General features: G+C 35.9%; 8 protein-coding genes across 8 annotated transcripts; 5 read left to right on the top strand and 3 right to left on the bottom strand.

Moving 5' to 3' along the window:
* The first annotated feature begins 6,973 nt into the window (after positions 1-6,973).
* Positions 6,974-9,175, top strand: LOC137735250 (probable WRKY transcription factor 53). Its single transcript, XM_068474661.1, has 3 exons — positions 6,974-7,681; positions 7,772-7,900; positions 8,346-9,175. Exons 1-3 carry the CDS (start codon positions 7,341-7,343, stop codon positions 8,917-8,919), a joined length of 1,044 nt encoding a protein of 347 aa, XP_068330762.1. The 5' UTR covers positions 6,974-7,340; the 3' UTR covers positions 8,920-9,175.
* A 710-nt stretch (positions 9,176-9,885) lies between these two features.
* On the bottom strand, positions 9,886-12,689 carry LOC137735249 (transcription factor SPEECHLESS-like). The gene is made up of 3 exons (XM_068474660.1): positions 12,195-12,689; positions 11,131-11,778; positions 9,886-10,437 (listed from the first exon to the last, which is right to left on the bottom strand). The coding sequence occupies exons 1-3, from the start codon at positions 12,687-12,689 to the stop codon at positions 10,372-10,374; spliced, it is 1,209 nt and encodes a 402-aa protein (XP_068330761.1). The 3' UTR covers positions 9,886-10,371.
* A 10,369-nt stretch (positions 12,690-23,058) lies between these two features.
* On the bottom strand, positions 23,059-27,029 carry LOC137735088 (dihydrofolate synthetase). Its single transcript, XM_068474461.1, has 10 exons — positions 26,612-27,029; positions 26,230-26,327; positions 25,970-26,120; positions 25,544-25,606; positions 25,179-25,340; positions 24,657-24,848; positions 24,477-24,576; positions 24,154-24,285; positions 23,702-23,833; positions 23,059-23,522 (listed from the first exon to the last, which is right to left on the bottom strand). The coding sequence occupies exons 1-10, from the start codon at positions 26,966-26,968 to the stop codon at positions 23,173-23,175; spliced, it is 1,737 nt and encodes a 578-aa protein (XP_068330562.1). The 5' UTR covers positions 26,969-27,029; the 3' UTR covers positions 23,059-23,172.
* Positions 27,030-28,045: 1,016 nt separating this feature from the next.
* LOC137734647 (uncharacterized) lies at positions 28,046-31,021 on the top strand. Its single transcript, XM_068473900.1, has 4 exons — positions 28,046-28,149; positions 28,255-29,001; positions 29,516-30,560; positions 30,675-31,021. Exons 2-4 carry the CDS (start codon positions 28,326-28,328, stop codon positions 30,859-30,861), a joined length of 1,908 nt encoding a protein of 635 aa, XP_068330001.1. The 5' UTR covers positions 28,046-28,149; positions 28,255-28,325; the 3' UTR covers positions 30,862-31,021.
* A 1,924-nt stretch (positions 31,022-32,945) lies between these two features.
* Positions 32,946-34,196, top strand: LOC137733206 (arabinogalactan protein 41-like). The gene is made up of 2 exons (XM_068472362.1): positions 32,946-33,241; positions 33,799-34,196. Exons 1-2 carry the CDS (start codon positions 33,115-33,117, stop codon positions 33,870-33,872), a joined length of 201 nt encoding a protein of 66 aa, XP_068328463.1. The 5' UTR covers positions 32,946-33,114; the 3' UTR covers positions 33,873-34,196.
* A 518-nt stretch (positions 34,197-34,714) lies between these two features.
* LOC137735454 (mitochondrial carrier protein MTM1-like) lies at positions 34,715-38,426 on the bottom strand. The gene is made up of 11 exons (XM_068474879.1): positions 38,337-38,426; positions 37,957-38,225; positions 37,511-37,600; positions 36,933-37,061; positions 36,638-36,697; positions 36,375-36,545; positions 36,105-36,207; positions 35,675-35,766; positions 35,447-35,596; positions 35,203-35,261; positions 34,715-35,116 (listed from the first exon to the last, which is right to left on the bottom strand). Exons 2-11 carry the CDS (start codon positions 38,200-38,202, stop codon positions 34,984-34,986), a joined length of 1,233 nt encoding a protein of 410 aa, XP_068330980.1. The 5' UTR covers positions 38,203-38,225; positions 38,337-38,426; the 3' UTR covers positions 34,715-34,983.
* A 6,125-nt stretch (positions 38,427-44,551) lies between these two features.
* On the top strand, positions 44,552-46,364 carry LOC137733179 (low affinity inorganic phosphate transporter 4-like). The gene is made up of 2 exons (XM_068472338.1): positions 44,552-45,449; positions 45,670-46,364. The coding sequence occupies exons 1-2, from the start codon at positions 44,552-44,554 to the stop codon at positions 46,362-46,364; spliced, it is 1,593 nt and encodes a 530-aa protein (XP_068328439.1).
* A 3,469-nt stretch (positions 46,365-49,833) lies between these two features.
* On the top strand, positions 49,834-51,991 carry LOC137734980 (plastid division protein PDV1-like). Its single transcript, XM_068474327.1, has 2 exons — positions 49,834-50,250; positions 51,103-51,991. Exons 1-2 carry the CDS (start codon positions 49,930-49,932, stop codon positions 51,601-51,603), a joined length of 822 nt encoding a protein of 273 aa, XP_068330428.1. The 5' UTR covers positions 49,834-49,929; the 3' UTR covers positions 51,604-51,991.
* The last annotated feature ends 12,251 nt before the right edge of the window (positions 51,992-64,242 follow it).

The following is a 64,242-nucleotide window of genomic DNA, read 5'->3' as shown; positions in this document are numbered from 1 at the left end:
TTATACTAAGCATAAATCCCCCTTGGACACAAAGTTTGTAGAAAGGTATTGGAAAAGTCACATTGGGGTTCTACTATTTCCACACGGCTAAACAATTTTGGATTTTGGTCAACAACTTGGCCAGATGAAGTGAACATAATCACCATCACCATTCATGTACATATTGCGGCTACACGTACCAACCAGAAACACCAATATATTTGACCCAAAAATAAAATAAAATAAAATAAAACACCAATATATAATATATACCCTGCAATTTCTCTCCATTTTCGCGGCATCACATTCAATTTGCTTCACTTTTCGAGTCATTTTTATGCCAATCATTCAACCTGTGGATTTGGTCCAATTTTTGTTTTGAATGAATAGTGTGCCTGGTGAAGAATGACCCGGCGACTCATAGGCCATGACTTGGTTAAAGGAATCTTTAGAGGGCAATTGTGACTACTTATGGACCCGAACCTAGGTGATCTATCCATGACCAGTATGAGGCTTGAGTGAAACCAAGTGGAGGTCCCAACCGGCTAATGTTGAAGAATCATCGGATGAGTTGTGGTTAGGGGTGAACTGCCACTCGACCCAGAGTTAGCTGGTTCTCCTCGAAATGCGTTGAGGCGCAGTAGTTGATTGGAAATCTAGGGGTAAAGCACTACTTCGGTGCGGGCCGTGAGAGCGATACCAATTCCAAGCAAACTCTGAATACTAGATATGACCTCAAAATAACAGGGGTCATTTATAAGCAAATATACATAGAAATGGTGTTTTAATTCGAGAGATTTTTCAGTGTGTCGGAAATATAGTTCAATACATTAAGTATCATAATACAAGTGGTTGAATATTGAAAAAAAAAATGTCAACCACTTATGTTATAACATCTAGTGTACCAGACAGTACTTCAGATACACAAAAAAAATTTCTCTTTCAGTTCAAAGGTACTAATTATAACTATGAGGATATAATAATGTTTGACCTGGTCAAGTATTAATTAATGAACAATATTGCTAATCTAAACAGCATAGTGGTCATGTATATTAGGTATATAAATGTAATGGGTTTATTCTTCTCGTCCTTATCAGTTGAAGAAAAATCATGACACACCATGAGTGGAATATATATTGGATATTAAAAAGAAGTTTAAGGTCTTATGTTTAATGATTTTTTACTATTATTGTCATACTCATTGTACCATCATATCAAAATAGCTTGAAATTGGATTTTAACTACCAAATGAGAAGTCTTTCCGGCATTGGTAAATCGCACGATGTTGATCAGGAGGAGGTTGAAATGCTTCTATGAGTCTTCTTAGCCCATGAAAGAGTGAACTGCCGTGACGAAGCCATCGGTTAGTCCATTTTCAAAGGGAAAAAAACAAAACAAAACAAAAGAAGTCGTTAGGTACAAGTTTTATACCAACATGAATGTTCTTAAATATTATTACTGATTTTAACTATCATGCGGTATTTTTGTTCAAAAAAAAAAAAACTATCATACGATATTTGATATTATACAGTTTAATTTCTTGCAGTTTAGCAACCATAAGTTATTGTTTTACTCTCTTAAGAAGCATAAACGTTTTATTCTCTAAATTTGGCACAAATGTGTAGTATACGCGTCTCAATTACTTGGAAAAGGAGAAAATAGAGGTGGAAAAAGCTGTCAAATAATACTATAACTATATCAATGATCTCAAACAACCTTACTATGTTGTAGCAATGTTATAGAAAATTCATCAATTTGGTCTTTGAAAATGGTTCTCACAATTCCATTTTGTCATTCGTTAGCTTTCTATCAAATTTTCTGTTATTATACTGATGTGACGCATGAATAAATAGCCTATCCAATCACAAGGTGCCATGTGAATTAGCCATAAAAACTAATTTTGTTAAAAATTACTAATTCTTTTTGCAAACTATTCACCGTTCTTTCTCTCTATGGAAGAAAGCTCGAGAGCTTCAAAATTGCTGCAAATCCAATAACAGATTTCCATCCTTTAACCAAACTTCAACTGGAAAAAATCTGAAAAATGTTTCAATTTCAACCTTACTTTTTCAAAGTTTCAATTTCAACCTAAAAAACCTTATTTTGACTTTTTCTCTTCGAAAAGGGAATATGGAGTTTGATGGTGATGTAAGAATATTTGATAAAAAAACACATGGCAATTCTTCCTCAAAATTAAGAGTTTGAATTGGTTGCCTAGTCCACAGATTTCGACTGAGCGTAGAAGACACTGCGCAGTTTCTAACTTTATTTTTTTCGTCCAAAAAAAAAAAAAAAATAATAATAAAAATGGTTCGAAAACTTTGAGTTTTAACGATAAAGATAAAATAAAGGATAAAGTGAATAGTTAATTATTGAATTTTTAATGTAAAAATATGATTTTTCGTTAAAATGAACAATACCGGGAGTTTTTCGTTAAAGTTCCCAAAAAATAAAGTAGGATTCTCTCCTCTCATTTTCCTCTTTTCTTCCCTCATTTTCTATTTGAACTATTAAAATTAAGTCACGTTAATATCTTATGAATTTTGTAGAGAAAAAAGGACAAAGTGAAAAGTATGAGAGGAGAAAAGAAAAGAAGAATGAAGAGAATTCTACTCCCAAAAACTAGGTTGAGCTACAATCAATCTCATGAGTGCCTCTGTGCCTCAGTGGAGCCGATGCGAATGGACGGGAAATGGATCATCTCCTGATCTCTTAATCCTAATCCACCAAATTAAGGAATTCGTGCCGTTAAAATTTGATCTAACGGTTGAAGTTATTATAATTTTTAAAGGGAACATTCGTTTGTAACCGTTAAATCAAATTTCAACGGCACATATATCCTAATTTGATGAATTAAGAGGAAGAAATCTGGAGATGATCCCTTTCCGAACGAATGTACCTCTTCAAGGAGACGCTGCTCATTAAAGACAAGGAGCATGATGCTTTATGTTTTTAATTTTTTTTACTTATTAATTTTTAGTTTTGTCAGTTTTAATTCCTAAATCTTTAAAAATATGAATAATTATTCCATGTGGCACCATACAATTAAATAAATGGAATCTATTCGTGTGCCATATCAATATACCACTGTTCTAAAAATTTCCGTCTAGGAGCTAGGCGGCTAATCACCGACCCGATTAATGTCTAGGTGTTTGAAAATTAAGAAATTGTGCCTATACCTATTGAGGTGCCCGCCTAGACCACTTAAGCATTCATCTAGCTCGCCAAGACCCATCTAGGTTGCGATACACTTAAACAGAAAATAGATAACTTTCATTTTGCATTTTATTTTTTTCAATAAATTGTAAGAGACTTGTTGAATACTTAAATGAACACACATTATATGCTTATTTCTCATGTTTTCATTATATTCCAATAACTCATAATATATATATATATATATCATTCTATTTTTTAGTTTATGATGAAATTATATATATTTTAAGTATAAATAGACATTTATTTACACGAAATATAATAGATTTAATTAAATCCGCATAGACCCCGTCTAGCCGCCTAGGTGCTATGTCTCAGCCCGCCACCCGACTAGCGCCTAGCGTCTTTTAAAACCTTACAACATACTAACATAAAGTTAACGGATAATTAGTGTCACATCCCGACCTGGGCGGGACCACTTCTCGGGCCCGACTCCACCGTAGCACGATATTGTCCGCTTTGGGCCCCGACCATGCCCTCACGGTTTTGTTTCTGGGAACTTACACGAGAACTTCCCAATGGGTCACCCATCCTGGGAATGCTCTCGCGCGCTACTCGCTTAACTTCGGAGTTCCCATGGAACTCGAAGCCAGTGAGCTTCCAAAAGGCCTCGTGCTAAGTAAGGATGGGAATATACATATAAGGATCAATCCCCTGGGCGATGTGGGATGTCACAATCCACCCCCCTTAGGGGCCCGACGTCCTCGTCGGCACACCACGGCTAGGGTTAGGCTCTGATACCATATTGTCACATCCCGGCCCGGGGCAGAACCACTTTCTGGGCCCGCTCCACCACCGTAGCACGATATTGTCCGCTTTGGGCTTATCATTCCCTCACGGTTTTGTTTTTGGGAACTCACGAGCAACTTCCCAGTGGGTCACCCATCATGGGGTTGCTCAAGCCCTCTTCTCGCTTAACTTCGGAGTTCTTACGGAACCCGAAGCCAGTGAGCTCTCAAAATGCCTCGTGCTAGGTAGATATGGGAATATACATATAAGGATCACTCCCCTGGACGATGTGGGATGTCATAATTAGTGGAATGACTAAGTTATTATGCAAGACCTAGTTTCAAGAATTGATCAATTTTCTATTTCAATGACCATTTTAATTGGAAGATGCAATTTCAAGAACCTATCATGATACAACCTTATTCTTAAATATTACTATTGTTTTTCAAATCAACTATTGATATGATGAGATGCTTTTTATATAATATATGTATACTACTATTTTGACTAATAACCATGGATATGATGAAACGATTTGTCGGTAATAATCTAGGGGAATTAACTTCCCTGCTGAACATTTCAGCAAGAATTTCTGCTTACACATAATTTCGGATGAACACGTGTTCATCCGAAATTGAGTGTAAACAAGACCTTCTGCTAAAATTTCAACAACGAAGTCTTGTTCTAATCTAGGGGGATACTATGTTTCCAACTTTCAATATCCATAATACAAGGAAACAAAACAAAAGTTTAAAAGTTGTTCTTTGTTTTTTAATCTTTTGGGTTGGTACCTTTTTTTTTTTTTTTTTTTTTCCAAAGCTTTTGGGTTGGTACCTCACCTTACAAAACGTGTTGGCTGAACTTGAAGGTTCCAATTTCCAAACCTTAAAATAATGTCACACTAGCTTAAACATAACAATAAAAGAAGTTTTGTGCATGTATCTGACCTAGAACCGATCGATCAGATCCCACATAAAATATTCCATAAAAGCAGATTCTACTTGAACTTCATTAATGATTATATCCCATGTGTAATCTTGATTATCTTAAACGTTCCCTGTTTATTTTTTTTTAAGGGATTAGTTCATTACTTCGTCAAGCTAATCTACTATTTTGGAGATTGAAAAGGCTTACAATAACATTTCAGCCTCTTTCTGATCACTATCGTGTGATTCACCAACGCTAAGAATTACAAACCTGAAATTCATTCTCAACCATAGTGATTAAAAGTTCCCTATTTATCAAATACTAAACAAAATTAGTGCTCTTGTTTGTTACAAAACATGTTCAAATTAACCATGCATGCATCCATGTTTGCTCAACGTGTGAGGACGGGAGACTACATTATTTGCTTTTTCTTAGTTGGGAAAATTGCCTAGTTTCTAACTTTCCGTAAATCTTATGAATACCAACACAATTAAAGGAAAGAAAGATTATTATACTAAGCTTAAGTATGTTACGCGACCGACCGTTCTTCACTAATAATAAGGCACGGAAAATACGCTAGCTAGTAGCCGGTTCTTGACAATTTGACTGTTTTTAACACATAATTAATCAAATTATCAACTATTAAATTATTGAGAAATTTAACGAAAAACTCTCGGTACTATTTATTTTAACAAAAAAAAAAATCATATTTTTACATTAAAAAGTCAATCATGATAATATTCACTTTACCTTTTATTTTGCCCTTATCGTTAAAACTCAAAATGTTCAAACTCATTCAATTAGTTTTACTTAAATTATTAGATTATCAAGTTTTGTGTTGGGTTTTGGGTCGATGCCCCTTGTCTCTTCGAATATTGGAGATCTTAAACAATTTGCATAGTTAACGTAAGCGAAGTTTTGAAGCTGATGTCATGTATATTTCACTCTTTTTTTTTTCTTATTTGCCCCTTAAACTCTTGATTTTTCGGCTTTGGTCCTTTTATTTTGTCTCAAATTGGCTCGTAAACTTTTGAAAAGTGTGATCGTTAAGGATAGAAAGTGTATCTTTACAAACGTTAATAGAGTAGCACGTGACGACTAGAATGCTCTTTATCTCTTGGCACGCGTCCACTTATGTTTGAGAGTAGGCACATATGCTAAAAAATGGGCAAAGCAAACAAATCTAATCTAAATTATTGTTATAGTTTTGAACCCTCCCCTCAATTATAATAAATTTTGAAAAATTATTTGAAAAAAATGGGGACTATTTAAACTGACTAAACCATAAAAAAGTTTCACTACAAGAAAATCGACAATAAGCAACGTGATATAATTAAATATTCTTTTTAACACGTGTTTTTTTAGTAGTTTTTGGGTGAGAAAACAATTCATTCTACTAAAAATGAATAATCAAAGGACACCTAACTATAGCCATACCTCTCCTGATTAACAGAGCGTGAGGAAAGGGCAAAATAACTCAACTAGAGCAAGGGGCTGTGCAGTTCATGCTTGGACAACGACTCAAGAAAGCTTTATCTTGTCACGAAGTTTGCTCGTACAAAATTTCATACATATCATTCATAAAAGATTTTACCAATGAGTTTAGTGGTGGTACGAAAAGCTTTGTTGCTAATATGATCGATAACGTGGTGCGATAGAGCCAAAAAAGCAACCGAATTGACTCTCCTCCACCATTAAACTTAACCGACATACTTATTGTCATTCAACACATTTTTTTTTTTAACAAACATTCAACACATTTATAAAACTTTAGAGACAAACTGGAGACGGAAAATTTGTTTTGAGGACCAAAGTGGAACAACCACTAAAATTCAAAGGTAATTTTGTAATTAACTTAGTAGAATAGTTGTAGTAGTAGTAACAACGCGGAACTAGGTTTGAAGATTCTTTGGTCTCCCTCCTACCTCTTTTGCTTAGTCGTTGACTTTCTTTCATTTCCCTCCTATGCAAAATCACCAAATCACAAAGCGAGATATTGAGATATATAATTTTGGTGTTTAGCGCTCATGGGAAGGGAAAAGCACATGAAGGTTGAAACGGTCAGCAACTCGTCTTCCTCCTCTTGCTCTTAACTTTGAACCTCCCAATTCCTATGACCAAAGACCATTTCCACTCGGATCTTCTCAGTCAAAACTCTCGATTTCTTTCCCTCACTTTCTTTTGATTCAAAAACAACCTTCCCTTAAATCCCCATAACCATCTCTCCCTCTCCTTCCTCATCAAGTTTCCACCTTCAGATTCTTCCCATCTCACTAATCGGTCATTACACACACGAATCCAAAACACGAAAACTCAGCTTAGTCACGCAGTTACGCTTCTCACAAATCTGTCTCCCCCTTGTTGTTTTGGTTGTTCCCGTCTCTGATTGGAAACACAGTTCTTGTTTTTGTTATATTTCCCGTTGGCCTGACCCCGAAATCTTGACAGATAATTTTGTTCCTGTATCTCTCATGTGCTACTGTTAACAAATGGAGAACTGCAATATACATTGGGAACAAAGGAGTCTTGTAAATGAGCTAGCACAAGGGAGGGAGCTGGCTAGGCAGCTACAGATCCATCTCAACGCTCCATCTTCCTCTCATGGAACCCGGGAACTGCTTGTTCAAAAGATCATACTATCGTACGAAAAGGCGCTCTCCATTCTGAACTCTATCGGCTCACCCTCAGGATGTGAGCAACAACAGCCCGCAGGTCATGTCGCAACTCGAATGGTTGAGTCTCCGCCCCATTCACTAAATGGAAGCCCCTGGAGTGAGGACTCCGACCGCGAATTCAAGGACCACGACAACAAAGATTCCTCTGGGAAGAGGTTAATATAGAAAGAGATTTTCGTGATTATGTTTTCGTACTTAAGGTGATGTTCATTGGTGGTAATTTTGAATTTTCGTGAATGTTGCAGGAAAACTCTGTCAAGGTGGACACAACAAATAAGAGTTACATCTGGTATGGGGCTTGAGGGGCCTCTTGATGATGGATTTAGTTGGAGAAAGTATGGCCAGAAGGACATACTTGGAGCCAGATATCCAAGGTATAGGACTTTACATTTTATTCATACATATATGAAACTTATCTTTAGTTCTTCAAATTAACTACAATTATATACTTCAATTGCTATGACATTAACAAGTCTCTTTCTGGCAAGGAAAACTTAGTTATCTCTATTGTATATTCCAAATCTCTACGTTGTTTTCACCATATCTTTCTCATCAGACTGTCATGTGATGAGACAGATAAATAGAAAAATGATATTCAACAATTTCACACGAGTATTCTTCTTTCTTATACAATCATGTAAGATAAAAACGACTAAAATTGTCCACACAAGTTAAATTACAAGAAGCTCTATATAGTAAATATAAGATAGCATGACTTGATCAATTGAACACTTTGTTACCCTTTATGATTGGTCAACTGAACCGTCGACCAAAAAACTTCATGCAAGTGCATAACATTAGATTTGTTCACCTTGGCAGAGGCTACTACCGGTGCACTCACCGAAACGTCCAGGACTGTTTTGCCACAAAGCAAGTCCAACGTTCGAACGAAGACCCAACGATCTTTGAAATTACATACAGAGGAAGGCACACATGTACACAAGCCTCTCCCGGCACAAGTACTCCTCCTTCACCGTCACCGTTGCCGCCCGAAAGGACGGAACCGCAGAATAACCCAGTGGAATCTCAACAAAATCAGCAGCATTCGCAACAAAACATGCTCTTAAACCTCCCGGAAGGCCTCAGAGTCATTAGTGAAGGGTTAGACATTAGCGAGGAACTGTTCCCCTCCTTCAACAATCCCTCACCACTGAACAACAATTATCTGGGAAGTTTTTCTCCTCCCTTTGCGGGACCTACAACTTCAGGAACAAACTATTTCTCAATGTCTCAGCAGGGTTTTGGAGCTGAACAAAATATTCAGAGTGGAGATATAATCTCGCCTGCAACTTCAGCTGCCAACTCTCCAAGTGTTGGTTTGGATTTCCCATTTGGTCAGGATGATCAGTTGTTCCCCAACTTCTCATTTGACGGTCCAGGGTTCTTTTCCTAATTTCATAGGCTCCCACAACACAGAAAGTGAGGGAAATTAATTAGCATATAAAATTTTAAATAAGCATTTTCAATTTTAGTTATAGTTTCTTTGTAGCATCGGTGAGAAACAGTAGAAGGTTGTGTAGTGTAACATCTGTTAAGCTGTTTGATATATGTTCCATTAGGGGAAAAAGAAAACTGATATGCAACTTTTCCAATTTTATTCAGATAAACAAACTGAATAAATTTTTTTTCTCTATTTTTTTGGTTAAGGGCCGAACTATCTAAATCGACTCATGCAGAGGCCCATTGTAGAGTAGCTAGGTTAGGCCCAGTATCTCTTTTCCTTTTCCTTTTCCTTTTATTTGAAGGATATTTTAGTCTAAACCAAACTACAGGGAGATTCGAACTTGCATATCGAAGGACGAATAATGTATGCATACAAATATACACTTCCCAGCCTCAAACATGTTGTTAACTAAAAGAGGCATCTCAGATGAAAAAACCAGTGGAACTTGTAGCAAATTTGCCCCGCTTTATTGATGTGTGTTACAATGTTCTTGTATAAATGTCTATTCTTTTAGGGTTTGGTCCAATTGAGTTTGGTAATCATGAGCTACCTATCTCCGTCTTCGTTGCATTTGATTTTGACCTACTCTCAACAAATGGTTATAGTACTAGAAGTCTAGTACCCATTATTTACTTTCGAAAAAATGAAGTTGAAAGAAAGGGGTAAACACGATGTAAATTAGTTCGCGTATTACAATAATATGTGTGACAGTGAGTTTATACTTTATGGAACATTAAAACTAATTCATGTGTTATAACACAAGTGAATTGGTTATACCAGATGATAGTGTTTAAGACTCAGCTATTTAGGAGAATGTCAAGTCTCATTATATAACATTAGTAATTAAATACTTTCCATAAGTAGAAGCAAGAAGAAGTTATATAACTTCCTTCTTTCTTGTTTGGAAATTAATTATCAGATCCAAAGAGTAGGATCCATGCATGGACAATATATTCACATCCACATGTAGCTTTTTCGTTCATTAATAAAAAAGAAATGTGAAATTAAAATTCATGCATGTATGTATACATGAAATAAGACCTTGAGATTGCTTAATTGAAAATTACAAAGGGTCACCCTAGCTAGGCTAGCTAAAAGTAAACAAAGTTATTACTGATCTACGTATTACATTGGTTAATAAGAATATGGCAAAATGCATGGCTTTCCACATTCTATTCATTAGCACCATTTCGGAGATGAGAGACAAATAGAGAGATAGAGGCTGGAGTTAGGGCAATTTTGATCGACTGATGAAATATGATATCTACCGGAGGATATTTTAGTGCATTCCGGGATATTCTATATTTTGGAACTTTTAATTGTTAGATCGTTGATTAAAAATATAATAATTAAAGATCTAACGATTAAAGCACTATAAAATTTTCAAGCTAGGAGACTCAATTAGCAGAATGTTTGCTGGATTTGGTGAGCGAGTTCCTCGGCACTAAGTTGGCATTCAATTCCAATCTAGCAAGAAAGCAAGAAAGCACGTACCAATCATTAGCAGCTAGCTTCAATAAAATCACAATTTAGTCACCCCATTATTCAAACAATCCCTTTTTTAATATATACATTTGTACTTGGTAGCTAGAAAATCAATGTCTGAAAGTGAAAGATGCCCTAGTTTTCAACACTTTTTAAAATCATACACGTACGGTCCAACGGTACACATATATAGCTGATTTTTCTGTAAAACATGAAATGAAATTATTGCAAGTATAGTACAATGTGAGATGATGTCCATGGCAGCTAGCTAGCTAGCAAACATATATTTACCTATCATATGATCTGGTAAAAGTGATAAGACCCTCTGTGCATTTAACATTTTACTATTTCAAGGTTTAGCTAGATATGTCGATCGCTTTAGCTTTTATATTGTATTTCCATGTAGTTAACACACATTACGATGTTGTTGGTGTCTGTCAGCCATTAGTATCATGTTATGGGTGATAGTCAACTACTAATAGAAGTGGATATCACAATGTATCAATGACTGACATCACCCTGCGGAACCAATGTAGCATATCTCTTTAACACAAAAGTCTGACAGGGTTGGTATGCTAAGCAAATATTTTTAAACAAAATCTAAAATTAGTAACTTATTAACGAAAGTAAAAAAGTTAATCAATCATGTATTTAAGTAAAATGAAAATAAAATACCTTGATGGTGAAGGAATTAAGCATGGTTTCGTCAACGGTGGTGACACTGACATGGAGAATTTCAAGCGAAAGGTCTTCAAGGGCGGAAATGATTTTGAGAGCCTGTCCGGGTATCCGAGGAGACACTGTTTTCAAAAGAACATTTGGACCCGAAAATTTCACCTCCACGTCCGCAATGGCGGACTTGGAGTTGGCGAAAAGTTCGTTGAGATTGTCGACACTATTATTAATAGAGGAAGTAGCACTTGAAGAAGTAGGGGATGGCTCAAGTGATGAGCTAGCAGCCATTGTTGGATTAGAAATAAGATAATTACTAATAATATTAGCAGCTGCAGGTAATATTTGTGGTTGTTGCAATATTGTCCAGGCTGCCGTGGGCTTATAAGGGCTGGTGGGTTGTGGAGTTCTTGGGCTGATGGGTGGTAAGCTGCTGCCGCCGAGCCTAGGGCTGAGAGGTGGCTTTCTAGGGCTGAGAACTGGTGGTGAGGGACCAGGTGGCCTTGGACTTGAAACCTGCTGCAACCTAGGGCTGCTTAACAGTTCACAGCTGTATGCTTTTCGTTGCTTTTTGGCTTCGAGTGATTGAAGAACTTGCTGCAGCTCATTGATGTAATCAACCACCCCTCCAATGATTGATGCTTGATCTCCCTGAGGAATCAATTGAGCCAAAAAATTAGGTACAATACACACACACACACACACATACATACATACATGCATACATACAATTGCACTAAACAATTCATATGTATATCATACACATTTGAAAAAAGGATGGAAAAAAGGAGAATAATTTGTTTGTTCTTTTTTTTTTTTTAAAGAATACCTTGAAGGTGCAAGGAAATTTTTATTAAATAAGATGAATCACTTCATGATTAGTTAATAACTTAATACTCAATAGTGCTGTATTTCTAATTTTTTCTTTTAAGTTTGAGGTTGATGGTGAAGGTACCAAACATATGCCGGAAAAAAAGAAGAAAAAGAAAATGGGAGCTGTTATTGTTTATTGGCAGTTTGTCACTCCAAAAATATCAACCAAATAAAATAAAAGGCAGGATACTGACTCGTTTAACATAGAAACAAGGCATAAGAGAGCGCAAGACAGTCAAGTGGTCGTTCATTTGCTTTCTGCGGTTGCGCTCCACCGTTATATGAGACATCCGCCCTCCATCCTGATCTGAAGAATTTGTGGTTGTTGTGGTGGCAGTGGCGGTGGGGGTGGCAGCTGATGAGAGCTTGAGTCTCTTGGTTTTGGGTGGAGAGTTAGTTTCATCAAACTCGGTTTGATCAGCTGAGGAGGAGAGGTCTTTTGGTGATGAGCTAAAAACAGAAAGTAGTTGGTCATCATCGAATGGCGCTGTAGCTAACGGGGAAGGAAAGTCTACGACTCCGCCGCCACCTCCTCCTCCTCCTCCTCCAAACCCATGATCATCTAAGCTCTGTAATATGCTAAAAAGATCATCCCCCGGAATTCCCAAGTTACAATTGTTATCGCTGTAGTAGTACTGCTCATGTTCTTCGAGAAAATCAGATGAACGGTCGTGATCTTCCATGGCCATCTATGGTGGCCGGATATATAGCTTTGGTTGGCCCAAAAAAAACAAAAGAAAAGGAACAAGAAGCCAACAAAAGGAAAAAAGACGAAAAGTGAGGGGTGGGGGGAGGGATTGTCCAGATCAAGAGAAAGTATGTATGGAATATGTAGCGGTAGCTAAGTATACGAAAAGAAGTAAATAAGAGAGGCTCAGGTGAAAGGGACTAAACCATCGCCATCATCTCTCTGTTTTTCATTTTTATCATGCATGGGCTTTGGCTTTTGGCTCTGGCTTGCTTGGTTTGCAGTACTGTGCATGTGTGTGTGTGTGAGAGAGAGAGAGAAAGAGAGAGGTTAATTCCTATTCAATTTTCTTGGTTCTGATTCAACCGTTAGATTTATGTCTGCGTGGATCTTGTACAGAATTCAGGGAGGCACCAATGGAACTCAGAATCCCAAGAAAATAAATAAAAAAACAGATTAAATAATTGTCGACTTGGGTAAAATTGGGATTTTCCCTGTTAGTAATGTGGATTCTTCAGTTTAACTTGCTATAAATGGAAGATGACAAAATCGTGGTGTATACATGTCATTCATTAGGGTTGCTACAAAACCATTGATGTTATAGAATTACCACTACTCCTGTCGTCACAGTAACTTGTCAGGTAGCCAGGGTTTCTCAATTTATAATCAAATGTATCAATTAATTAATCAATGTTCCGAACGTTGGAAAACCTAGGCCTTGGGGGTATGTGAAGTTACAAGCTAGGGTTTCGGTGCAAGCTGCATTAGGGTTTAGGTTTTTTTTTTTTTCTTTTCAGATTGTTTCAATTTTTGTAGGAATATGTTTCAGAGTCGAATGAATATGGTCTAAAGCAATTTATGGCACTGGTAGGGTTGCATAAAAAAGCACGTACGTATTTGAAAATAATGACCTGATAATATTGTGAATTTACCAGAGGTGGCAGCAGAAAATTCTAAAAAGTGAGGAATCAATTTAAGGACTTTGATTCTTTAATTATCGGGAGGGGAGAAAGAAAAGAAGTGTGAATATTGTTCTAGTTAGTTATCTATGCTGAATGTTCCTCTGAGAACTGTTGACCTCTCCGCCCAATAGGAATGGTATTACATATCCCAGTGTTGGTCAGAGAGGCAGCTGCTGATGTATTGATCATCATCATTAATCAGATTGTTCATCGATCATGAATATTTCTAACATTGACTTCAAACTAAATAAATACTGATGGGATTAGTTCTTGAAATAAATATAGACAACAGTGATATAAATTAGTCATGATCTGAACTTCACAAAACGTACCAACATTAACCAATTTAAAAAGAGAATTAGATATAAACTGAAACAAATTAGGATTTAGGCTTTAAGAAGTACGGTTTAAGACATACAGTAATATAAGCAGCTTAATTGGTATTCTTGGGTTCTTTTTCGATGCATGATGGGGTCTGCATTAAACTACTGTTTTATACAGCTAGGCAAAAGTTCATACCCAACATTTTGTACGAATATATCGATCTATAATATTACAGAAAATATAGAAATCTGTAAAATGGGACAAATTGAACAAATACATGTGTTTGAGAAAGAAAAGAGTGGAAATAAATGAATAAGGGACAGACCTGCAGGCTCACAACAACAGGCCACAGCAGCCAGCAGGCAGCCATAGAGAGACCAGTCCAGTGATGGTGATGACGACATATATTTGAGAGAATCGATCTGCAACTTGTTTTCCTAATTATATTAATATTATATGGGAATTGAAATGTAGGCTTTCAATGTACCTGCAGACACGGCATCTCCGTGCCTACGATGAAATCCAAATCAATTTCAACCATTCTTAGATATTGACATATTGTACACCTTCTTCTTCTTCCCTCTAACTCTGCACGCGGCAATATGTTTTTTTATTTCAGAGACAAAACGATAAAATAAAGGATTACAACCAAGGAGGAGAAATCTTAAGTCATGTCATAAGGAATTAAATAAGTTAGATTAAACATTAGGATTTAAACTTCGAGTACTGCTAATGCAATTAACCTGCCCATCCTGCTCCAAGCAATTGGAAAGTTCGAACATGCTGCAGTATGTTAAAACTATTTAGTTCTATAAAGTTCATCTTAAATCAGTACATAATGTCTAAGTTGTCGGAAAAAGTCTACAAAAGTAAAATACAATACGTCACTCGTCAGTGTGAAACTGCGCAAGTTTGTGCAAATTGCAATGCATGGTGGCCGGGAAGGGTGAGTGACGTAGGGGAAGGGAAGTAATTGCAAGTTATAGCATGGGAGTGTGCGCGTTTCATTTATGTGGTACTGTGTGTACCCTATAATTTGATTTATCACATTTACTTCCCTCCTCCATATGAGTCCAATTGTAGGTTATCACCCATCAATTTTCACATTTACCACCCTCAACAACCTCCCTCTCAAAAACGTCCCTCTCTCTCTCTCTCTCTCTCTCTCTCTCTCTCTCTCTCTCTCTCTCTCTCTGTAATTAGGGGAATGAGTTCACCATGATCACGACTTTTCAAACCTCTAATATAAAACTACGTGGAGAGAGTCTAACACATGACCTTGTACTAGTAGTTTCGGATATATCATGATGGCGATAAACCTTATATATATATATATGAAAGTCTCTCTCATATCCCTAGTTATTAATGTTCATTAACTGAAATCTTATTAGTTTTTAGATATTGATCCAAGTCCCTAGCATTAATGTAATAATGAATTTGCATGTCAATTACATATTTTTTTTAAAATAAAAATTAATAATTGATTTAGGATTTTAATACTCACACCTTTGTTAAACTCTTAACTAATTTTTAATCCAAAACATTTCCAAAATAAATAAAAAATTAGAATAAGTTTGTACCCATTAGTCTTTTTAAAAAATGTTTTCAATTTTTTAATCTTATATGTACCCATTCATGTAATTTTTTCAAGTTTTTAATCTTAAAATGTACCCATTCTTAAATATACCAATTTGTTATATGTAAAATGTACTCTCTTTTTTTAATATAAAATCCTTTCAATTTTTTTAATCCATTTTTAAACTTATATGGATACATTTTTTTCCTTTGATTTTGAAAATGTATCCATGTCAAGTTTTATCGAAGAAATTTACTTATGTTATTAAGCCTAATATCTTTTGTTCATTTTTTTTTTGTTTTTTTGTGGTTTTGAAGAATTTACCCATGTTTTGGTACAATAATTTTTTTGTTAATTTTGATGAATTACCCATGTTTATACACACACACACACAAAATAATATAATTTATATTTTAATATTTTTAATCCCACAAATTATGAGTTTTTATTTAAAATCTCATTAACATAAACAACTATAAATTTCAATTTTTAATTTAAAAAATATACTAACTTAAATAGAAATAAATTATCAAATTAATTTCAGGGACTTAAATAAAAAATTGAAAACCAACAAGGTTTTAGTCAAATAATATTGATTGATAGGAACCGCAACAAAAGTCTTCCTATATATTATTAAGCCATGGAATCTTTATCTTCTTAATACCTCTCTGTTCTTCATTCTTCTTCTAGTTGTTATATATATATATATATATATATATATTACTGTGTTTAAGTCAGAACAAGTTAAGCCATGGAATCTTTCTTCTTGTTACATACTCTCTCTATATATATACGTGTGTGTGTGTATGTGTGTATTCCACCCTTCCTCTTTTCATTTCCTTTACTTACAATTCACCCATGGAATCTTTTATATTGATGTAAAACAGTAAAATATGTGTACGTAGTAATGGTGTCTGTAGAACACTGCATACCTATCTGACCGTAGAATTTGGAACCGCACTACTTTAAATAGCATGTTCTGCATACCTGTTTGGACAAATGTATATGAAGCTGGTTCTTAGGTTGGCCTTAGAAGAAAACGAAATCTTTACTCATTCTTGTAGATGTGCTTGTTTATATGGATTGGTCTTATTTCATGCGTTCTAGTAATTAACCTTTATATGTCTTATTTTCCTGACTTGATAACGAAGGAAATGTATAGTCAATTACCTAGGCATTTGGTATCAAGAGTGGAGAACAAATGAATGTGCTTTTAATGTTTTAATTTCAATCTTCGGTATAAGCGTGAGTGGCCATAAATCTATGGTCACCTGACCAAAAAAACGAAACTATACAAATTAAACTTGTTTTCTAATTTCAACAAAATTATAATTCAACTTCTTGTTTGGTGGGCATTTATATATCGATAGCAACATAACAATGCATAATGCTAGGACCCTCAGCAGTTCCCGATGTATTCAAAGTTCAATCAAATTAGTATTCAGAATCTTTGTTTTTTCGTTGGGCATTTATAAAAATAACAGTAGAATATAACAATTACACAATGCTAGTACACTTGTACATTTCTAATTTCATAGCAAGGGAGGTTAGCTAGGTCAGACAGCCTGCTTCGTATGAGTTCAAATCTTATGTACCCAAAATTCGATGTAGCCTCACTTATCTCATTTGTTGAGATTTTGATTTTTAATTTGAATCCCACATAAAAGTTAAAAATAAATTAAGTAAAAAAAACATGTATCATTCAAGTAGGTAAATCACAAAGAAACCACATATTTTGAATGCAAAAGATTTAAACTCATTGCATATGACATAGATTTTAAATTGATGTAAAATAATTGGAACATACCACTGTTCATCATTTATATCTTCCTACAGAGAAAAATGAATGAGAATGTGGGACAAAATTTTAAAACAAAATTTGCAAGAGTCAATACATTGGGACCCTCCTCCCTCCCTCTCCCTCAAACTTCATTCACTTCCAAATCTGCAAACTCATTCAATACGTACCCTCCAAATACAATTTATAACACCCACGCAATGTATGAGAGAAACATTACTACCCGCACTGCCCACAGTCCACCCTTATTACATATAATTAGGGGTGTATTTATTTGAAATTTTGAAGAATTTTAAAAAAGTTTAAAATCTACAGAGTTTGATGAAATTTTAGGATGAGAATGCAAATATCTCACTTCTTGTGAATAACATATTCATAATCCGAACGGTTTAATTTCCGAACGGTTTAATTTCTTAATCTTTATTTAAAGATTGTCTATATAAAAAGATCACTCGAATCAGTGATCATTTAATCATCTAAATGTATCAAATAAATGGATGATTGATCATGAATATGTGACTTGGTACTCATTGATTCGTTCTATATTGCATGCCAAAAAAAAAAAGAAAAGAAAAAAAGATCTTCATTTGGAATGATTTTTTGCTGCTAGATCTTCAAATGGAGATTAAGAAATTGAAAAGTTTCAATTATAAAAATTGAAAGATGATGCTACGTTATTTGCAAAGAGTGAGATATATGCATTTTTCGATGAGGGATACAAGTATTGTTCTTCCTCAAAATCTCGGTGGGAGAGACATAATTTGTTTTTGTTTTTTTAGTACAACGATATATTTTACACTAAGGAGATGAGGGAGTTCGGCTAAGCCACACAATGGGCAACCTAATTTGGTATCGAATTCATCATCCATGAGATTTAAACCTAAAACCTCTCACTCACAAATGAAGAAAAATATCACCAGACCGTATTACTGAGTGGCTAAAAATTAGTTTGCACCAAAAGTCTTAAAATATAGTAAATCTCTCCAAATCCACTAAAATCTATCCCTTTCAAAAAACTTTAAAAACTTTTATGAACTCTTTTAAAACAATGAGTAAAAACACCCGAATGAATACCCGAATTTCTATAAACTTTTATAAACTCGTTGAAACTACTAAGTGAATAAACTCCGAATTTCCATAGACTTTTATAAACTCCTTTAAAATATAGGAAAACTAATGAAAAGAGTTTTAAATTTTTACATTTTAATTAAAAATCATCCACTAACTTTATTTAATGATAAGGGACAAAATAATAAATAAATAACATAAAAAAACACCACATGCACTGGCGCACATACACTTCACCCCACCCTACATTTCCACTCTGTTTTCTCCCCATTGTCAACTATCATTAAGACATTATTATTATTATTATTATTATTATTATTATTATTGCTTAGAATAAAAGAAAGACTTCAAATTGAATTACATTTTTCCAGTTTTATTTTTGTGGTGTTGTTTTCCAATAGTAGTCAAGATGACGATAGATTTTTCAATGTGCCCAGAACACAGAGTGATACACCATATCTCTATACAAGTGGTGAGATTCTTGTGTTAAAAAATAAAATTTCCCATCACTTACATAATAACATGTGGTGTAGAAAGTTAAGATTGTAGATGGAGAAGAAGCGGAAGTTGCAGATGGGCGGACAATAGAAGAAATTTAAGTAATTGGTGTAGAAAGTTAAGAAAATGAAGAGATACAGAGAAAATTTGATGAGTATCGAAAAAAATTAGAAGAAGAAAATGTGTTTGGAAGGTGAGAATGTGCCAAGAAAATTCAAGAAGAGGAGAGAGAAGAATGTAGTACCGTTAAGTTTTATAAACAATATAATACCGTTAAGTTTCATAAACAGTACAGTACCGTTAAGTTTCATAAACAGTGTAGCACCATTAAATTTCATAAACAATGTGGTACCGTTAAGTTTCATAAACAGAGTAGTACCATTAAGTTTCATAAACAGTGTAGTATTAAGTTTCATAAACAATGTAGTACTGTTAAGTTTCATAAATAATGTAGAAAATTTCATAAACAGTTTAATATTAAAATTATGTCTTTTTCATTAAAATTTAAGTTCTTTTGTCATTTTTATTAAAATTTAAAGATTTTTCATTAAAATTTAAATCTTTTTAATTAAATAAAGTTATAGCATGATTTTTTTATTAAAATAAATTTAATCCAAGTCATTTTCATGAAAATTTTCTTAAAATATTAGTGTACCTCCTGACCTTTTGTAGACTCATTAATAATCCTACTTAAATACCCTTGAATTTTTAAAAGTCGTTAAAAAAGACTTTTAAAATCTCAATTTAATACAATCTGCTAAACTGATTTTCTTTCTTTTTCTCAGTGAACTCATCTCATCATGAAATTGTTGTAGTATTCAGGGATTCTCTCAAGTATATATCCCCCATTTTCTCCGTTGTCTTCCAGGCAGGTAAAGGGTCTAGATCTCCGGGAGTTGCTGGGAATTGTGGACCACGTTGATATGGATATGTCGGACAATTCAATTAGGGGCGACAGACATCTTAAAATCTTGGTTTTTGATTTGCATGTACTTATGAATATTAATATATTTATGTTAGATTTTGTGTGTCCCATATTTTATATTTTGGAGCGTCATGTCTCCGTCCCCTCTGCTCCCATTACCGTTGGGAGTTCAATTTTGGTGCACCACTCCCTTCGTCCACTCTCATTTGAGCTAATATCATATTTTTTTTAGTTCTGCAATATTGTGTTCATCCGCGCCTGTTTCTCTTTGATGGATAAATTAACCAAACTTCATCTCTCTCTCTCTCTCTCTCCCCCCTTCCTTTGCAGCCAACTGACATTACTTAATTACACGTGTCATGCATTTTGCAATTATGATTTCAAATTTGAAAGAAATTTTTAATTGTGATGGGAACATAGATAGTAAGGACACGTAGTGTATCATCTCGTGTGACGGTCACATTGAAAAATCTCTCCAAATTTGGATGAAACATGACTGTTTATGTTTTGGATGAATAAGTATAAATGATTTTTCGACAATGGACAGAGATCAACAGAGCAACAAAGTTCAGAGTAGGCCCCCTTAGATTCCAAGCTGATGAGAACGAATATACATATAAAGTAAATTAAAAAGAAATCATTGCCCTCTTCATATGAAGAAGTACTTGATGTGCATAAGGATCGTTAAATGACTACTGCTTTACATAATGGAGTTTCTGCCGGTATACAGCAAAATAATTACACCAACCTTTTTCTCTCCTTAAATAATTAAACTTAGAAACAAAATGACAAACTAGGAAAGGTGTTGCTGAAGTAGAGGATCACCATAAAACAGTCTTGCATAATGGATGACATCTTCACTTTATGCAGTGGATCTGACTTAGCTTCACATAGGTGAACGACAAAAAGGAAATGACATACTCGCACAATACGACTTTCGAAAAGAAAAGTCAAAGAATTACCATGTCTAGCCTTAGTTAACCCAGAAACCTTTAAGATTGTTGAAACAGATACTTCTGATGATGATGATGGGTATGGTGAAGTCTTTTTTTTTTTTTTTTTTTTTTTTTTTTGTCAATGGTATGGTGAAGTTCTAAAACAAAGAACTCAATATGTTAGTATATATAATTGGACAAACTAATATGCATGCACTTGTGGAGATTCCTTGTTTGTTGTAGAAAATATTGCGCCCTAAAGTGAGCTTTGAATGCCATTGTTAGCTCTGCGCCTATGTTTTCTGTCCAAAAAAAAGAAAAAAAAAAAATTGAATGAGCATTTTAAGTATTTGCCGGTGGCTGATGCCTGATGGCGACCAGTGGGATGTACGGGTTGTTGTTCATTTTATTAAGCGCTTAGGTCCAAACCCCAAACTGTTCGAAGAGATTGTCTCAAGCACAAAAAAGCATGAGTGTCCTTGTTGATTAATCAGTTATATAACATTTTATTCCAAAAACAAAAACGTTTATACACGTAATTAGTTGTAACGAGCTTACAAATCAGTTGTTTAAAATGCATTCACATTTGCATATGAGATTAGGTGTTCGATTTTTCTCTCCTAATATCACTTGTGTGAAAGAAAAAAAAAAAAGTTTTCCCAACTTTTATCTGTTCTATGTATCAGGAATATTTGAGATTGAATTTGGTGTGGATCGTGTGTATGGTCATTATCCTCAAAACTTACCATGCATGGTTAAATTTCTTTGATATTTGTGTTGAAATCTGAAAGCTCGTAATCTTTGCATTGTATCCATGTCTTGAACAGGCATGGAGGACTAGAGCCTACAGGAAGAACATTAGGTTGCTGGAAAAAGTTTTTGGACAGACAGAAAGAGAGGTACCACATTGTATTAAAGGGGACCAAAATAAATTAGATAAGCCAAATGGGATCAATGTTCTCTCATGCTTTCCCTGCAGTGCAGATCTAGAGTAAAAAATGTTGGAGCATGCATGCAAAAGGGATTCAAGATATAACTATATTATATATACACGAAAAGATCAGCAACATGGCCTGATCACTGGTCCTTGTGAATGTGCATGCCATTGCCACATTAACATGTATAAGACAACACAATGGATACTGGATGACTCCTTATACTGTAGAAATAAGTTGACGGTTAATCATAAAGATATAATTACTTAACAATTGATTTGTTTGACATATAAGAATGGATAGTTGAATGATTTTTAAATTAAACGAGTTTTTCTAGATAAATGATAAAGAGAACGGTGACTTTGGATTATGATGTCTACCATCATCTAGTCGCAATTTTCATGTTACGCTGCCATGCATACATACATGTATACCATACCTATCTAAAACCTATCAACAGATCTGGCAAAGTAGAATAGCTGAGCAAGGAAGGGGAAGGCAAATCATAACTAGTAGCTTAGCTAAACTTGAATATAAGCACGCGAGAACATAGAGCATGTTGCAGATCCTTGCAGTTGCACCACACACGTATGAATCCTCACCTATATGCCTATTTTCCTATGTATAGATGTGTCCCAAAATTGGATAAGCTTTGCACCCTTCTTTTCATCCTTTTTTCGGAGAAAAACAAAAAGAAAGAAACGTTGCGACCAACCGTAAAGCTTCTTAAAAGTAATGAGCAGTTGAAGCGGTAATTCCATTCAGTAGTAAATCACCATTTGATTAGGTAGAGATGATATAGGACGAAATTCACGTCAAATTACACATACTGTTACAAATTTACTTGTAGTATTAATCTGATGAGCTATTTATTAATATTATGCCCTAAGTCGATGAAATATCAACCATGTCGGTTATCTATGTTATAACAATTAGGAGCGACGCATGACTCTCATAACAAACTTCCAATATTAATGTTTATATGATTATATCTACTCGAAAGACTATATATTAGAAGATAAGCAAAATAAGGTGTATAAACAGAACCTCCATTTGAGCTTTTTTTTAATTTATTTATTTCATGCTTTCCCCAGAAGTTTGGAGAAAGCTGCAATTAGTAGAATTTTCCTTATCCTCCCTTCTCGAAAAGAAGAACGTGAAATTCTTTTTCGTTTCTGTAGGAACCAGGAGATTAGATATAGCCGTAAGAAGATTGAAGAGTCCTGCCCATTTCTTTTCTTTTTCTTTTCTTTTTTTTTTGTTTATGCACCATGATCTGCATTTGCCAAAATATATATATATATATATATATAATTGTTACATGCTCAATGGCATACCTCACAAGCACGTCCTAACGTTCAAGTTTGTTAACACAGAGGTGACAAGGAACTGGATTCTTAAACGAGAAATCCTAATTCCAGTCTGGGAAGATGGAAAGGCAGGGTTAAAAATAAAATTACAGATTAACCATGAAGGGTGGCTAACACCAGTGAAATAATATGTAAGGAACCAGTAATTACAACAATTCGCAACCGGTCCCCCGTTCTTCCTTTGATAATCTGATTTGCTATCTTCAGGGATGCCTGAAACGAACCCTCGGTGGACAAAATCGGTCTACTTCCTGACCTGCTTATGCAAAGTAATTGATCCATAGTTGAGTTTTGGTGTTCCGGCATTTCGTCGTGAAGAATATCTGTTTCCAATTCTTGTGAAGCTTGGATCCAGCAATCTCTTAACAATGAGGCTGCAGTTGTGCGAGATTTTCCTCCAGCGATGTTAGCTTCGGTCAAAATGACACCCTCTACATGCCCACCTAGAAAATCAAACAATGCGGTCAGATCTCTATGGAGTCCATCTGTCATGAAGGTACATGCTCCCATCTTTCCCACGCCCGACGCCCCAACAATGAAACATCACAACCAGGGAATATTATAGAATAAGTAACAATACAATCATAGAAATTGAGTACCGAGTACCGAGTCCTGACTGTACCTGAAAGGCACTCTTTTGCAAAACCTAGATGATCTTTGTCACTAGCCATTGCAACCACAAGAGTCAGTCCTGCCTCTGGAAATGTCATCTTTATAGTGTCCATCAACGCTCTTGCAGAATCTTTGGTGTGGGCTGAAAAAATCACTCCCAGCAAGCATTTAGTATTGCGTTACACAATGGTAGTAATAAATAAGAGAAACTTTAACTTTTAGAGTTATTGGCCTCGAGTTCAGTTCGATAGTCTTGACAATCTCCAATCGAGTTCAACCATAAACAAAACCGTACAATTAGAGTTCATGTTAGAAATCAGCACTACTAAGTTACAATTTACAAATTACAATAAATACTGATTTTCCTTTAGTAATCGACCTACCAGTAAGTGTATATATAGTATTGAATATTAGAGCCTCATCTAGATATTTAGGAGGGAGGGAAAATAAGGAAAATCACACCTCCGTCAAGCAATATTGTTGCTCCAGATAATCCTAATGCCTGGGCTTCTTTTGATGTTAGAAACTGACTTCTTCCAAGCAAGCTTGTTTGCTCTAAACCAGTTCTAATGGATCCGTCTGAAATTCTCCATCCTGAAGTGCACATAGAAGCATTAGGGGGGAAATCTAAAGGACACGAGCCTGCTCAACAAAGCATGGTATTCAATCACTTATGTTCAATAACCGTGAAGTGACTCTGACCTTATGTAACATGGAAAAACCTATTGGTTTCCAATATGACAACATTATTGTCCAACAGAAGATTATATAAAACTAACCCTCACCTAAGTTGCGGAGACATAGTGCTGCACAAGTAGCAGTTGCTGCATTCTGAAGTTGGTGAGTTCCAAGCATGTATAGTTTCACATCCAATAACTCAATGAACTGCAAGGAAACCCACAATTACAAGTCCTTCACAGAACCTTGGAAATAAAACCCAATAGATCCTATGCCCGAATGCATACCAGCTGCAAGTCCCTTTCAACTCGTATGACTATATCACAAGATTGGAATGGTCTGCCATTGAGCATGCTAACACCATTTATCTTACTTTTATTTCCAGTATCATATGCTAATACCATAGGGGAACTCATCAACAATGCTTTATCACGAAGAATTTGGTCAATATGTGGAAGGAATGGACCACCCAGAACCACCTAAAAATATATATAACCAATTAGAATCAGATTAATTAATAAATTTCAATACACCACCACGATGAAAAAAGAAGTAGCAATGGCAGTTCTGATGTCTGATAACCAGCAATTTGAACATGAGAAAGAGATAACAGGCAGCATGTAATTACTTTCATTCTACAAAATCTAAGTAGGGAATCCCCATGGTTGACCATCGAATAACCTAACAATTTTTTCATTTATAACATGTCTAGAAGGAAATGGGGTAAAGAGTTAGTTAAATGGAGAACGGTGCAAGAAAACTTTTAGCTTATTTGTGCAGATGAAATCTCCAAGGCAGAATCACCTAACTGGGCGGCCATGTTTAATGATTCCAGACTTCGCCATTGCAATGCTTTCCAAAGAACCCCCAAGTGCAGCCAAATGTTCCTCACCTATTGTAGTAATGATCGATGTGGCAAGTTCGGAGCTACAAATGACATTAGTTGCATCACGTGCCCCCCCCAACCCAGCCTGTTCATTTGAATTAAGCAAAGTCAGTACAATCATAATATTTTGGTTTTATAGTAAAAACTCAAAGCAACCCTCAGTTTAAATTGATTCCCTTCAATTTTTTCTTTGTTTCTAATTAAAAGACAATAGAAGGTGACGTTGAGCAATGTGCATGAATAAGATGAAATTCTGTGGAAAAAACATTAGAAGGAGAAGTGAATAACCTCAATAACCGCAATGTCAACATTCTCCTGAGCAAACAATGTGAATGCCAAAGCAGTGAGAACCTAACAAATTCCAATCAGTTAGCCCCTTACATGAAAAGTACACAAAGCATCAGTATGTATTCAAACAGCACTGTATATGAAAAGAATACATGTTAATAAAATGCAAAGTGATAACAATTAGCATTAACAATGCCCAGATGCTACGATAGAAAATGCTGAACAGAGAAAAAAATAATCTTGCGAATTCAACTACATGCTCCTTCCCAAGACTTCAAAACGTAAATTCTCATTGATTAAAGCAGAAAATGATGAGTTTTTTAGAGCTATACAGCTTCTCAACCGTATTGAAATCTTTTTCTGTAGTCATTATATGATGATCATCTAATCAAAACGCAACCAACAAATTTATACACAAGTGGATACCTCAAAATGACTTGTACGCCCATTTTCAACTTCTATTGCACGGTCCAGAATCTTCTTAACCCTATCAAAAAGAGAACTCAACACCTTCGCTGACACTGGTTCAGCAAACCTTCCCACTGATATACGTTCCCTTATAGTCTGAATGTGGGGGCTGTAGACATAAACAAAGTCTCTTCTCAACAAAAGGATAATAAAAATTCAGAGGAAGTTCGAAACATAAAGTAAAATGATAGATATTGAAACAAACCAATAAGCCACACCTAGTATAACAACCAACAGAATAACCTTCTGCCCTCAACATGTTGGAGAGAAATGCAGCCGTTGATCCTTTCCCCTTCGTCCCGGCAATGTGAACCGCCTATAATTGCTGTCATGCTAGTTAATTACGCTTGTTCTCAAGCTCAGACAAATAACCACATCAAAAACAAGATCATGAAAATTGGGAAAAGAACAAAAATATCTGCTAACTTATGTCATGCATAAATTTCACTTCATGGAACTTAAACAAAGTAGAAAAGCACTTTCATGCGAAGCACTTTCCACAAATAAACACAAAAAGTCTCTCACTTTCAATGTCAAATTTCGCAACTTTCTCTCTAAATAAACAGAACACAAGCATTGAAATAGAGTTAGAATTCGAACCTTGAACTTGGAGTGAGGATTACCCAGTAGCTCCAGCAACCGTCGCATCCGACCCAGATCGAACCCGTCTTCCGAATCCGTACCCGCGTCTTTGGGTACGCCCAATTTCTCGTAGTTCTTCAGAGAATCCATGTATTCCAGCAATCCCTTCAGCTCCGAGTCCTCTGAGCGCGTGCAAAAGCATCGTTCGGGCCCCACATTCCGCAGAAGCCCAACTCCAATTGAAGAAATTAGGGTTTTCCTGCGAGTAGAGATGGAGTATTGTCTGAGATGTTGGAAAAGTTTCATTCTTTCTAGTTTTCCGTTTGTTTCTCGGGAAAAAGTGATGGAAAACCCGCTCAGTTGAGGGAAATTCATCGCCTCGCACAGTCGAATGAGAAAATTTCCCAAAACGCACAGTTTGCTTAATTGTACATTGGTCCCGAACTACTACGGAAATTTAATTTTGGACCATGAATTATGAGTATTTAAAAATTTTGAATTTGAATTTGACAAACTATGAAATACTGACCTTTCAAGAATTTTTGTCAAACTACACAGTACACTTGCTTGAAAATGACATTTTTATTTCAAGTAGTAGATTGTCTTATAACTCGTTTGGATGTACTTTTAAAATGACTAAAAGCGTTTTTGGTGAAAATATTTTTAGAAACAATCCTTAATGAAAATGCTAGTAAATCTTGGAAAAGCACTTAAAGTGTCTTAAAAGCACATCCAAACGAGTTATGTGCTTCTTGTAGAAAACATTTAAGTGTTTTTGAAACCCAAAAATATTTTCTCTAAATGCGCTTTCAATCATTTTAAAAGTACATCCAAACGAACATTTAGTGTTTAGGTTTTCCTTTTTAACTGGCTAGATCCGTAATTCAAATGTGTCTCCCTTTCTTTAATATAATATAAATCAGTACAAAAAGATCGTTTATATTTTAAAGAAATGATATTTTCACACTATTTCTCGATTTACTTGCACGTATGTATTCTGCTGTCACATTTGGTCACGACATTTTCTTTTGTCAGAGGTTTAGGACATTTATAGGTAAGTTTGAAAGTGCTTTTAAATAATTTAGTGAAATCATTTATTGAGATGACAACACCCTACATTATGTAAAATTCAGATCTTGACAAAAAATGATACTTTTTCAATTTAAAGACCAAGCCTACAATTAAGTCATACTCCAAGGACCCATGCTGTAATTATTTCTGTCTATAAGGAAAAACAATCCGTTGACAGTTTTACACGTGGCGACCATTCCGCGCCTCCATCTCATTGCGTTCCAGTTATTGTGTATTGAGGTTTTCTGAAATGGTTCAAATAACTAAAATTTGTACTTATTTCAAAAATTAAAAGTTATTAAAAATTAAGCTTATTTCAAAAGATAATTTATAAAATTTGGGCATATTTCAAAATTTTCTTTGTGTATTTGGGATGCTTCACCTCACACACACCGTTTGCAACTTTGCAGCAGCAGTAAAACCCTAATCGAGCATCTGCTCCAAATCGCCGGATTCTGACGCTGCCGTTCTAATTGCTTCTGCAAGTGAGTTCATATTTCTTGAAAGAATGGAGCTTTTGGTTTAATTTTTGCCCCTAAATCTTCAATTTCTGAACGCTGCAATTTTTTTATGTTTTTTTTGTAATTCAGGTATTTGTTAATGGGAGAACTGGTGAGGTGATTTCTGAAATTCTTGGTTTTGATAGCTGGTTTGAGAAATTATGGAGGTAATGGAATGTGAAGATGTCGCCGGTGCCCGTTGTGGAAAGGGGTTGGATGGGTGTGGGGATAGTGAACTGGAGAACAGGAGCAAGAGAGCTGAGGAGAGGTGTGTGGAGTTAGAGCTGGAGATTGTAAAGAGAGAGTGTGAGTATGCAGCTCTGGAGGCCGAGTTTCGGGCATTGGAGCGCGAAAAGATTGCGATGGAAGAAGAGATCAAGGCTTTGAGGAGGGAGAGTGGTGGAGATGAAAAGAAGAAAAATCGTGGGGGAGAAAAAGGGGAGGGAATTGGTGATCTGACGGAGGAGAACGGGGAGGAAGACAAGGTCTTTCAGCTTATGGCTGAGATTAAAGTATTGGAGTGTGAGAAGAAAAAGGCTGAAAGCGATGTTGAGGCTTGGAAGCAAAAGTTCAAGGAACTGGAATCGTTGGTCTTGAAAGGCGGGGAATTGCCGTTGGATAGATGGATGAAGGTGGCAGGGGTAGGATCGCTAAATGTGGATTCTCTTGAAGACAGTGGGACTGTGCAGTTGAATAAAAGGATTAAACTTGACGATGAATTGCAAGTTGAAGGTGGCTTGGAGTATTCCAGAGACAAAGATATGGCTGTGGATCGGGTGGATGTTGGCTCTACATGTCTCCCCCTCGGTAAAGAGATCGGAAATTTGCAGTCAGCAGGTATGAAGTAAAGTACATTACTCACCTATATACTATGGTAGTTTAGCATCTACTTTAGTATGTGGTTCTGCTACCTTCCTTGAATAAATAGTTTGACGAAATTAATGTATCGGTATTCAAGCTGTGTATGAATATGAGTCAATTTTTATCCAAATTTCAGAATTAATACGGTCATTAGTGGCACAGAAGTGCTCATATTGGTTTAGTTTGACTCATATAACTGCTTTGAAGTACTTCACCCGTAGCATCTCCTCTGTGAGCCACTCTTCTGATCTGCATTCAAAGGATACTTAGTACAATGTTTAATTCCAATCCTAAGTGAATGCAACTTTTGTATGTCTTTCCTATAAAGAAAATTAATTTTTTTGCATGTCTTACCAAAGCAATGCATTTATTTTCCTTGAAGAAAATTCATGTTACACTACTATAGTCTATATATGATTTCATGTTTCTTAAACGAATGTATTTAATTTTTACACGACAATATGTAACAGTTGGTTTCAATCTATGGCAGGCACTCCGTGCAATGACACACCGTGCAAGCATTGGGATGGTATTAAGGGAGAGAATAAACGTGTCTGTGTGCAGTCTGATATGAAATATTCTACCAGCAGACAAGCTAGGAAACGGTTGGAATTCAACAAAGAGGGGAGTCCTTGCAAGAAGATGGCTCCATCTACGCCTGGTGGTGGCATACCTTCTACTCTCACTATCGTCAATATTAGTGATAGTGATGATGAACTTTTGCCTGCAAATAATCAGGAAAGCAGAAAGGTCTGCATTTCGTCGGGTTCAGTATTAGGAGAAACTGGGGGTTGTGAAAAAGATATGACTACCAAAAAATGTGCTGAGGAAGATGTTGATAATATCAATGAGGGCCTGCTTGCCTCAAAACCCAAAAGAAAGCGTGCTCTTAATATTGTTACCAGTGACTCGGAAAGTAGTGATGATGATATTCCTATCGGACAACTCAAGAAAATGCATCTTAAGGAAATTATACATGACAAAGTAGGATCTGATCTCAATGATAGCTCAGTGACTGCTACTGTTTCTGGGGTTGACAATGCCATGGGTACTGTTAGTCCTCCCAGGCGGCGTCTCGTTAGGTTGAGAAAATGTGGGGAAAGAGGTGGGGCACAAAAAGACTATTCAGCTCAGACAAGTGAAACTAAATATGATCGAGAAAATCTGGCAAATGAGGATGTTGAAGATGATGATGTGGAAGAGGTTGGGTCGGAAAGTGAAGGTGAAAGCTTGGGTGGATTTATTGTTGAAGATGATTCTGATGTTTCTGATGGTCATGATGCTTCTACAAAGTCAGAAGGTTGCTCAGATGATGATGTGGACTTCGATGAGATTCTGTCGAAATTTCAGAGCAACAAAGATCAGAAATCGAAGTGGGAATTTGAGGCAGACATGCTGTCTGCATTTGGTAAGGATCCAGAGCTGTGCATGAAAGCTGTATGTGCTCTTTATCGACAGCAGACTTCTGAAGAACAGTATACCAAGGGATCATTGTGCACCAATAGTCGTGGTTTTAGCAAGTTCGATGCTCTCAAGTAAGAATTTGATTTTGTGATTGATGCAATATTAGGATTTAACTTACTGTTTCTACAATCTAAGTGTTTCTTCAATTATATTACTGCTGATGTTCTGTTCTCCTCATTTTACAGGGGATCTTTATTGGCTGAGTTTCTCTCTAATGGAGACCCGAACGGAGATCTCAAGAGAACTGCGAAGGAGTTGCAGGCATATGACCCAAAAGGCATTGAAACGTGTAGGACATTGGCGAGTCGTTACTCTAAGCAACTGTTCGAGATCTACAAGAACAAAGAGGATCCTCTCTTTCTACCATTTTGATGGGAGATATTACCAGTCCAGATCCTCTGCCAGAAGTACTTCCAGGGTTTCCAAATGCTTGTAAACATCTAGGTCCTTTTGGTTTCAATTTATCACGGTTGTATTTGTATATAACATCTAATTAGGAACATCTGAAGCATTAGGTCACTTATGTTTTTAACGTCGGATGTTTTGTGTCCACGTCTGCATTTACCTAAATCAATTAAGAAATGTAATTGTCGTTTGAGAGATTCATCTGTTGGGCAGCTCTCTCATTTACCTAAATCAATGAAGAAATGTAATTGTCTTGTAAACGTCTAGGTCCACGTCTGCATTTACCTATAAAATTTGGGTCCGCCACATCTGTAGCCTGACAGAAGATTTCTCCCATTTTCTGGGTGAGAATCCTCTCTGGATCCTTTAATCACGTATGTTCATTGTACATCGTGCGGTCAGAAATTATTGTAATTTTTTTTATTTAAAATTGAATATAAACAGTACCTGACAAAAATTGACTGCATAATATACGATAAACAAACGTAATTAGAGGATCTCCAGAATCCTCACCAAGAGGATTTAGAGGGGATCCTCATTACCATTGTGCTATTGTTTGTGTGCACCTGCGTGACTACATGCTTACAAAATTTCCTCCTCGTGTGAGATGGGCAGCTGCCACGTAGCAGACAAGCCCTTGGAAATATGGAAAACGAGATTGTAGTTGGTGACCAGATGCAACTACTCCAACAACTTATTAGATCTTGCTCCTTGCCTTTATTTAAAAAAAAAAAATCAATTGATGACTTTATTACGACAATTTATCTTTTTGAGGTTAGAAAGATTAATGTCTATTTAGCCTTCCTATGTCGATCATCATGTTATTCGTTAGTTTCATGAATCGAACTCAAGACATATCATGTAATACGAACTTCAAAATTACCCCCAACCACTCTATCACTTCGTGATGATTTTGCTCCTTGCCTTAGTCACTAACAAATTTTCCAAGAAAATGAACCGTTCTGAATATTAAATTAGGATTCCACCATTGGCCCTTCTCCTTATAAAAGGCCACCTATTATGTATGTCATAAATCCCGTACGATATGGAGTCATCAGTTACTAGTTTTCAAGTGGTCAGAAGAGGAAGAGCAGAGCAAAGGGGGAGAAATCTGGTGTGTTCTTTAAAATGACATTGCACTATCCAACGTATTCCAAATCCGACTACGAAACCATGCCGGAAGGGAAGCTCGACCGCCTTCTGTCGGAATACGGTCTTCCGGTTGTGGGAAGTGTGGAGAAGAAGAGGAAGTTTGCCATGGGAGCTTTCCTTTGGCCTCGTTAAATTAGTAGCTAGCTAGTTCTTGCTAGCTTCCACAGCATTAATAAAATTAAGGGTCTAGCAAGCTAGCTAAACTTGTCTCTGTTGTTTTCTCTGTCTTGTGAGACTTGAAACATGTATCTAGCTAAGCTAGCTGATGATCTCTGATAATGTAGTGTGTTTTATATATGCTTCTGCTGGTTACTGGCTATCTCTCGACCTATTCGGCTACTCTGCAATCCTTAATTTGATTGCTCTCGTCTCTAACGCGGTGTTCATGATTTTTCGATGCTCATCTTCCAAGATACAACGAGTTTCCGCTCTTGTGACAGTAAGCACTCCAAACCACAAGAATCTACATTGTTTCTAATACATCCGTTTCATAGGGTAGCAAATAAAGGGCCGGAGAAGTGTGAGGTTATGGACTAATTGGTGAGACCAAAATAACAAAAATACGAATATCGCTTACAACTGATCATGTAATACAGATGTCCGAATCCAAGAATTTCTCCTTCGAATGATAAGTACTCTAGCAAAACATTATTAGAAATCTAGATAACCGGGCAAACGCAATACAGTCTGTCTCAAAATTATCGAACACCAAACCTAAACACACAAACAAACCGATTTAAATTTAGCAAAATTATTAAGGAAAAATGGAAATGAAGGGTAGCATGGGTAGGTGGATCCCTACAGATGCGGGTTGGCCCCACACTTCGCCATGCATGCACAATATTTGGCCATAAAAGCAGAACGTTGTTGATCCAGAATCTCCCTACCCTTGGGCCTCCCTTTAAGCCATTTGATTAGTCTCTTAATTTATTTGTTAATCGTGATTAGCTTTTCTCTCCCCCTCTCTCTCTCTCTCTCTGTAGGTTAACGTTGGTGTTGATCTCTTCTTGTTTGCAGGAGGAGATCTTCAAACGTTAAACAAAGAGAAGAGGTGGAAAGGGAGAAAAAATGGCGGCGATGAACTCGTCATCTTTTGGTGTGGTTGCAATTATTGCCACCTTTTACGCTATCGTTTTGCCTGTGGCTCGTGCGACCAGCTTGGCTCCGGCACCGGCATCGGCATTAACAAGCGATGGTAACCTCTCTTACATTTCTATCTTCGTATTGGTGACAATGACATGTTTGTGTTATGTTTAATTTGTTTTTAGTTTTTTTCATTGATCCCATTTTTAACAAAAACCTTTTTGGATTGCTTTTTGGTATCTAAAAGCCTTTTTGGGGTTTTCAAATAACCAAAAACGCTTTGACAACGTTCAACATAAAATACTAAGGACATGTCTTGAGCTGATTTTAAAAAGTTAATAGCACCTTTAGTTATCGAAAGTGCTTTTAACAATTTTCGACGTAAAAAGTTAATATTGTTTTTAAATCAATAAGCTCTCATATGGTTTTGGGGTTAACATATGGAAAGCAATTGCTATGTACTTTGTTCAGGATTACCTTTTTATTAAAATTTTGGATCTGCTTTTAATAAAAGCTTAAATACTTATAAGCATAAATACTTTTTAAATAAACATTTTCAAACGTTACGTCTTTAATTCTATGAGTATTTTCTGGTGTTTTTTAGATAAGCACTTATAACTAATGAATTTTATTGTTAATTACTTTATTTTTGTATTGTGCAATTTGCAGGGACAACAATAGACCAAGGGATAGCATACGCTCTAATGCTGCTGGCATTAGTGCTCACATATCTCATCCACTAAATTGTACCGTCCGATGATCGATGATGATAGAGATGGAGGGAAACGGACGGTGCAAGATCAAGCAAGGATAATGTAAAATCAATTTGCAAATTGGACAAGAGTACATTTATTTGAGGATTTATTGCTAATTTGGTCACGTTCTTGTTGAATATTCTTCCATGTATGTTGGTTCTCCAACGTTAAATTTACTTCATTAATTAGTATATTAATTTGTAAATTTCTTGTTTTTCTTCGGTTTAATATGACCAAAAGAAAATACTGGATGTAGCCATATTGGTTAAAACAAATGTGCTCTCCACATACACCTAAATGATAAATCTTTCTTCCAGCACTTGTAGTTTAAAGCAAAAAATCGCTTGTAGAAAAGTAACGAAAAAGAAAAGGCGTTACCTCACTATTAAAAGCACTTGTTCTTGCACTAGGTTTGTTACATGAACTTAGAAGCACTGAATTTAAAATTACTTTTAAGTTGTTGATGCGCCACCTTGACTTTTTAATAAAAATTTCAATGTACTTCTAACAAAAGCACTTGTGAGGAACGAGCTTTCTACATGCTTATTTGGAAGTGATTTTAAAATGATTGAAAGCTCATTTGGTTAAAGTGTGAGTTCCAAAAGCACTTTTAAGTGCTTCCTTCAAGAAGCACCATTTATGTGCTTCTTGCATGAAACATTTCAAATACTTTTCCAAAATTCACTTACATTTTCACTAAAAATTGATTCTAAAAGCACTCATCAAAAACACTTTCAATCATTTTAAAATCACTTCCCAACGAGCCCTACAACAATCCCGAACCAGTTCAATATCTTCATTGCAAACTAGGGATCAAGTGAAAATTTTAGAGAAACGGCATAACTTGATTAACTGAGATGAACTCTCAGAAAAAATTTGGACAAATAAGCAGAACCTAAACATTAAAATGTCTGCTCAAAACTGAGTAAAAAGTAAACATCCAAAACTAGAGGAAAAATCTATTGTATCTGCAAAACTTGTAGCTAATCTTCCGTATCAAAATCGTTTCCTCATCCTTTGCAAAGTTTCAGGACGCCGCATCAAAGGAGACACAATCGAAGGATCATAAAAAAGGAGGAAAAATGGATCTGCCCCACTATCATGAAGCTGCATACCGCTGATGGAGAACATACTTCACAACTTCGTAGAAGGAAACCACAATCCCAACAGAAGGGCCTGCGCGGCCAACACGAGGGCCAACTCCCGTGAACAATCCCTTCAAACCTCCACCCCTGTACCAGAATAAAGCATTATGTAAGTGTAATTCCTAGGAAAGATCGAAATGAATAATCAGAAAATTTATAGATTAGAGGGATACCTCCAAATCTCCATTAGTGTTTGCCGTGTTGTCATTTTCATTGCCCTGACTGGATCATTCTGATTTTTTATTCCAAAACAGATGTAGATTAAGAGCAGGGTAAATATATACAAGAAGAAAGTATAATAATTTTCCCCAGAAATGCAGTTTCAGTAGAATTGTTTATAAGCATCACATGTTCATCATAAGAAGTTCCTGCTTATCAAGTGATCCGTTCAGAACAGAACACAGAGAAGTAAATTACCTCTATCTGCCTTCGGGTTTTTGCAACATCCAACGGACATGTAGCTGCAGCAGCAAGGCTTCCTGCAACAAAAGCAGCGGAAAAATTTGCCCCAAGGATATTGAGTGCGCTGGCTTCATCACCCACCAGACCAAGAAGTTTTCGCCTGAGCTGTTCAGACAGAAATAAGAATTCGTTAAAGCAAGTAAACATACAAAAGAATAAGCAATCGGAAGAATGAATCCTTACTGGCTCAAGGGTTGCCCAACAGATTCCTGAGAAGGGAACATCACGAGCAAGCTGTGCTCCCATACCGGTCCACAGGACGCGATAACCTTGCACTGATAAAAGAGACTATATCAAAATCATCAACTTCAAAAAAATAATAAGTGAAGCCAAAGCAGCAAACGTCATTAAAAAAAAAAAAGTATAATAAGCGATGACTCAAATCGTCACTTATTTCACTTCAGGTCTTAATTTGTGTTCATGGAAAAGTTAATGCAGGAGTGATTCTATTTAAACTAAAAAAAATTGCTCCGTAATTCCCCCAAGTTATTTCATAAAATTTTAACCTCTACAAATTGAAGGGGAAAAAAATTCTTCTTTGCCAAATTTCTGAAAGTTCGAAAAGAGAGGATGAAAAAATGGATCTGAGAAACGCAGGAAAAAATGGACTTACAGTTGCTCTGCACATGACTTGTCGTCTTGACATGAGAGACGACACCAAATAAAGTCTTCAAAACACCAGGAGGCTTCCCGCCATTTTGTATCACTTTGAATGCCTATTAAAAAATTTTGATAAATTAAAATAAATAAAAGTACGAGAAGCCTCCACAACTAGGCTCTGACAGCCAGACCAAACTTTGCCAAAACAAATCTGAGAAAACATCTATAACATGAATGTAGAACAAGATTAAGCTTATTATGAAGTTCTAAACTTCTAAGTTACCTGCATGCGAGTTCTAGCAAGTTCAATAGGATAGCAAGTTACACAAGCTAATGAGCGTGCCAAAGAGCCGGCAACTAGCGGGACATAAGCTGTCATGCTTGGTGCATTATGGGCACTGAATTCCTCTAACTGATTGCGAAACACATCATAGCACGGTAGATAAATTCCCACCTGATTAACAAAAAGGCGAGTCACATAAACGAAAGATTAATGGCATGCCCAAGAGGAAACCCAACTAAGACCTGATAACATTAAAAACTTACTGTTGGAACAGCAAGGGCTAACCCTGCATTTGTGCCTCTCCATAGCCTTGCAAATCCTTCCTGCAATTTCAATCTCCAAAGTCAAAATCACAGGCAAGAACAGTGGAGATGAAGGTGACTACTTAGACAGGCATGGATAAGCACTATGCATACATATCATGTTTTACGAACAGGAATTAACAAAGCAATATAATCACGAACAAATAAGCAGGTGCACACTTTTAACTACAGTTCACTTTTCATGAACATTTGACATCACTAATACATCTAAAACAATGCCGCAAAACCCGCCCACCTGTCTAATTATTTTGTAGAAGACATCCAATGTGCCTTTGTACTGAAAACAATCCGGAGGACATATTGAAACAGTGCCTTGAATTCCAGCCCGAGTGCATGATGGTGAACATCTTAGATCCGCAAACATCTGAGCACACAAAAAATAAACTAACAATAGTGAAAAAAGGAGAACAACATTATTTCTGCTAAATCAACTGAAAATAAATGGGGGAAAAAAAAAGAAGAAAAATCCAAGTGGCTGCACTGAAACCGTCAAACAGAAATATTACATATCTTAGCCTCTCGGGTAATTTGAAAATACCTACATGTAACTCCTCATACTCACAATACCACATAACATTAAATCTGTCAGCTAATTGAAGAAACCAAGAGATTATAAGGTTTCATGCCGAGACACCAATGCAAGTAATAAACACAACTTATTGCTTGATCAAGTAGTGAACTCTATCAAACCACCATATGCGACATATGTAAACCATTTCATTTCGGATTACAGTTACACCACCATAACAACAAAAGCAAACAGAATAATGGTTACGAATCTAAATTTAGGACATAGAAGTAAGGCGTTCATACCATGCTTGGCCCAAAATATGCCATCCGACTAATGACATTACTTAGTGGATGCGAGTAAGGAACCCCAGCTGCCTGAGCTTGCAACCTTGTCTGCAACAGCATATAAACACAACAATTGCTCAGTCCATGTTTCCAAATCACTAAAACAACCAAAAATTTGATCAGTCTTTCGTAAAATTTTAAAACTTGGAGCTAACGGAAGACTTGGCGAGCCAACCCCACTTAGTGGGGTAAAGTTTTGATTGTTGTTGTTGTGTTTTTAAAACCCCATATACCAAAAATACCCAAAATTCAACATTTCAGTTCTTCCCCTGCTACTGAATTGTAATGAATCTTAAAATAAATAAATTTAAAATCAAATGCAACGAATTTCGGTTTCGTTTTACACTTTCTTCTCACTTTCTCGGAAACCAAACAGACTACAAAAAAAAAATCAAAGGGCATACCTTTACAACATCAAGCGGATTAACAATAATCGCCGATAAAAATGCTGCCCCCGCCGCCGAGAAAGCTCGCTCGGCAACTCCCAATTGCCAGTCGGACGTTATGGGAAGCTGCGAGGCAGAGAACTCAGCCCCATCTCTAACCGTAGCGGTTGATTCTGGGCCCGACAAATCTACACCGGCAATCCCAACCGAGTGCGTCTGCTCCGTGCTCATCCATGGATTCTGGGCTCGCTCCAACTCCACCATCTTATTCGCCGCGCTCTCTCTCTCTGATCAGTATTGACCCAACAAAATTGAATTATTTTTGTTTTTAAATGAGAAATAGGAAATAGGAGAGAGAGAGAGAGAGAGAGAGAGAGTGCAGTAAACAAATGGCTTACCAGAAAGTAAGGCGCGCAAGAGGAGGGAGGGAGGGAGGCAGGGAGAGAGAGGGAGAAGCGTATCAGCGGCGTGGAGTTTGTAAAGGCCACGTTTGGCAGCGTTTGTGAGGGCGACTAATTTTTGGCAGTAGAACCTACATGTCAAAATATTTACCTATACATTTTGAAATAAAGAAAAAAAATGTTCGCAACCTTCTCATTTTGGAAGAATTTTTAGTTGTGATGAGAACACAAGTAGTGCACCTGTGTTTTAATATGAGTGGTGAGAAATTTTATTTTTTAAGTTATTAACATTTTAGCACACGTATCTCATTATTTGTATAGTGACACATGATGTACCACCCGTGTACCGGTTACATTGAAAAATCTCTCCTTATTTTGACATTTTCACTGTTATTAATGGCATAAGGAGAAGCCCTTCGGAATAGGGATGTGATTAGAAGGGATATGAGATGGATTGTGAGTTATGGTCAAGACGTTTGGTTTGGGATCCGTCTTTGGGTTTTTCCTTATCCCTTATTTCATCTTGTTCCTGAGGATCAGAGAAGTAATATGGATTGGAGCTTGAAGGTAAGTGATATTATTGAAGACTACTGTTGGGACCAAACTAAACCAAGTTTTGAGTGTTGACATAGTTAAAAGGATTTGCAATGTGACCATTCCTGGTCACCCAACGACGGATAGATTAATGCGGGGAGCCACTTCTAATGGAGAGTTTTCAATTAAAACTGCAATTTGGTTGCAAAAAGAGAGTAGACATCATATTAAGTGACACCCCATGACCATAATTTTGTTAAATTAAATTTTGGTGGCTGTGTTGTGCAGGAGAAATCGGCTGTAGGCTTTGTTATTAGGAATGAACATGGCAATATGATCGGTGCTGGAGCGTTTAATCTCGATGGGGCTACCATTAATGAAGCGGAGGCGAAGGCTTTCAAGGAGGGCCTAAAGTATGCAAAACGAAAGGGTTTTAAAAAATCATGGTGGAAGGTAACTCTAAGGGGGCGTTTGTTTGCCCTCACTAAGTTGGACTGGACTGGACTGGACTAGCTATTAGTCCAATACTGTGTTTGTTCCATGCTGGGACTAACATTAATGAGACTCAAGGGGACTAGCATGGACAAAACCCTTCACTAAGAGGTCTTAGCGAGACCCCCCAATAACCATGGGACTAGCTAAGACTATCCTCTCTTTCTCGTCCTCGTCATGCTCAACGACCACTCCCGACAGACTCATCGTCATCTCCGGTCACCTAGATCAATCATTAACTTTCCGACTCTCTTTCAGATCCATTTCACAACCAACTTTCACATAAAATATACCAAATTGAAGCTGGGAGTGACAAGATTACGATTTTACCTGAATCAAGGCCAAAATGTGGTCGAATGTGGCCGGAAAATGGTCTGGAAGTCTCGGCCTGTGTGGGCTTCTTCAAATCCATGACAGATTCGAGCATTCAAATCTAAGATCTCGGTCTAGGGATGGTGATGAATTTTTTGGCGGTGCTAACTTCATCCAATTTAACGAGGGTTGGCCGGAAAACACATCGGGAAACCTGCAACTCGTCAGGAAAATTGGAGCCGTGAGGTTCCATTCGAACAACACATAGCTAGAGAGGGAGGGAGGACAGAGAAATAGAGACTGGAATCAATAAGGAGTTTGACCAGGAATGAGAAAGAGACATGAATTGAGAGGTCTAAGAGGAAAAAAAGAGGGAAAGGGTGGGACGATGAGAGAAGAGGAAAAGAGTGGGATGGAAATGGTAGGAAAAGGTGAAGAAAAAGATAAGATCATAATAAAATATTAATAATTTATATATTAAATAATATAATATTAGAATTTGTTATTATCCAGCTTCTTAGTCCAATACTGCACCAAACGCTTCACTAAGTTAGTCCAGTTTAGTCTAGTCTAAGCCAGTCCAGCTTAGTCCTTGAAGCTAATCCAGTTCGAGATAGTCCGGCGCAACAAACGCCCCCTAAACTTGTTATTTAGGCGGCCCAAGGCTTGTGTGAGATCTCCTGGAACCTCATTTCTATGGTTGAAGATATCAGGTGGTTAGTTTCTAACTTCGTTGACATCCAGTTGACGCACATTTTTAGAGAGACAAATTTTGTGGTGGATGCTTTTTCTGATCAGGGTCTCCATGTCCAAAATGATCATTGTTTGGGAGTTCTGTATCCCTTTATTTGCTAGGGCGACTTTTGATTTGGATAATTTTGGAATTGGATGCACTGATGGTTTCTCTCTTTAATGAAGCCTTTTATTCCTATAAAAAAAATAAGGAGAAGTGAGAAGTTGATATAAGAAGGCAAGTGATAATATTGTTAGCATTTCTCAAAGAAAAATAGACATTTATTAGGTGAAAAGCATTTAAGTGATGATGTTGTTAACATTAGGTGACACGTTAGCTCTGAATTCTCTAATGTATCCTTTCTAGCTAGGTTATGCTCTAAATTTGCCCGGCTAAAAGGGATCGATTTAGAGATTTAGAGCTTCATAAGTGAGAGAAAAAATTGCTTAATCCAAGTTTACATAATCACTTAACGCCAATGACCTAACATATCTCCAAATTTCAATATGTGAAGTAATTGTTTGAAATATTTTAAGAGGTTGGAACCGGAAATCACCCTTAAAAATTGGGAGGGATCTGTAGTTTTAGTATTAGTAAACAGAATTACTAAGTAGCTGGTTATCAATAGTTTTTTTTTCCCCCAAAGCTGGTTATCAATAGTTAAGACTTTAAAAATTATATATGCAAACAAAATAATAAATTCGATACTGTGTTGGTCATTCTTTGTATAGAATAAATAATTCGATAAAACTCTAATACAAAGACAATATTTTTGACCAAAAATAATTTTATATTACTAAGAACGCAAGTCTGCACATGTTAAAAAATTAAAGAATTAGACGAATCGGACTAAATAACGTTTAGTTGTTGAATCATTATGATAACTTTACTCTCTTAACTATATAAGACTGTCAGAATAAACTAAAAACTCAAAAATAGCGTAAGATAAACAGTTTTAATTATGATACTTTTATGATCAAAATATGTTAGGTACAGCGGAATAAACGAAAAAATGTGTAATTATTTATTTTATTTTGTTTTTAGAAGGAAGGTAGATATTTTATTTCCTACGCTTTGTCCTGATTTTGGTGGAGGCAAACAAGGTCTTGATGTTTGTTCGAGAGATTGGGACGTTGATTAAATTTCTTCGAGAGATTTTCAGTGTGCCTAAAATATAGCTTGAAACACAGCTCAAAATAAATGGCACCAAGTAAAGCTACGTTTTTTTCTTTCCACATTTAGTATTTGATTCTTGAGAACAAAAAAAGAAAATTTTTAATTTTGTTCTTCTTGATCCACTAGTATTTACTATTTAAAATTTGGGAACGGCAAGTGGCGAATTGACTTGGTAGATTTTTTTTTTTTTTTTACAAATGACTTGATAGTTAGGGTTTTTATTTTTTACTCACTGAATTTTGTCTTCTCAATTTTTTTTGTTTAGTATATTAGTGTAGAATATTGTTTGTACTTAAAAAAAAACTTGAAAATAGAAATGGTATATATGTAAAATGAAAAATTAACAAATATGATAATTGGAGCGTGGAATCTGGATTGGGAATACCAATTTCGCAATGAAAAATCTCATTCCAAATCTTATGTTTTCAGTGCAATGACATATTGGTCATAAAATTTGAGCTGACGTGTTATGGTTTTACAAAACGAAAGCTAAGTGTCATGAATCATGACTTTGCATGAACATATATGTGTGTGTGTGTGTAGTTTTATAGAACTTCGTAATATTCCAATAAGAAAAACATCTGTGTTGCTAACAATTAATCAATTAGCCATAAGTACATGTATAGCCACCTTAAGTTCACAGCCAGGGTCTGATGTCCTTTAAAAAGGTCTCTTCCATGTCGCTTTTTTAATTTTTTTTGACATGTGTCATGACTCATACCACTTAATCTCAACTTAATTCTGTTAATTTTTAATAAGCTAGAGTTAAGTGGTATAACACGTGTCAAAAAAATGAAGGAGTCGACACGGAAAATTTTTAGGTGTTCCGGGTACACCAAAAAATTTTGGTGTACCCACACTCATTAAAATTTGATTTTATTATTTTATTGGAAAAAAAGTGAGGATAGGGTCCACCATTATGAGTGAGGGTACACCAAAATTTTTTGGTGTACCCGGAACACCCAAAAATTTCTCAGTCGACACAAATGCGACACCATATTGGGAACAGCAGACCTGCTGTAGTCAAGGGGCGGATACGATCCACCTTGGAGCAAGGTGGGCTGACATCAAGCTTAGAAATTATACATGAAAGAGCTAAGTGTTAAATTTTAAAAATCCGAGATGCCTTTAGGAGTTGTCCTCAACGAATTGCCTTTATGAAGACTGGACAGAGAAGCTGTTATTGAGAATGAATCCTATATTGATGGGAGGAAGGACTTTGCATAGACTTTTAAAATGTTGGACTACTCTCCATATTGTCAATTGGTTTTACGATGGAACCCCAACTTTCTTCATGGTATCAGAGCAGGTTGTCCCACGTGTGAAGCCAAATGACCACACACACTTCACGTCAACTTGTTGTGTTGTCCACGTGTTAGACTTGAAAATTCGTCACACATAAGGGGGCATGTTGAGAATAAGTCCTACATTGATGGGAGGAAAAACTTTGCACGGGCTTATCAGAGGTTGGGCTATTCCTCATATTGCCAATTAGTTTTATGGTGGAACCCCAAATTTATTCAGCTGCCAGCCTCATGCCTTTATGTATATTGTTATAGGTATCTTTATCTTTCAATAGGCTCATCATGACATCTATCGGCATGCTCACTCAAAAGTTAATGATATCAGTCGACATACTCACTTGAAAGCTGTTGACATATGTCGATAGACATGCAATATAATTTAGCAAATGGTCTTAGGCCTACCAATGTCAATGTTCCATAAAATGTCAATTTACATGCTTTTATAAAAAAAATTGTCCGCTGCGCATACTATTTTTATTGACAACCCCCACCCCCAATAATACTTCTTAGGATTACAACCTCGTTTTTTACTCAAAGATGTAAAGCATATTCGACCAAATTCACAAAGGACAATGATCATACAATACAAAATTGTCAAACAATATAATGTTCATGAAGAATGATAGTAACTCCGCTGAAAGACAGAGACAGCCACAGATTTAGCATAATTTCAAGATAGTTACCATCCACATTCCAGAGGACAATTACAAAATTAATGGCTAGCTACCTAGCAGCTTGCTTACAAAGCCCAGAAAATTGATGGGTTAATTTGTCTAGGAAGTTGAAGATAATTTGATCTCCTTGGATGCCACAATATTCAAAAGAAATGTTCTAAAAGACACTAGGCGCTAGTCTTGTGGTGGGTTGGGGTTTACATCTTAGACGGCTAGACGGACTAGTTGGTTTAGATCAATTATAAGTGTTTAATGCTTAAAGGATATATAATTACATTGAAATACATAAATTATAAAATAGAATGACATATAAATTACAAAGTATTAGAACATAATGTAAATTGAAAATTATTTATTTTCTGTCTAAGTGAGAGTTGCGACTTAACGGCTTGGGGCAAGTTAGGCGGTCTAGGAGGGCCGCTTGTTCTTAAATTTCAGACATCTAGAGATTACTCGAGGGTGGTGACCAGCAATCTAGTAGCTAGGCGAGAATTTTTAGAACAGTGAGTATAACACATCAATCATGTTTTATACTCCTGTTAATACGTAGAAGGATCCTGGTACGGCCATACCATGTGTTTAATTAGTCTAATTGTGGCTATGATTTTTTTTCTTCAAATGATAGATTTTGTTAGATTAGTCACAGGGGTTCGAACCTACGTCGTCATGCAAGAGCTCAACTCTTTTCCATCACTGTGGCTATGATTGTTGGAATATATCAAGTTTTGTCATTGATTAACCCATAATCTTAATTATAATAAACCATTTTATTACAAAGTCACAAAGCATAAAGCACATATGTGGAATATCCTTGATACGTACCCTCTGATTTCTTGTAGTTCTCCTCAAAACCTAGGTATAAACGTCTCCCTGTAATACTTCGTACAAATGAACGCCTATATATAAAATCATTACCGCCCACGTCTACACCAGCAGCAAACACGCAACAAACAGTCGAGTATAAGGCCCCAGTTCTGAATTACTAAAATGGCCTTAGCCGTGCTGCATGCACTGGACTCAGCCAGAACACAATGGTACCACGTAACGGCTATTGTCATAGCCGGAATGGGTTTCTTCACGGACGCTTACGACCTCTTTTGCATCTCCACCATCTCCAAACTCCTTGGCCGCCTTTACTACTACAAGCCTGGCACCGAAAACCCGGGGAAGCTCCCACAGGACGTCAACAACTTCGTGATAGGTGTTGCCCTAGTCGGAACCCTATCGGGTCAGCTCGTATTCGGGTGGCTCGGTGACAAACTAGGCCGAAAGAAGGTCTACGGGATAACCCTAATCATAATGGTTATTTGTGCCATTTGCTCCGGCCTATCATTTGGCTCCTCAGCGGGCTCTGTTATGACAACCTTGTGCTTCTTCAGGTTTTGGTTAGGGTTTGGTATCGGTGGCGATTACCCTCTCTCCGCCACGATCATGTCTGAATACGCCAACAAAATGACTCGTGGGAGGTTTATAGCAGCGGTGTTTGCGATGCAGGGTGTCGGAATCATTTTTGCCGGGTTGGTGTCTATGATATTGTCGAAAATCTTCCTCGACCTGTATCCTGCACCGGCATTCAACGCCATCCCTGTGGATTATTCGAATGTAATGTCCACGCAGCCACAGGCGGACTATCTGTGGCGGATTGTGCTTATGCTTGGAGCTTTTCCCGCTCTTGTCACTTTCTACTGGAGGATGAAAATGCCTGAAACAGGTCGGTACACCGCCTTGATTGAAGGCAACGCCAAACAAGCAGCTTCTGACATGGGTAGGGTCTTGGATATCGAAATCCAAGATGAACAAGATAAGTTGGCCCAGTTCAAGGCTGCCAATGATTACTCATTATTCTCCGGAGAGTTCGTTAGGCGTCACGGAAAACACCTAATTGGTACGTACCCTTCATATATACTCGCTTTTTTACCTCGTAACTAAAAACATCAACTGTATACCAAATACTGTAAATAATTAGTAAAATGATACCGCTTATATCCAACTAGATATGTTAATTAGATAAAACATTGGATTCGTATATTTTTAGGTTAAGAATTTACATAGAATATTTCTCTAGCTAGTTATCTTATCGGTCTGACGTTTGCTATATGCCTCAGGTACAACAACTACTTGGTTCTTGTTGGATATCGCCTTTTACAGCCAAAACTTAACACAAAAGGACATTTTCCCAGTGATGGGTCTCACTCAAAAGAACGTCGAGGTTAACGCGCTTCGAGAAATGTTCGAGACCTCTCGAGCAATGCTTGTAGTTGCGTTTTTCGGCACCTTCCCTGGTTACTGGTTCACCGTCTTCTTCATCGAGAAACTTGGCAGGTTCAAGATCCAACTTTTGGGATTCTTCATGATGTCTTTGTTCATGGGCATCATAGGCTACAAATATGACGACGTCAAGAACAACAAGTACATGTTTGCAACCTTATACGGCCTCACTTTTTTCTTTGCCAACTTTGGCCCCAACAGCACCACGTTTGTGCTTCCGGCTGAGCTGTTTCCGACTAGGGTTAGATCCACGTGTCACGCATTGAGTGCGGCGGCAGGGAAGGCCGGGGCCATGGTGGGTGCATTTGGGGTGCAAAACTATACTTTAAAGGGTGAAGTGAAGGAAATTAGGAAGGCTATGATATTCTTGGCTGTCACAAACATGCTTGGGTTTTTCTTCACATTCTTGGTCACTGAGACCAAAGGCCGGTCCTTGGAGGAGATCTCCGGAGAGGATGGTAGCAGTGATCGCAAAGCCGGGACACAGATGACTGGTACCAATACATCAGCGACAACAAGGACGACGTACTAGGTAGTTAATTAAGGAGTTTGATTAGCTAGCAAAGCGTTACTATTCAGTTAGAAAATAATATATATCAAATAAATGAGCTCGAGCAAAGTTGTGGTCATTTGCTCGGAATATCCATGCCTTAGCAATACCAATAAGAGCTGCTATAAGTGTTCCGATCGAACTTTGAAGTCGAAGAAAACAAAATTTGATCGATGTTATAGCAAGAAGAAAGAAAAATAAAAAAGTTTTGAGTTTGGGTGAGGTCTGTATTTGTTTATTTTCTTTCTTTTATTTGAATTTCTCATGTAACATACAAGAAATGAATATATGTTTACTGCTGTATATTTTGATAAAAGACTAGTTTTTTTTATATATATATATATATATATATATATACACGTACTTAAGAAAATAATGTTAATGGCCGCAATCAAGCAAATTTACAACTTACAAAGTATTGAACTTAAAATCTTCCGTTATTTTCTTTAAAGAGCTGTTGCCCCCACTTTACTGCTGGCCACCTGTCGTGGTATAAAATCATGTTCAATGATTGAAAAATTAAAATTATAAATAGAAGTTCTGATTTTATTGATTAGATAAGTGTGCAAGAGATTGGGATAAAGAAAATAATTGGATCGCACCATAAATTATTTGTCACGTAAATTTTATTTGACAACCATATGAACAATTATATAAACGTAGTATCAAATGCGTGGACAATATACGGATTGTAATTTTGTCGATATATTTGTTGGCATCCCTATTATATCAAACTAGTTACTTTGTTTTTGTCCAAAGGTAGATATCAAACTAGTAGGTCTAGCTCAAAATTTTCACTAATAAGAGTGAAGAAATTACTAGGGAGTTTTGGGTGCATTTGTTTCACCTCCTTAGGAGGGAATGGTTTGGACTAGCTTAAATAGGACTATAATACTGTGTTTGGTATGTCCTCAAACTAAAATAAGTGGGACTCGCCTCAACTACGAGGCCCTCCGGGGTTCGCTAAAGTAGGCTATCGAATCCCAAGCTTTCGCTTGGTATTAAGGGGGTCTAGAAAATAAGCGGATGTTTGGCTTCCTGCTGCCCTGAGAAATTTGCAGGTTGGGTTGGATATTAAAATTGGGGAAAACAAAAAAGGGTTAAGTTTTTGGGACATATTTGATAGTTTGAAAATGAGGAAAGATTGAAAATCAATGGAAAGATGAGTTTGAAAGTTCGAAAAATCGGTGATTTTTATCTGGCTTCTTCTAATTCATATGAATGGTAATTCAATAGAAAGTTGAGTTCCCAATTGAAAAATTCCAAGGGTTTTCAGCTGGGCTTTTGGGTTCCATTGATTTATTGGAAAGGTTTGTTTTTGGGGTGAGAGAGCGTAAAATTTGAGGGTTCAAATCACGTTTTTGAGAGAATGTAAATTTTGGTTGCTAGGTGTAGTTGGATTTTGCAGAAAATTTTGATGTTGGGTTCAATTTCTTTGCATTAGAAAATTGGAAGTTTTAACAAAACACTCCCGGTACCGTTCACTTTTAACGAAAAACCAAATTTTTACATTTTCCTGGTACTATTCATTACACATTTATTTGTCATTTTTCATTAAAATTAAAGTTTTTTATTTTACTTTTCATTAGTTTTCTTTAGAAAATTCTGGAGAAAGTTTTGTTAACAAAAACCCTTTTTTTCCTTTTTGTCCTTAGTTTACTTCTTAATCCGACTCTGCACCAAATGCTTCACTAAGTCAATTCAGCTTAGTCTAGTCTAAGCCAATCCACCTTAGTCTATAAAGCTAGTCCAGTCCGAGATAGTCCAGTGTAACAAACGTACCCTTTATGTTTGTATTTCACACAACATAGTTTTGGGTTCGATTTCTAGCGCTAGTGGATTACACCATAGTGATCAAGGAGGGTGAAATATTTCTATCAATTTTTTCAATCCCCGAAAATGTCAACTGTTGTGGTTAAGCCATTAGCTGATTATTTAAAATAAAATAAAAATAGAACTTATACATGTAGCTGTAAGAGAATTTTTATGTGTTGGGAACATGACATGTACACCAAATATCATATTACAAATGATAAGATACTTGAAATTCCAACTACTGGTATTACTAGGCTGTGTTCCCAAGAGATTTTTCAAAGTGACCAAAACACGGGATAGCAAACCACGTGTCACTATACAAAATGTGGAATATGTGTAATAAAAATTTAATAACTTAAAAATTAAACTTCCCAACATTTATATAATAATACGTGGTGTATCTCTCGTGTTTCCACGTGCCGTGCCAGATAACAAACCTGAATCGCTTAAGGCGGACCACACCCTGAAAATTTGAATTGAAGTGAAAACCCTAGAAATACAGTTTGGTTTCTTCTCCCCAAATTTCCCTCCATGAAATGGGTCATGGAAGTCAAAAGGCTCTTGTGTTCTTTAGTTCTATATATGTACCTAAGAAAATAATTTTATATTTGTGACCATAGTCAACTAGATTCACAGTTTACAAAATATCGAATCTAGGATCTTCATTATGTTCTTTAGCAAGCTTTTGTCTGCACTTTTCCATTGGGCACTTGTTGTGGTACCAAATAATGTTCAATGATTGAAAAACTACCATCATAGGTACTCAAGATATTGTGTTTGGAGAGGTGGATAAATGGGACTACTAGTTGCTCGATCAGGACCCTAGCTTTATTGCGAGCCAAAAACTATAGGCGCAATTCCCCTTTGACTCGATCTTAAATTGAATTATGAAATTTTCTACCAGAGCTGCAGAACTAACGACTTTATTAGAAAGTAGAATTACCAATTCTTACACGAATTTTCAAGGGGATGAGATCGGTCGAGTGGTTTGCGTTGGAGATGAGATTGTGAGCGTTTATGGATTTTTAAAAGAAAATTAATTGGATCACACCATAAATTACTTGTCACGTAAATTTCAATTGACAACCATATGAACAATTATATAAACGAAGTATCATATATGTGTGAGCAATATGCGGAAAGTAATTTTATCGATGTATTTGTTGGCATCATATTATGTCAAACTAGTTAGTCTTTTTTTTTTTTTTTTTTTTGTCGAATGGTTCCATATCAAACTAGTTACTTGGTCTAGCTCAAAATTTTCACTAATATAAGAGTGACAGAAATTATTAGGGAATTTTATGTTTGTATTTCATACAGCATTGTCTTGGATTCTCTTTTTAGCACTGATGAATTATACGATGGTGGTCAGGAAGACTGAAATACCTCTGATAATTTTTTAGCCCCTGAAAACATATTGTAGAACTTTTATACATGTAGTTGGGAGATAATTTTTATGTGCTGGGAACAAAACCTAATACACCAAATGTTATAATACAAACAATTAGATACTTAAACAAAATTCTAACTACTTATATTATCAGGCCGTGTTTTGGGTATACTGATTTTTTTTTTATTAGTGCTGGCACCACAATAAAAGCCACGTGGCGCGCTTTACTAACGGCAGATGACAAACCCGAATCGCTTAAGGCGGACGGCACCCTGAAAAATTGAATTGAACTGAAAACCCTAGAAATACGGTTTGGTTTCTTCTTCCCCCAAATTTCCCTCCATGAAATGGGACATGGAAGTCGAAGAGATCGAGGCAGTCCTCGAGAAGATATGGGACCTCCACGATAAGCTCAGCGACGCCATCCACTCCATTTCCCGAGCTCACTTCCTCAACTCCGTCAAGTCCCTCAGAAGTTCCGGTAAGAAGAAGCCACAGCAGCAACCCAATGACGACGCCGCCGACGAGAACCGGGCCGGCTACGTGTACTTGAAGGACTTCCGGGTCGAACACGACGATGACTCGGCGATTCGGGAGGCCAAGAGCCTCAATGCGATTCGCACCGCGCTCGAGAACCTCGAGGACCAGCTCGAGTTTTTCCATGTAAGTTCGTGGCTTTTTCTAGGGCTTGTTTGGTTATGTTGTGTTTGGTTGCTGAGAAATTTGGTGGAAATTTGAAGATGAGTGATGAAATGCTTGATTGGGTCGGTTTGAGATGTATTCATTCGAAATTAACCTTGTAGATGTATAAATGCTTGGATAATGTAAATAATAGCTCTTTCGGACTACAAATTTTCAAGATATTTATCGGTCCTGTGTAATTGTAAATTTCTGTTTGGTTGCTGAGAAAATGGAGAAACAAAGTGGAAAAATTCTGAAGGAAAAATCAACGTATTTATATGGTTTGTGCTGTTGTAATTTCATAAATTCTGCAGCAAATAGGCAAATGCTTGCAGCTTATGAAATTATGAAACTTGGTCTGCTTGTGTTCCTTCTTTTTATGAGTGATTTCAGAAAGGCAATTGAAGTTCCGAACATGATTAGCTGATGTTAGAAAGACATAGGATCAGGACTAGTTCTGTAGAGCAAAAGACGTTGTGATGAGTAAGGGATAATAAACACAAAAGGTTGTGAAATTGCTGGCAATTGTGTAGGATGCGCTTTACGCACTAGCACACAAGTCATAAGGTCGAGTGGTTGCAGGGTAAATTCTTGAATTTGATTGTGCTGAATGCATTTCATGTCCAGTTTTGAAATCCATGCTTTATAGTTATATTGGGGCTTTGTTGTGTATTATGACGGTAGCATTGCATTCAAAGGGTGAAGTTCTCTGTGTTTCTGTTCATGCTGTGTCGCTTTGTTTGTGAAACTCACTGTTTGAGTTTCAAATTTGCGAATTGCTATTGGGTATATTCTCAATTCAGCTAATTTATGTCAGTTTTTTTTCTTTTAAAGACTGTGCAGGTGCAGCAGCGGGCTGAGAGAGATGCTGCGATTGCACGCTTGGAGCAGAGCCGTATTGTTCTAGCAATGAGATTGTCTGAACACCATGGTAAGAAGTACCAAGTTATTGAGGAAGCTCTTGCCTTTGTTGGAGATGTCTGTGATGCAAGCCGTTTAGTTTCTCCTGAAAGTCTTTACGGTCCTCCGATCAGTCCTTCTGGTGAGAAGTTGGTGGCCTCTGAAGGGAAGAAGTCTAACATTTTGATCAAATTTCTCATTTCAAGTATCAATTTTGCTAAAAGAACGCTTAAATTGGATAATACGGGTGGAATACTTGGAAATGCTGCATTGGTGGCATTTAGCATGATTGCATTGGTGCATCTGAATCAAGTAGGTATTAAGGAGCATCCACAGAAGCTGGAAGATAAAATCCACATCAACAGAAATGCTAGAAAAACTTCACCGTCTATTGGTCGCTACAGCAACTTGGATGTTCTATTAGCCAGGGGTTAGCTCTGAACTTAAAAAATTCTGCGGTAGGGAATCCAGTGATAGGTTGCCGGACTCTTGTTATTGTCGGATATCTTCCCACGGAAAGTTTTGGAGAATTTGACAAGAAGTGTGGTAACTTGTAAGCCCACCGGCGGTCCTCGCTCAAACTGTAGTGGTGACGACCCTAGCTGTATACAGGTTGTCTGGCTTCTCTCCTGTTATTATTTCAAATTCGTTGTGTATATCTCCAGATTACTGAAGTCCGTCTTTCCTTTTCTTGTCTATTGGAAATTCAGAGTATATCCCAGTTATGGTGATACGTGATTGTGGATGTATGTCATTCAATGGTCTGTTGCAAATCCAATTCACTGTCGTTTGGAGGGAATTGAAAAGCGATATATTTTCTTAATCGGCAACCATCTTTTACGTTCAAGTTAGACGCTTTTTTTTTTCATTTTTTTCTTTTAACATACCTTGAATTTATTAAATCTTACAGAGAAAACGAGTACTCTTTGTTGTTAAATCAGCATCATCTCTGTCACTTAGTACAACGGTCTTCATTTGTAAGTGAGGGGGTTTTAGGTTTGTTTCTTGCCAAGGATGAACTTGAACAACATTATTGCTAGTGTATTGTGAGGCTGAGTCCACCCTCTTAACCTTAGTGTAGATAATATTTTTTGTTAAAAAAAAAAAAAAAATTCAACATCATCTGTATCCTTGATCACTTTGAGAAACTCTCGGAATTAACCTAATTAATTACTGTTACCGACTAGTGTTACGATATATCAATATTTCTTTTCACTTGTGAAGTTTCACGTTATACTCACATGAATAACGAGAGCGTATAATATCTGTGTGAATTTGGTATCTAATTTGTTCACTGTGTGGTTTAACCCAACCCTCCGTTACTATTTACGTCTCGTCAAAACTTGGGCCTCGATTAGGTTTGGTGGTATAACGGGCCTACAGATGTCTAATGCGGTTGAATGCATTCTCGATACTTTGGAGTCCGAGATGCTGTTTGCATGGGCCCGCCCCCGTAAGACTTTGAAACGTCGTCGTCGGCGGGACAATATAGCTCTTCTGTCTTCACTCTCAATTTTTAGGTCAAAACCCTAATTTGAACGCGGACTACTTTAGGTGGTATTTTTCTAGCCAATCCCGACCGTGCCACAGCATCATCACATGCAACTAGGAAAACCAAGAACCCATTCGTTGACGAACCCTAGCGGATATTTAATCTGCATTCCGACTAATGTCGGTTTTTTTTACAACAACAAAATACAAAAGCAACTAAAGAAATCTGGGTCTAGCAAACTCCCGTAAATCTTCCTGAACTAAAGTACCAACACCATCGGAGGAGCCTCAGAAATATGACAGCCATACTCCAAAGAAGACGAGTTCTTGCTAATTTATCTGCGAATATTTCTTATTCCCTATAAGTGTGCTGAATCCTGCATATGTCGTCATGCATTAAGAACCTACAAGAAGCCACCAAGTTAGAGAGTGTGCGAGGATCACAAGTTAACTCACCAAGCATATCCACTATGATTTTCGAATCAGACTCGATGATAAGAGGAAACGAATTGTGCAGAATATTGAATGTTTAAATTTAAAAAAAAAAATTGTTGAAAGATAATGCCAAATTACAAAAAGGAATAATGTCGGAATATCAATTATTTAGGCGCTTTTTTTTTGGGTGTGCTTTTAATTTGTTTAGGAGGCAAAAAACGAAAAGTTAAAAAGGGTTTGAAGACGTAAGTAGCCTCATAATTTGCAAGTGGTATGTGTAAACACTTTATTGGACTTCCTATTGGATGACAATGACATGACTCAAAAGTTACAGGTTGAAAAGAAAAAAAAAAAATAGAGAACGTCGACAAGGTGAAAACATCCCTTCTTTTGTCCAACTTTTCTTGTTCGGCCGATCCTTTTGTGATCTTAAATTTGACAATAAAGATTTTGTGTCCCTTTTGCTAGAGAATGTCAACCAAACGAGGTACTAGGTCAACTCGAAAATGAAAAAGGAAATTTGATATTTATGAGAATTTCATAAAAAAAAAGATGGTAATGTTTAATGGAAACTATCTTTCCTTTTCTTTTGGGTTAAACGGGGCACGAAACCCAAGCCACCGCCACATAAAAGGAGTAGGATTCTCTTCATTCCTATTTTTACCCCCTCCCATTCTCTCACACTTTGTTTTTTGTCTTATTGTCTCTATAAAAAAATTAATATAAGATGTTGATGTTGCTTAATAGCATAACCGTTCAAGAAGGAGAAGAAGAAATGGGAGAAAAAATAGGATGGGAGAGACATAAAAAGATAAGAGCATGTTTGGTATCCTATTTGAAAATTTTTATCATTTCTCAAAACATTTCTTGAAAACAATTTTCTTTAAGACTAAAATTCTTGATTGGTTTGCGATTTAAAATTTTTAAATCTTACGACTTAAACTAGACAAATAAATCTAAAAAGAGGGGGTCACGACTCACATGAGAGGGAGAAAGAGGAGAGAGGATGAAAGAAAGTAAGAGATGATTGAAGGAAAGAGAAAGAAGAGAGAGGATGGGACGACATAGAGAGGAAGAAGAGTGAGAGAAAGAATTAGAGGAGAGACAAAAAAGGTAAAAAACAAAAAAAAAAATGATGAGCGAGAAAGAAGAAAAGAGAGAGAGAGATTTGGAGTGAGAGGGGAGGAGGGAGAGAAAAAACTAAGAGAGTTTTAAAAACTCATTTTTTATGTTTTTAGATAATAGACTATATTTTTTATTTAGTCTTGACTTCAGTTTTTGAAAATAATCTTATTAAACAAGTTTTTAAAGCCTAAAACTTGAAATTTGTTTTTGAGTCTAAAAAGTTGAATTTAAATAGAGTACAAAACATACCCTAAACTTTTTAACCCGTAGATCTGGAACAAATAGTCTTGACCAAGACACACCGCTAAATCATTCGAAACAGTAACAGATATTTTAGGAGGGGATCCGCAAAGAAAGAACAACACAACTTTAAAGCAAGACTGAGTTAAAATGGTCTTCCGATGGTTTGAAATGCAAGTAAATTATAAAATATGAAAGAAAAAAGATGTTTATCTTTTTGGAATGATTCAAAACACAATTTATTTTGCACAATCTAATGGTTTAAATTTTGTTTATAAAATTTATCAGCTGTTGAGTGTCGACACAAACAAAGTAAGCTAGAGAGAGCAAATGTTTATTTTCTTTGTTTTTCTTCTTGATCTCAAATGCAGAAGTGTCCTCTTCACAAAGATACTGAGATACACACGTGAATGCGGGCTCGCACATGTTTATTACACAAATAATTAAAATTATATTATGCAAACATATATACATACAAATTATGAAGTCATGGGAACTTCTAATTTTCAGTTGTCCACACAAAAACATCACAGTTTTCCACTTGCATGGTATATATAATATCGTAGCAAATTTTTTAACTTTTAGTTTTGGAAAGATTTGACATACTGTTAGATCTAAAAACGATTATAATGTTCAAGCAATACAACGTGAAAAATAGGCAATACTTCATTTCAAATTGAAGGAGACAGAAGATATAAAAGCAAAATATACACTGAATACTCTTGAATATCTTCTCATGTGATATGACCAATCTCAACATTATTTCCGTAACGAATCGGAACACAACATTGCAAATGATTTTGAGAATAGATGGTTTGGACAAGTACTAAACAATATAAAGTCCACCTGATTGCTGTGTGACATGCATATAAGATTTTGAATTTGGAATGTTGCGTTAATAATAAAAGAAGTATAACAGAAGCTTTCCAAAAAAAAAAAAAGAAGTATAACAGAAAAAGACGTTGCTTTGGTTCCAAGTTCAATGAGCAGCTTCTGTCCAAATCAAATCTTCTTCCATGGACCGACCATATGGTCCATGCCACCAAACCATTGCCAAAAAGGAAGAATGAAAAGAGTCATGTTTTCCCAAATTTTTTATTTAATTAAACAAAGAATTATCTTTATAATCCTACATATATACGCAGAATAAATTTCGCACATTTCGTCCGTCCTGTGAGGCCATAACTCGATTAACCATCGTTGTCGGTAGGTGAAATTTGAGTGCTTTGCCCTAGTGGGGCCAAGGTGCTTGACGGTGACACGTGTCACGTGATAAGCTGTGATGACTGTTCTTGAAGCCTGCCACGCATACACACAAATTAGAGGCAGTGGCAATTTGGGTGGCAGTCAGAGGCCCAGCTCCATATATATTTTCACGTGTTAACCACCCATTTGTCTTCTTGGTTCAGGGCCCTCCTGATGAATTTTGTAGAAAAAAATTTGAAAATAAAATATGAATTATTGAAGAAAAAGGGGGTGTTCTTGGACGGTTGCCGTACATGAGAACGTGAGGGATCAGGGGTCGATCATGATTCGTCAGCCTTCAACTAAAAAAGTCATGATTTCCATTAATTTAGCATGATTTGGTGGAGCGTATGTTAAATCACTTTCAAACGATCAAGTTTGAAGGTCCTAGTCCAACTCAACCATGCTAGTAATACAAGACCGGCTTTCTTCATGGGCTAGTTGTTTCCATTCGAAAGTCTCACAGATACGACAACGATATATTTTTGTGATACAATAATGATATAATTTTGTGGTAAGTTTGATCTCTAAATGTAAGTGGATTTATATTGTATATCATGAAAATATAATTTTATTTTAAGTGCATTATCACTTAGTAACCGCATTTTTGCAGATATTTTACCGTTTATTAAACATGAACCTAGCAAATCAAGTCGAAATTCGGATAGGTCGGAGCACAGTTTGGATTGAAACTTTGATAACAAACAAATGAATTAAAATTACGACTAAAGATGCAAAACAAATCCCAATGCATGTATAGCATATGTAGCACATAAATGTAGCCCGAAAATGTTCAAATATTGATATATAGGATGGGCGAACCATGCTAAGTGGTGGCTGCTTCCTGCAGCCCTGAAGACTCATTAGCTGAGTGAGTGGGGGGACCGTGCTAGTTATCCAGTTGAAACGAAAGCAAATAAAGCAAATGTAGGTTTTGAATACAAATACAATGGGCTCCTCAGTTGTGTGTTGTCATTGTTCATTAACTTGGAAGACACTAAAACTTGAAGAAAAAAGGAACACAGTGTGAGTAAGAACCCACTTGCAAAACAAAGCAGACCAGGCATCACCATGCATATATGCAACTTGCAACTGGTGTCTCTCAGCCATAAAGCCTGTTACTCTTTCCCTCTCCCTCCTTTGCCTCACCACATCCCCCCTCCTCCTTTTCCAGTACTTAATTTGTAGAAATTAACTTCTTTTTTAGTAAAGTTTTATGAGGATTTCATTTTGTATATTAACTGAATCAATTTTCTAACACCTTTTTCCTATAATGCATGTATATACAACTGTTGACGACTGAGAATTGTTGGTTGTTTTGAAATTAGATTGATATAAGTTTTGTTATGATCGGCAAATCATTATTTATATACTTACATGCATGGGTGACTGATTCTAATATTTTTCGCTTAATTATTGACAGTGAAATATTACCCCGCTCCTCAGATACCTTGATGGTGAAGTGGTATTATCCTATTGGAGACATTGGGATGGGGTTTTAGGTCCTTTGAGAATGTAAGGAAGTGTGTGCCCCCTCTTGCTGTACATAAATACTTCCACAGAGAACAGTGCGACGAGTGCGTCCAGACTACAACAAACAGGAAATTGAGAATTTTGATAAGATATACTATATATCACTATCTATATCGTTATATATATATGTAAAACGTAGACAAGATATTTCCATTTTTATCCTAATTATTTACTGATTATTCGTGCATCTGCCAAAGCGTGCAAGAAATACTAATGCAATTTCATGACAAATAATATTTTATATACATATACAATACATACATACATACATACATATATATATATATATATATATATATTTGTGTGTCAATGCATGATAAACAATCTTAATCTGGACAGTTGGCTTCTGAATCAATTTCGAGTGTTTGACTCGATAAGATTTTGTCCTCATCTATTTCACTTTTGTTTCATTCCTTGGATTTGTTATTTGTTTTCTTGCTTGATTGCACAGCAACTCAGATATTAGCAAGTAAAATTGAATTATCTGACATCTAATTTCTATAAACAAAAGTAAAGACTGTCGGGTTCTGTAACAGGACATCGCACAGTTGTTTCATTTCTAAATGAACTATACTTGCGTGGCTTTTCGATTTACTTGCTATTTGATGTAAACTTTCTATACGTATTTAATAAACATTTGTCGTTTGACAAAAAAAAAGTCTAATTTCCGTCTAAAAAAGTAAATATATATAAAAAAAGACCATATTTCAAATTGTTGAAAAAAGACCATAATTTCCGTCTATACGTATTTTATATACTTCAAATTGTTGAATATAAGTCTCATATCAGGAAATTGAGAAAATAAAATACAAATATAAGTGTATGGTTTTACTTCTAATAGTACCAATCGACTCTTGAGACCTTTCATTATGAACACCTAATAATAGATGGTGAAGTTGGGACTCTAAATGGCCTAATGACCTGTCTCTATGAATATTTGGCACAAATAACCTTAAACCAGGTCACTGGTGAGGAGCTGATAGACTAAATATCCAAAGAATAATACTTGGCTACTAAAAAACGAGTAGGAACTCCTATTTAAAACTTTTCAAAATTGGTCGTTGTCAATTTATAGAACTTCGTGTTTATAATCAGAACCGTTGATATTATAAATCACTCTATAAAGATCATCTCTGCAAAAAAATCAATTAAAACTAAGGTCGTTTAGTCATCAAACTGTTTAAAAACAAATGAATGATATTGGTAAAAGCATTACGGGCCGTCTATTTTATTTGCTACAATAGATTGACTAAACGATCTTAGTTTTAATTTATTTTTTTCCAGAGAAGATCTTTACATTATGATTCATAGTATGAACTGTTCTGATCATAAACACAAAGCTCTATGATTAAAACATTAAGAGTTTTTAATAGGAGTTTCTACTCATTTTTGAGTAACCAAGTATTGTTCATATCCAAAACAATTGTGCTAGCTAGTAGTGACATGCATAATACTCTGCATGGACTGCCCTCATTAATGTAACTATTTAATCACATATACATATATACAGAAAGATCTAATTTCTACTTTACTGTTTTGGCAACTACCCGTAATTATAAAAAATGTTATGGCCGTTGCGGGCACAATTCGGAATTAAGTGAGTAGTGAAAAAAGTTGTTGGAACCTTTTAAATTACAAACCTAATAGTGTCAGTTTTTGTTACATGTTTTGGTTAAAGTTGTCGGCAGCAAGCGGGGATTATTACCATCTTCACCAACTTGCATGATGCCACTTTGCCAGTGTGACCTGCACATAGTTTGTAAACCTAGCTTTGTTCAAACATATATACAGTAGTAAAGTAATCGATTTAAGAAACCAGATGCAGCAGCTTCTCACGTGAAAAATGAACATCATGAAACTGACACAGAAACTAAGCAAATTTCACACACTTATGCAGAAGGATAATATTTTCACATTTTCAAACACAATTGTTTGCAATCATCCTGTGATGATTGAGAATTTGAGGTAGTAGTGCGTGGTTTGATTTATTGTGTACCCATGCCCCCCTCCCACATTATATAAATAATATGCCATTTTTAAAATATCGAGATCTTCTTGTGTTACACACCAGGACTTGCATCACCAGTCCACCTCTGTGCACACTATATAGTTTATGATCTATATTTGGAATACAATTGGTGATACTTATACTTTATTAATCTAACCATTTAGCTTTAAGCTTGGTAGTTTTTGCACTTGGTTGGATGTGTTTGATACCTAATAATGTGGTTAGAAGTTAGTTCCATTACAGTGACATAACTTTAGTGTGTGTATGCATCTTATCCCGTTACAGAAATATATTTTTAAGATAATCTATTTGATCCACATACTATCTTTAAAAATATAATATCATGAGAATTTAACAGACTCGCTAATGATTTGAGCAATGGAAAATTAGCTTAAAGTTATGACGCGTTAAATGTTAATACTACGTTACCGTGTTTTTGATACATACAAAAAATTTCTCTAAATTATGGTTGCAAAAAATGTATGATTACTCAAATTGTAGGAACTAAACACCATGTTTTACACGGTGTAAAGTAGAATCTCTTAAACCAAAATATACACGATCATCTTTAAACTGTTCATCACTTTCGTGTCTTAATACACAGTATCATCATCTTCAATTGATATTATGCGCTCTAGATTTTTTTTTTTTCTCATTCAATTGATATTAGGTGAAAATGCAGCGGCAAATAATGGCTGTTTCTTTACTTTCAATTTTGTGTGCTTTGACAGTCTATTATTGAGTATTTCACTAAATTATGCAGCAAAAAACTGAATCCCCTTTGGCCAAGGGCATAAATAGCTTTAATTTGTTTAGCTATATATTGTCCAGAAATTGGTCCTCGAAAGATCCGGGTACGTTTATTGAGATCTTAAAAGCATTTCTATTCATGTTAAATTGACATGGTTAGATTTCAAATCTATCCCAAAACACACATCCACTCATTTTTAGGTCACCAGCCGCCAACCATGTCGATTTTGAGTCCGTATCTAAATCCATGGCATTAACGTCAGCATGGCCTTTTATTTTTTATTTTTTTTGCACCAGGCACACGCAATGTGTTATTAGTACACGCACCCAGCTGGAAGAGTGGGGCGACAAAGATTTTGTCGCCTAGGGCCCACCACAACAGCTATTTCAAATGTACTCGACACGTGGCCAAATCTAAGACCTCGATTTCAAATTCTCATTTTAATCCAATGATTCTTATTATTTTCTGTAATAATAACTTCTAAAAAATTCAAAAAAATTTTAGGCAAAATACTTAAAAAAAATTCAACATTTACATGTAATTATTACGTATATCTTATTAAGTTTTTAAGATGTAGCACAATTCATTTATTAAAATCTAAACAAAGTTTTTATAAACATGAACACGTGACATAATCATAGTCACCTATTCTAAATTAATCTCATATGTTCAATAATTACTATAATTGAACTATACACTATAAATAAACAAATCTTTCTGAATAGTAAAACCATGTCCGTTACTATTCACAATGGGTGGAGAATATAATGGGTGGAGAATATAGTAATAGCCATGGCAATTTACTATTAAGTGAATTACTGCCTTAAGTCCATTCCTAAACTCAAATTCACTAAAATGGGTGAAAATGCTCTAAAGATTCCAGGTGACATGCAAGCATGACATAATATATTAGAAAAGTGAAAAAAAAATCACATTTAACATGTGACAATCTTGCTCTCTTTTCTGTAAAAATCTCCAGAGAGGAAGCTGAAAGTTAACAATTTTTATTTTTAATTGTATATGTATCGCAAATTCACTATGGTTTATCATATAATTATTACATACTTTTCATGCAATGGTAAAATTTGGAAAATCCCCCTTTTGTTTTGAGCATTTTTGTTAGAGGTAATTACAGTAGGTGAGTTAATTACCTGGTACAATATCACCCTTAACATTTTTATCAATTTATTAATATGTTGAATGTGAATTCCGCCAATAAGGAAATTCATGATCTGAAGAGATTTTTTTCTATGCCCCGTTAATATTCAGTGGAAGTCATCACTGTACAAATAATTTATTTTAAAATTGAAAGCAACTTGCCCTTTAAAATTGTATCTTAAAAGAAATATATGTTTGTAATATTCCAGAACAGTTTCAATACATACTGCAATATGATGAAGCGGTCGTTCGGTTTCATAAGTACAATATATATACATATAAAGGGCGCTTAAATTGAGAAATTATTGAAATATTCTTGTCGAGTCACACTCCAATGCGTTACAATGATCCGAAACCAATAGTTTTTAGGTAAATCCATAGTGATAAGGTCTAGGAGAGACCACAATTGTGTGTGAAATAAGAGACGGAAACATAACGCGCCATATTTTTGCATGACCTAACGCAGCATGACGCATATTATAGGCTTTTCGCAGCAATTTCATGTGGAACTGGATCTTCTTCGGATCCTAATAATCTAAGTCTAAGGATTAAAGATTCCATTTCATTTGTCACAAACAAAAACTGAATGCAATATTTATATATTTTTACAAAGGCTTTTTAGCCAAAATGGTTCTTGAGATTTGCATAACTCATCACTTTGGTCTCTGAGATTTGAAATCAATAGAAGTGGTTCCTAAGTTTGTCCATTATCAATTATTTTGGTCATTCCTTGAAAAATTAAGGACCAAATGATACAAATAACCTCAATTTAATAAACAATGAGTCAAAATTATTTGATAAATATTGAGGGTGTTTTTGTCATTTTATCTTTATTTAATGGAAAATTTTTAAGGAATGATCAAAATGATTGATGATGAACAAAATGATGAATTATGCAAATCTCAGGAATCAAAATGATGAATTATGCAAATCTCAATAACTATTTTGGCTAAAAAGACTTTTACAAATTAAATAGAACACAATTCATTCATTTTTGTTACCAACCGGCAACCAGCTTAAAAGGACCCCTCGATCTTCATTGCCTTTTCGACCTTTACATTGATGCTATCTTGTATATCATGGAGCTGGAGCCCTTGGAATAATGGTGAACTGGGGCAATGGTCAACTCAAATCGAATTATATATATGCATGTTTACCTTTTTGTTTGGGAAAAAAGAAGAAGAAAAGTAATTAAACGATGCCAATTATGCAGTTTCGCATTGTATGATGCATAAATTTTGTTAAGTTGGCCTTGTTTTTGTTTTTCGTTTAAGGAGCCTCCAAAATTTAATTTAAAATGTCATATTTCGAAGATTATAAGTTTACTTAAAATAAAAATCATACATTACCAAATTAATTATCATGAGTACAAACAAATTATAATTATTGCGGGACAGTAACTCTTTGACTCTGACTTTATTTGATTATTATATTTGTTTTCCTTTTTAATTATCATATTTGTTGTAAATTATTATGTGAAAATTATAAGTGGTGGAGTGCTTAACTAGGGTTTTTTCTGTTCAACTTATTATGTTTCGGAGTAAACTCTCTCGCACCATTTAGTATAGGTTACTGTTGAATGTCGGTTGTAGTGAAAAAAAAAAAACAAAAATCATGTAACAACTAAAAAGTACAGATTCATTAATCAAGTTTAAGATATGACTATGACAAGTTTTTCTGCTTCAGTTGGGTCTTTCCCAGTGTATGATTAATCAAGATGGAAATATCAACTGATGATTTGAGACATAATCATGTGGGCAAGTTCCCCTTGTTTTTTCCTTAATTCCATTTGCTAACTCCAATTTATTGAGTAATACTCAAGCAAAACAAGTACCAGTTTCTGCAGGGTATTTATGTTCTCTAAAGACCTTCCAATGACTAAATTTAATATTCTTTTTAAGAGCCCCTTACGCATATTCTTCGAAAGATAATGCTAGAGATTATATTTTTAAATCAAATATTATGTCATCAATAAGAAATAAACACGTTAATCACGTTAATCAATACTTAAATAATAATTCAATTCTGAGTTGAATCTCATTAAATGTCATTGCAACAACAACAATCAAGTTTAATCCTACTAAGCGAGGTCGGTTGTATAAATTCTTGAAGCCATTGCCTTTAATTTTGCGTCATGTCTTCCGTTAGCTCCAAGTACTCAATATTTTTTTTAACATCTCTTTCCAACCTTTACAAGTCTTTATTTACCCCCTTTTGTCATGACTCTCCGTCTCAGAATCATATTTTCTAAACCTATCATTGCATTCACCATAAAACACCAAATATTCTTTTTGAAAAATGTTACGAAGACTATTTTTTGTCATGTCTCATAACAACTCACCTCTCATTGGAATCCCTTTATTCGTCGTTACTTTTACTGTTTTAAAAAGTGTTACGAAGACTATTTTCCGTCACCTCCCAAATAACGGTGCAATTTACAAGTAACTTTGGTAGCTCTATCAAAACAGTGATGAACAAAATGGTGCAAAGTCGACCACCTTTGAACGCGTGTGTATTTTGAGGCCGGCAATATGACATAGCAAAAGTGGCTAGAAAGGAAACAAATTTTAGTTTATGTGAACGTGTGACATATAAATCTTGACCAAGAAAACAAAAGCAACAAAATCGGAGGCCGCACATTTCACACAACTATTTGCTATTTGGACCCAATCCAACCGGCCACAACCGCAAATCGCGGTACTACAGTCACACTCCGAGTCAACTCGTTTGAGCAAAAAGAATGCCACGGTGGGTGAGATCCGTAATTAATTAACTACTCATTTTGTTCTTAAAATTAACATAATTTTTCACTTTGCACGCGCAGACCAATTCTATTATTTTCAAATATGAAATAGCATCAACTTGCTTTGCACGTGGACAAATAACCAATTCTATTGATTTCAAATATGAAAGAGCATCAACTTGTTTGAGCAAAAGGAATGCCACGATGGAGAGCTCAGTAATTAATTAACTGCTCACTATCTCTAAAATTAACATAACTTCTCATTTTTCATTGATTTCAAATATTAAAGAGCAAAATAATTGATTGTGACAAAGTCAATGATCAATTCTATTGATTTCAAATCTC

The sequence above is a fragment of the Pyrus communis genome, chromosome 5 (genome assembly GCF_963583255.1).
Source record: "Pyrus communis chromosome 5, drPyrComm1.1, whole genome shotgun sequence".
NCBI classification, from domain to species: Eukaryota; Viridiplantae; Streptophyta; class Magnoliopsida; order Rosales; family Rosaceae; genus Pyrus; species Pyrus communis.
This window is presented reverse-complemented; position numbering and strand designations above follow the sequence as displayed.

Coding starts and splice junctions, on each gene's coding strand:
- LOC137733179 (XM_068472338.1), top strand. CDS start 44,552: ATGGCCTTAGCCGTGCTGCATGCACTGGACTCAGCCAGAACACAATGG. Junction 45,450..45,669: donor TCACGGAAAACACCTAATTG/GTACGTACCCTT, acceptor TATATGCCTCAG/GTACAACAACTACTTGGTTC.
- LOC137733206 (XM_068472362.1), top strand. CDS start 33,115: ATGGCGGCGATGAACTCGTCATCTTTTGGTGTGGTTGCAATTATTGCC. Junction 33,242..33,798: donor ATCGGCATTAACAAGCGATG/GTAACCTCTCTT, acceptor TGCAATTTGCAG/GGACAACAATAGACCAAGGG.
- LOC137735250 (XM_068474661.1), top strand. CDS start 7,341: ATGGAGAACTGCAATATACATTGGGAACAAAGGAGTCTTGTAAATGAG. Junction 7,682..7,771: donor AAAGATTCCTCTGGGAAGAG/GTTAATATAGAA, acceptor TGAATGTTGCAG/GAAAACTCTGTCAAGGTGGA. Junction 7,901..8,345: donor CTTGGAGCCAGATATCCAAG/GTATAGGACTTT, acceptor TCACCTTGGCAG/AGGCTACTACCGGTGCACTC.
- LOC137735249 (XM_068474660.1), bottom strand. CDS start 12,689: ATGGCCATGGAAGATCACGACCGTTCATCTGATTTTCTCGAAGAACAT. Junction 11,779..12,194: donor CTTGTTTCTATGTTAAACGA/GTCAGTATCCTG, acceptor TTGATTCCTCAG/GGAGATCAAGCATCAATCAT. Junction 10,438..11,130: donor TTAATTCCTTCACCATCAAG/GTATTTTATTTT, acceptor CTTTCTTGCTAG/ATTGGAATTGAATGCCAACT.
- LOC137734647 (XM_068473900.1), top strand. CDS start 28,326: ATGGAGGTAATGGAATGTGAAGATGTCGCCGGTGCCCGTTGTGGAAAG. Junction 29,002..29,515: donor CGGAAATTTGCAGTCAGCAG/GTATGAAGTAAA, acceptor AATCTATGGCAG/GCACTCCGTGCAATGACACA. Junction 30,561..30,674: donor AGCAAGTTCGATGCTCTCAA/GTAAGAATTTGA, acceptor CTCATTTTACAG/GGGATCTTTATTGGCTGAGT.
- LOC137735454 (XM_068474879.1), bottom strand. CDS start 38,202: ATGGTGGAGTTGGAGCGAGCCCAGAATCCATGGATGAGCACGGAGCAG. Junction 37,601..37,956: donor ATCCGCTTGATGTTGTAAAG/GTATGCCCTTTG, acceptor ATGCTGTTGCAG/ACAAGGTTGCAAGCTCAGGC. Junction 36,546..36,637: donor TAGCCCTTGCTGTTCCAACA/GTAAGTTTTTAA, acceptor TTTGTTAATCAG/GTGGGAATTTATCTACCGTG.
- LOC137734980 (XM_068474327.1), top strand. CDS start 49,930: ATGAAATGGGACATGGAAGTCGAAGAGATCGAGGCAGTCCTCGAGAAG. Junction 50,251..51,102: donor ACCAGCTCGAGTTTTTCCAT/GTAAGTTCGTGG, acceptor TTTCTTTTAAAG/ACTGTGCAGGTGCAGCAGCG.
- LOC137735088 (XM_068474461.1), bottom strand. CDS start 26,968: ATGAATTTCCCTCAACTGAGCGGGTTTTCCATCACTTTTTCCCGAGAA. Junction 25,607..25,969: donor GGCGTACAAGTCATTTTGAG/GTATCCACTTGT, acceptor GGAATTTGTTAG/GTTCTCACTGCTTTGGCATT. Junction 24,577..24,656: donor TTGAAAGGGACTTGCAGCTG/GTATGCATTCGG, acceptor GTTTCCTTGCAG/TTCATTGAGTTATTGGATGT.